Below are 71,369 nucleotides of genomic sequence, written 5' to 3' on the forward strand. Positions count from 1 at the left end.
CCCTGGGGGGGTTGGCAGGCAGCAGAACCCTCCGGTCTGAGTCGGGCCACGTGGCCAGGACCACACAGCCAAGACTGGCACGGCCAGGGCGGCGCCAGGCGGCCGCGGCCATCCTGGGATGGCTCGCAAGGAACTGGATTTGTTCAGCCGCCTTTAGCCGGACATGCTGCCAACAGAAGGGCCAAGTGGTGGCAGCTGCTCTGCTGTTCCTTTTCTGCATTCAGCTTGAAGAAAGGTGCTGAGTGCAGCCGGCAACCAGCGCGGCCCTCATGGTGCCAGCGGGAACCACCGTGAGAGGCATGAGGAGCAATTGAGAAGCTGTGCAGCATGAAGGGAGATGCTGGCTCCGGACCCACATCTAAGTGACAAAAACTGCTTCAAAGCAATGCCTCTGGTGAATTTTTTTTTTTTTCTTTTAACTTGCCTTGCAGTTTCAAAAGCTTGGCTTTTGCATCACATAGCTCTTCCTCTGCAGAATCCATCTGCACCTGAGCCGCTCTTCTAGCCAAGTGCATTTCACGCTCCAGTGCTTGACGAAGAGCCTCTCCTCTCTCGAGTTCCAACCTTAACTTCATTATTTCTTTTTCATAGCGAGACATCTAGAAAACAAATATTTCGGAACTTGCATTCACAGCTGCCATCTTATCACGTCTGAATTTGAAATACAGTCATGAACCTTCACATTTTAGACACTTTTTTAAAATGCAAACTGATCCTCTTCTTACATCGTTTTCATGTACCTTAAACATGCCCCTCTGTTTTTCCAAAGATACTTCTGCCTTAACACAGTAAAAGTTATAATTATATTTCACAGGCTAATTTCTGATAACTGTATTAACAACTAGAAAAACAGTCATGTTGGGATACTAGATTATCAGACATCAATAACTCATTATGTAAACACAAACTTCAGTCCAACCATGCTCAGCAGTCAAGCGGAATGCTATTCAATAAAACAAACAGAAAAAACACTTCAAAAAAGGTTCTTATCAGGTATAAGAAAGATAGTCTAGTCACTGCTGCCAGAAATTACCACATTCAAGCCACCTGAATGCAAGAGGGTGGAAAGTAAAACATGCATTTCTTCAAAACATCTACAAAGCAGCAGCATCCTTATTAACAGGAGCTCCACGAATGGGAAATAATTTAAGACCATGATAAAGGTTTTCCCTGATGCTCCTGTGACAAACTAGTACCTAAATGAAGTAGTAGTGAGAAAATACTTCCTTAAAATTTTCTTGAGTTTGAATTATTGTAACTGCTACAGGAAACAATTCTGCTCTTAGCAGTTTGTTAGAGGCAGCTGGTGTGAGTGCGCATTTATCTGTTGTAGATTAAATACAGCCAATAAACCAAGTTTGTTGTTCCATATCCATTTTTTTAGAGATTCCTGCTTCTTACACAGTGATTTGCTCTTGTTGTGCTCTCATTGTTCCATCAATGGTGAGGTGATTCTCTAAAATGGATCCCTGGAATTACCAGGATTAAAATACTCGAACAACAAACAAACCATGTCTTACATTTAATTCCAGAGCTGGGGGTGCAAAATATTCTTCTGCATGACTTTGCTGTTGTGTAGTGCTCCAGTTTCTCACACACACCTTCAACTATCAGCAATGACACTGAAAGTGATACCAGTTCCTAGGGGCAGGCATGAGAGATCTGTACAGGGCTGCTGCTTTGTTATTTTCCAACTAGTGACCGTGATTTTGATTCACCCGATGAGAGGATTATTTCAAGGAAACAAATTGCATGTAAGGAAACAACTTACATTCATTTCAAGGGTAAAATAAAGCAAGCAAGGAAAAAACACACAAACTCCTTACATTTTGATGGTGTTGATTGCTTAATTCCGAGTTTTTTTCCTCAAGCTTCTCGAGTTTCTTTCTCAAATCTTCAATGGTGTCCATTTCCGATTGATTTCTGTCCTGAGGCGGTCCTTCTGCATCATTGCCTGATCTAAAAAATGTGTTTTCCAAACACAGGAGTATTCCTTTAAAGTTTCAATGCTTTTCTACTTCAATTTCCCAAGCATGGGCACAGAGTTTTAAGTATTACATTAGCATACATACATTTTAAGCATACATAAATAAAATTACTTTGTTCAGTTTTCATCCACTATTGCTCTTTGAAGAGAGGATTATACTGAATTGTTTATTTTGCAAGATATAAAAGATGTGGCAGCAGGAACATAAAAGAGAGATGCACTTTGGAATACCAAAGTCGATTTAAGCATAACTTGTTCATTATTATTTTTCAGTGTCTTATTTTCGATAATGAGCTTCAATAATTTTTGATAATTAACTTGCAGGAGGCTTAAAAACATCATTCCAATCATGCAAGTAAAAATAACTGGCCAGCTTTTTGTCTCCACAGTTAGTCTCATTTTTTAACATGAGTTACAATCTCAAAACCATCTCTTGTCATGAAACAAATGCACCAATGGGGAAAATAACTCCATTTTACATACTTTATCTTCAGAGATCCACCCACTCAGACTACAGACATGCAACTGATCACAAACACTACACAAATGAAAGGTGTAATCCTCCAAACCACCCTGTTTTATCTTAATTTCCACTTCTATTTCAGCTATTAGCAAAATCTACTTGGAAATTAGCAAAACCAGCCCTTAAGCACCCCAAGAATCATGAAAGATTCAAAACCTAGATTTTGTATCTGAAGTGAAAAATCTAAGCATAGAATATAGAAATTTATATGTACACACACATAAATATGCACACATACACGTATCATATATGTATGTAAAATAAAAATGTGTTTATTACCTAGTTAAATATTTTTAAGTGAAATTATTATAACTTCAAACTGGGCAACTTTAAAGTTATTTCAGTACTTGAAAATCAGTGTTCGCTTTATTTGATATATGTTGGTTTTCACATTATTTTAAGTACATAAGAAAGACTGCAATAACAGTTTTCTCCACACAAAACTGCAGGAGTTTATGGGCGATAAATGTGAAATACACCGATAAAAGAATTAGGATTAAATTAAACACTAAATTGGTATCATATAATACAGAAATGTAAATACTGAAGTACCATACTTTTGTCTACATCAAATATTTTTTAAAAAAATTACATTGTACTGACATTGAATTAATGGATCTTCCTTAAAAAAAAAAGTGACCACTTCTACATTTGTGTATAGGCACAATAATCATATGTCATGACCAACAATTTACTTAGAGACATATGTTTTCTCACTTTTTTTCTTTTTTTTGGTTATCAAAAAACAAACAAATGCCATCAAGGAGGGGATTGGTAACTTAGATTAAATCTTGCCTTTAAAGACATTACTACTATTAAAGGATAAAATTTCAGGTTTTTATTTGCAGACTATAAATATTTAAAGATATAAATTATATGACACCACCAGAATTAGAAAATTCAGGATGCTGTGGAAATGAAAAATGTGTATTAGAGCATTAAAACAGAGAACATTATATTACACATTGGAAAGAAAACACTAGACACGTTTCTGAAATACCATTTTATAACAACAGCTTCTGAATGCAATTGTTCCAAACTTACAAATATATATCAGAAAACCCCATTTTTTTACTTAGTATAGAACCAAAAAACCAGAAACCAACAAAAACAAACAAACAAAACCCCCAGCCAACCAGTGACAGAACTGCTGAACTATTACTATGTTAACAACTTCATGTTTAAAAGACAAACCAGCCTTAAGAAATACTGTTCCTGTCATACTTTCTTTAATTATCACAGCAAATGCAGTACTTTAGGAAAGCTTGATACTACCAGTTGGAGATTTTTCCTTTCATCTTCATGTAACAACTAGAAGCTCTACAACCATAAAGCTCTCAGAAAAACCAAAGAAAAAGCCACACAAAAGTGTGGAAAGTTTCAAAGCATGCACAATTTGCAGTCTAAGACAATTCAGAGAATATCTTCTGCTTCCATTTTCATATCTTACTAGTTCATCAACACTTGGTTTTGAACTAAAACATGTTGTTTACCAACTACAGTTTTTATCTAAGACACCATTTATAACAGGACATTAAGAATCTTCAAGAAAGCACATGAGCAGTTGAAATAGCTCTTGAGTCCTACACTGCACAAGGCATTTTGTGGTTCAAAACCTCAGTTCTCAGTGTTCACAAGTCTGCTGGCTGCAGTCAACATGGACCATGGCAGAAAACCAGCTTCTCACTAGCTTCAATTCCACAGCTGGCAGGAAATGCAGAGTCATTTTGCAACAGAGAGAAATGTCCTTTCCCTTACTCCCTAGCGCTGTAATTTTGCTAAACTTCTGCAGCTGAAGGAGCAGACTGCAGTCTGATTTTCTAACCAAAGTCCGCATTTGTGGAATTTTGCTGTTCCTATGTAACTGGCAGTTTTGTACAGACTAAAGACAGACAAGGAGTTTGTGCCAAAGATCAAACTCTTATCGAGTTATAAAACACAGGGCTCATGGTAAGACTTAAAGCCAACCTCTGCCACCTCAATTAATGTGGAAAACCCTGCTGTGCCTCCTGGGCAGTATTCCTACGTGCTGGCAGAAACTCTCTCCACCTCCTGATGACTCTATGACAGCTTGCATGTATCACACCAGATCTGGGCTCTTCCTCAGCCTGAATTGCATCATTTCAGGCATCTAGAAAATGAATAAGCCACAAAAGCAGGAAATCAACTGCTAGACTTAAAAATCCAGAACTGGACCTCACCGATTGGCTTCCCCAGAGTTGTTGACTGAAGATGGTGAACTCATGGTGTTCAAAATGCAGTTTGTTAAGCCTATAAACTGTGGGGAATTAAGAACATAGTTAACCATATGTACTTTTACTTGTTGACCATCAACAATGAATCTGTTCTATGACATAAAACCATTAAGGCATCTAGTATAGACGTGCTTTACATTATTTGTCAACTCATTACAAGATTTGGTTTTTTAACCACTCATGAACAGTTACACAGTGTTACCACCATGTCATTTGAGTTGACATTGTCTTTAGAAAACAGAATTGTACTGCCAGTCCTCCAAGCCTGAATACTGTAAATAAATAAGTAAATAAATATATCAGAATATCCACTCTCAGAGTTTTCAGAACACTAATTTAAAAATGTTATATTTATTGAGCTACATTCTCCTAAGCAGATTGCAAACTATGCTTCTCTTCAAAACAATTCTAAGGGAGATGAATGATAGAACTCTGATTTTTTGAGTAGATCAAAAAGACAAGCTTGCCTGTCTAATAGAAAACTTACTATGTTAAAGGCTGCTAAGTCTTGCACAAATAGCACAGAATTTTTGCATTAAGATGTAGCCCTGAGAACTAAAAAATTGGGGTTTTTGTAACATGAGTCTCTTTATTATTGCAGCTTACACCAAAGTCTCATAATGAATAGCTAAAAAAAGGGATAAACAAAATCAAAACCAACAAAACAGAAGTTTCATAACAGAATCAAAATGTATTTCTGTCACATCTATATAATTCTAAAGTGTTAAAATTTCCGTAAATTACTCAGAAGTCACTAAAAGAAACTAAACTTGAATAGTGTCACCTGGGAATGCTAAAGATTTAGAATATGAAATATTCCTGAATTAAAATGGGTATCCATACGTTTTTAGCACAAAAAGGGATAAATTCAAAAAGCATGCTATTTCACCTAGAGGAAAAAAATTCCAGTGCAATGGAGCAGCTTGTGAGAGTTCCATAATTAAATGAAACAGCAGAGGAAGCTTTTGCTTGGGAAATTATGTTTGATGTGTCATTAAAAACTTGTGTCAGTTTCTTTTTGCAAATGTCTGAATATATGCTGAATACTTCAGAACAGGCCACTGCTTTAGACTAGATAGGAGGAAGAAATTCTCCTCTCTGAGGGTGCTGAGGCCCTGGCACAGGTTGTTCAGAGCAGCTGTGGCTGTCCCATCCCTGGAAGTGCCCAAGATCAGGCTGGACAGGGCTTGGAGCAGAAACCAGGGATAGCAGAAGGTGACAACAAGACATTGGAAGGTCCCACGACATTGGAAGGTGACAGACACCACTCAAGAATAAATCTAAACGTGATCTGAAAAAATCTAACCGCACTCACTTCAAGCCGGCAAAGCCTGGAGCGAGTCCCAAAGGCGCAGTGAAAGCACAGAACTCACCGGACAGTGCCGCCGGTGCCTGGAGCTGCTGCGAGGCTGCTCCTCCTCCAGCAGGACCGGATGGGACGGTCGGAGGGCAGCGGCTCCCGGCAGGGCAGGACCTGGAGTGCCGGGACCAGCCGGGACAAACGCGGAGCCGGAGGCGGCGATTCCACGGTTGCCACGGACGCGCACGGTGATGCCACAATGGCCCGAACCCAGCGCGGGGCTCTGCCGGGGCTCCCGCTGCTCTCTCCGGCCTCCCAGACATCTCCTAAGGCTGGAGGGCTCCCGACAGTCAAATAAAAGTGCAGGACACTGAAAGGAGCCCCTGACACCAAAGCCAGACTGAGATGTGCGAATCCTCAGCACAGCGCACTCTTCGGCCAGAGAGAGGAACAAACAGCCAGAAAGTTTGGAATTCTGTGGACAGAATTCAAAGCAGGGCGCTCTCTGCACCAAAGGAGCACATTTCCCTCCTTCAGGAGGGAGTCAGGCTTAGGGAAAGGTTCTCGTGAAACCTCTTGAGCCGAGAGATTTCGAGCCCCTGATGGGAGTGTGGATGTCAAACAACCACTGAATAAACGTCACCCTACAGGATCCTGGAAAAGCACTTTCTTCTTCTCTGAGCACTGCTGTACTTTCTGTAACTCTCTATTTAAAGTTCCTGTTAAATTCTCGCTGTCTGCACACTTAGCATGCAGATGATTTAACTCTTTGCTGGCACCAGCCACGGTATCCTGAGCTTCTTTCAGGTTTTGTCTTACAGCACACATCCATCAGGATACCTGGGATATATCCTTAAGACTGAAGGTTTTAATTGCAAGAGATAAAAACTCCGTAACATTTCACACTGTCTGGGATATGTCTCAAAACTTCATTTCTCATTTGTGACTTGATCTCTGTAAATGGCTTTCAGCCATGATTTTGCTAATTCAGTGCCACATAGTAATTTAAAATCTATTGTGTCAAAAGAACTAAGGAGGGGAAGGAGGGTATGCTGTGTGTTGTTTTATTTGTTCATTATTATTTCTGAGAGATTTGAATGCACAAATTTGTGACTTTAGAACAAATAAAATAACAAAGTAGAGAGAAAGACAACAAACTTACTCCATGGAGAAATAACAAAAAAGCGAGGTTTAAGTTTGGGTGACTGAAATAAAGATTGAGTTATAAAATGCAGCCCTTCCCACAGTTGCCTTCTCTTTCCTTCTGTCAGGAGAAGTTGTCAGGTCTAGTCCATGGCCAGATATTCTCTATGTGTCTTCTCTTAGAGTTTCATGGAAGACTTGGCTTTGATCTGCTGCTTCACTGGGGTGCAACTCCAGTTTTTTCTTTCACTCCTGTAGCTGTTGCTCCTGTTCATTCAAAAGTGATTGTGCCTGACGCTTCCAACGTCTGCATTATTTAATCCTCCTACACTGCCAAACCTCTCACGGGTGATGAATTTTTGCTGAAGCATGTTTAATTGTTCTCACAGGCTCTGGGCTTTGTCAGCTTCTTTTTTTCATCTTACTGAAATTCCATGTGAATTCTGCAAGTTGTAGGTGCAGTGAGTGGTGTTCCATCTGTGCTGCATGAAGCCTCCCTGTCAATTCAAGTATTAGCTTCTGCAAGGATGCTTTGTTTTTCATGCTGGACAGTCTGTCACACAATCCACGCTCCAGACGAGGAGTCTGTCTCTAGATCAGTGGTGCACTTGCTGTGAGCTAGTGGAACTGTCTCCATTATTACTTCAGCTTGTTTGCAATTTCTGAAAAGAAGCTTCTGGCTGCACCTACTTGAAAGTGTTCACAAAGCCAGGACTTTGGTTTGTTAAAAACATTCTGCAGTTCAGTCATGGAACTGGTTATTGCAGCATGGAAATGAACTAGGAAACCAGCTGAGTGCTTCAAAGCAGCCAATTTCTGCCTCTTCACAAACTGGCAGCTTATGCTGTGTTTGGATTCTCCTGCAAGCACTCGAAATCCAGCACCTCCTTTTAAGCCCCTTGTCCAGGTCAAAAGGAAACAAGAGGACTGGGCTAAAGCTTTAAGGCTTTTAGCTGCCAAAACTGCAATCACAGCTCCTCACAACACATAAACCTGGCCTTTGGTTCTTCTTTTCCTCACCCTTGCTTCGTCTTGATTGTTTTCCTCATCAGCAGGGAGAGCATTATTTAGGCTCCTAAAATCATGCATTTGTGGATGTTGACCTGGTCCTGGAGAGAGTCTCTTTGGGAAGACATAAGCACACAGCTGGCGGTTGGGAGGGCACAGCCACACCAGGCTCCTTTTTACCCACTCCTATTGATTGCATTCTCTAAATCCTTTTATAAATTGCCTGTTAAGGTTCTGGAGATTGCCCCAAGTTCATAAGGAAGAAGAATAAGGAAGAACTAGAAGCTTGTGGAAGTTTTCTCTACATGGAGTGAAATGAAGAATGCCACTATTAAGTACAGGTGCAAATAAGGAAGATTAAAATCAAGAGCAACTGCACAGCCACTGTTCATTCAAAATATGTGAGATTTTGTTTCCACAACACCACCCAGCTACTGAGCATTTGGAAATCAGCAGATCTATTTGTGGCAGCTCACCATTACACCAGAGCCCAGTAATCCCATGCCCTATCACAATGAGTATATCCTTCAGAAAGAAAATATGCCAGAAAATAATCATCTTCTTCCACTGGCCTGTGAATTCTTCAGGAATACCAATGACTTGTTTTGTTCTGAACCAGTCAGCTGGTGGAAAAACTAATCCTCATGAAGTTTTCTTGAAATCATCATGAAAGCATGAGGATGAACCCCCAAGCTGTTACAGACTTCAACCTTTGGAAAGCCTTTATTATAATCAGTTTTTGGTGGGGAATCCCAGGACCTGCACACACCTCCCCCATTCCCACAGGAAAACACAAAGCAAAAGAAGTGCAGCTTTGCCCTCAGACAGAGCTGAGCCTCCATGCTCACAAGGTCCATGGAAAACAAATCATAGTCATGGGGGGTCATGCTGGTAGGTTGCTCTTTTAGGATCATGGCAATGGGACAGAGCAGCTCCAGACAGTGAACTCGCTTTCCCCCACTGTTTTCCTGACTTGGGGACACATTTTCTTTTCGAGATGGTATATGGGCTCGTTGTTTTATGGGTTTTTAACTCTGCATAGTGCCCCATGAGCACCTGAGGTTGCTTCTCATTTAAATGGCAATGGGCAGGTGGGCGTGGATACAAAATATAGGTGTGGGAACTGGGAGGGGACAAACAACTAGGAGCATTAGGGTTAGCGTGGATACCAAGTAGGTACGGGGACATGGGAAGAGACAGGCAGGTGGGAGTGGTTACATAAGGAAGTGCTGGGACAGGGAAAAGGTACAGGCAGCCAGGGACACAGAACTTAGCAGCAAATAGTGAATACTAACAACAATTACACATAACTGGATAAACACAGACAAAAACCAAACAATTTCTCAACAATTCACCCATAACAATTGGTAGTTATAAATTAGACAAATTAGGACTGATCCTAGGAAGCTGGGATTTGAAGCATTCAGCAGTTTATTCTCCATTCACCAGCACCTGAATCATGCATTGTGCAAAATTAGAGACAGGAGGATATTCGGAGCAGAGAGGCTGGAGATTTTGGGGTTGTTACACCTAGCAGAAAATGATGGAGAGGTTTTAGCCTTAAACCTTACTGCTGAGAGCAAAACCTCTTACTTAAAACCCTGTTATTCTCTGTTGCTTTTGGGGATTGAACCTCTGTTGCAGCCAAGGATTTTAGAGACATCTAACTCTGACTTCAGTCTCCCTGGTGCTTGAGGGGAAAGGAGCCATTTTCTTTGCTAAAATACATGCCGTACCTGCTAGGCTGCTGTCATCACTGTCACAGGTGCTGGTATGGGAGAAGACGCTTTTGGGTTTGATCTCATCAGCTAGATTTTCAGCTGCAAAAAGGCAGCTTAGACATCACGGACCTCTGCTGAAATTCAAGATGCAATTTTTTTTTTAAGGTCTAAGCAAATGCAGTAAGTTTTGTTAGGAAATAATTAATCTCTCTCTGACTTGAGATATGTATATCCTGTAGGATAAAAGTATAGCTCTAAGAAACATGAGTGTTTCTAGTATACCATCTTCTGCTTTCTTGCCTTCCTTGTCCAGGGTCCCATGCAGTTGATTTTATTTTGGGTTAAACCAGATGCCTTTTCATCTCTTTCCTTATTCTTGTAGTTATGCTTTGAGCGTCTCTGGGGAATAAGCGGCTCCACTTTTTTGCCCAAACCTTCTACCTGGTCCTGCACATCTATGGGTGAGCCTACCTTGGGGTGATCTCTGAACTCCTCCCACCAAAACCATCCATGTGCATCAGGATCTTGGTGCACCAAAAGCCAGTCTCCAGCAGTGCTTGAGTCAGGTCCCTAAAGACCAGCTCTACTGATTCCAAAAGACCGGGATGGGGAGCTCAAGGCTCACCTGCAAGGCCTGGGACCACTGGAGAATCCTTCTGAGCAAATCTGTTTGGAGCTTCCAGGACTGAGCCTTGCAGGTGACACAGGGACGGAGATTCCCTGGAGTACAGCCCAGGGAAACACTGCAGCTGCAATCTTCCTCTGCAGGAAGAGGACAACTTCTGCCTCTCCTCAGCTGACATTGGAATGGCATCAGCACTGCTGCCCTCTAACAGAGCAGAAAAATAATGGGAAAACTTTCCTGAACAAATGATCCCTTGCAAAGATGTGTAAAATCATTCTGATGACTCATTTGGTCTCCAGGCCCACAAATACACTCTAAATATACTATATAAATATACTGCACAAACAACTCCATGGACACGCTTTCTGGTGGCCTTTTTATTATTACTTTGTAACACTGAGTAATGCATTACTCCTTTTCCTACACAAAGGACACTTTCACTCCATGATTATATCTGCAGGATTCAGCTAGTTTGTGTTAGCATCATTACTTTGATCAAAACCTTTGCTCTGGGTCAGCTCGTGTGGCCTAAACTTCCATTCTTCTACCTCCTATTTCTGAGGTGCTGATGCTAACCACAATGATTGCGGGACAAGAGTGCAGTTAGTCCGATTTCTTGGGTTAATGCACGATGAGTTAATGTGTAATGTGTAAACTGAGAACACAAGTATTATTTCTGTGTCACCTCCTTTCGACTGCTCATGCCTTTCAGGGACTTGAAATACAAGTTCTGCTAAAGAGAGAAATGGAGCAGCAGAGTAGCTCCCACAGGTCTCGCTCATACAGTCATCATTTGGGTGGTTTCACAATGAGAGGAGAGAGAACAAGGCTTCTAAACTTTGGAAGGATTGTGTTTTTATGCTTTTCTGAAGTCTGCCTTTTCGTAGTGTGTCCATCACCTGCTCTATTTGGTCTCTGCTTCGTAACTTCCCTCTCAGTTGGGACTTGCCCACTTTGGCAATATGATATTTTCTCTCGCCTAGAGAGAAGAATGAAGCAGCACGTAACCTGCCACACTGCACTTGACTGCAGAGCTCCAGCAATACGACCTCTAAATCCTCCAGAGCCCTGGTAGGTTCCCTTCCTTGCCACGCTGGGCCTGAACCGCTCAGTGCCTTCGCAGCTGTGTGCTCCTGACGGGTTGTCCCGTTCGTGGCTTTGCGCTGCTTCCCAGCAGCCCAAGGCTCTCCCTGCTCACACAGGGTCCCCTCCCTGCCCCACACACCCCCTGACAGCTGCCTCACACCACCTGCCCTGTAGAGATGTTGTCCCTCTCACCCTGGTGTCCCCCAGTGCCAGCCACCCCTCCAGGTGAGGCAGGAGCAGGGAGCAGGCCCCGCTTGTCCCCCTTTCCTGGCGGTCACTGGGTATGCAAGAGTAAAGGAGGGCTGAAAGGGCACGTCCTCCTCACGCTTCCCTCTCTCCAACCTTTGGGGCACCAAGGCGCTCTGCTCCAGGGGATGCGAGGGCCTACACTCGGCTTGCCTTGCTAAGGTGTCCTTCTTCCTTCTCTAGGGCCTGAGATTGCCTTCTTGGTGCGAGCTGACTCACAAATGGGGAAAAACAGACGCTTTCAAATTGAGGGAACTCTCCTGGGTAACTAATGCAGGTTTTCAGCACTAGAATTCCAGACCTGAAAAGAATCCCAGAGAACAAGGTAGGTTGGAAAAGAGTGTGGAGGTTATCAAGTCCAAGGTATAAACTACGACCTTCTCATCAACTAAATCATGGCACCGAGTGCCACGACCAGTCTTTTTTTAAACGAGGAAGGGCTGGGCCTTTGCAATGCTATTTATTTTCAAATATTGCCCTCAGCATATGAAGTGTGAAGAGCCCAGCCTAAGGCTCCTCAAAGACACTGCCTTGCTTGCCCGTTGCATACAGGGAAAACCTTGTAAAATCATGGCTCAGGCCTGCTGCTCCATCTGAGGAAGAAAGGACTGAGGGAAAGTGACTCAGCTGCATTAGAGGTAGACAAACCACAGTAAAGGCAGAGAAACCATGGCGTGTGCACAGGGTGGTGTGTGGTGATTGGTTGAATTACATTTGTTACGATTGGAAAGTATGTCACTGATGGAGGCCTGTCTGCTTCCAAAGGCCTGGGTTTACAATCAAGCAGCTCTCCTTCACACCTGCCTGGGGATCCTGCGTCACTACGGACCCCCATCTCACATCCACCAGATGAGGATCTGCCTGTGCTGAGTCACCAGGAAAGCAAGCTAAGCCTGGCCTCATTACTCCATGGGTGAACAGAGTTGGTTTCCAGAGGAGTTGCATGCACTTGTTCCCTCCTCTCACCCAGTATTCTCTTTCTGCTCTCAGGCTGGCTCTTGGGTTTAACTCAAACTCTGCAAGAGAAGAGAGTGAGTCCCTGTCATTTCTACTGGCATTTGGCTATCTGAATGTCTGCAGGGAATCATACAGGGCACACAGAGCCTGGGCAAACACCTGGGAGAGTGTGGTTTTGGACTGCTCCAAAGGGGCCTTCTTTGGGCTCGCCATCTGCAGGGCATTGCGGAACTGTGGGCCGCCGGCTGCTGCCACAGCTCCAACACCACAAAACTGTGGCAGCCCAAGAATCACCGCACAGCCTCTCTGCATGTTCTGAGAGGTTAAGTTGCCAGAGAAACTGCAAGCAGGACGAGAGGAGCTTTGCAACAGGAGCTAAGCCAGCACCTCCCTGACACAAAGGGAGGTCAGGCTCCAGAGTCAAAACAAAGGTGAACATTCACCCATGTGCTCCAGAAGCAACCGCACACTACAATTACTGCTGGAAATTTATTTCCACTGCTTCTTTTGTCCCCTGAATGTCATTGAAGAAGTTTGGCTTTTCAGAGCCAACAAATATTCCAGAAGGTAGAAGCAGATTTGCTTTTAGTTCAAGCCTTGGGGACCAAAAGTCATATTTGCTTGCATTTTGTGGGTGCCGGCTGGGCTAGTGCATTTTCTGAGGCTTCCCTGGGATGCCTCGAGCACTGGCTTATGAACTGTGAGGATTTTTTCCTGCCGCTTCATGCCTGAGGAGAAATTCCCTGGCTTTTCCTTTGCATCAGCTGTACAACAGATTCTATTGCTGGGAACAACTATGGCAACAAACCCAGAGCAGCTGCCATTGAGAGGCCAAGGCAGCGCTGCCTCGTCACAGCGCTGTCAGCGCAGCGTTGTCCCAGGGCGCACAAGGCCTGGCTGCCCAGAGCAGCTCTTGTGCTCACTGCTGCAGGAGGATCCTTGTGATCAAGGAGCTCTCAGCAGACGACCTGCACCCTGAGAGGAGTTTTGGCTCTTCCCTTGGGTGGTGTTCAGTGTGCAAAGTCGCATGGGAGTGCTAAAATGATCGGGCAAGTCTGTGCTGCGGTTTGCACTGTTTTTTCTTTTGCTTATTCTGGCTACTGCCTGACGCACCTGACACGTAAGTAAAGGTTTACCCTGGGGATCACATCACCTGGCCTGTGCTTTACTCTGCTCTTTCTGCCTGAGTAGTGCGCCAGTTTGTTTGGGAGCAAAACGACCATTCAGATGCCACCACTCTGGTCAGTCTCCTGCCAACAGCGTCAGCTCCCAAGGGGGTGTCTGTACCGGGTGGCGGGCGGAGAAGATTTGCAATCTAAGCTGCAGCGGCTGCATTCCCTCCATGTGATTGTGTGCAGCAGTGGAGTCTATCATTCCCTCAGCTTGTTGCTTCAAGCAAGAGCACCTGCATTTGCAGATTCTAAGGAGAGATCCTCTGAAGTACTTCTAAAAACTCTGTGGCTCTCTCTGGGAGTGAGGGAAAGCATCTTTTGCTGGATATTCTGACACCGAGAGGCCTTGGCTGTCTGACTTGACCCTTTATGGTGCGCCAAGATAGCGATTCCCTTGGCCATGCAACACAAACTCCAAAGCAGTCAGGGTTTGCTGCTGAAGCCAGGAGCTGTTCCCAGGTTGCTTCAGCAGAGAGCTGCCCCAGAGAAGAGGGCCCATGGGGGAGGCTTTCTTGGGCTATTGTGTTCCACAAATTGATGGGAATTTGTGTGTGAGATTTCTAAAGTAATCGAGAAAATGCAGGGAAGAGAAGAGGAAAACACTGCGTGAACAGTTGGGAAGAAGTGAAGCTCTGACTGTCAAGGGAAAACCAGCATTTCCATGACCGTGTTTCTATTTGCCTCCTGACAAAAGAGGCCCAAGTGTAGACAGAGCCTAGGCTAGCGTCCTTGTTGTTCCCTTGCTGGCCATGGGAAAGAACGCTTGCTCCTGGAGGCGTGTTGGGAAATAGGAAATGCTCTCTTGGGACTAAATTGTGCTGTGAAACTCCTCAAGACAGGCACATTTCTAAGGGCATCTGGCTTCTTTTCCTTTGCTCACTGTAGGTCACCTCACACATGGATGGAGGCAAGCCTGTCCTTTGGTGAGAGTCAAAGGAACCTGTGACGTCACTGGCGTGTAAGAATTGTGGGGCAAGCCGTGAGCTTGGCCTGTTGTAGGAGAGTGTAGAGTGTCAGCCTGGCAGGCTGAGAGAAAACCCAACTGGCTCTTGGCCTCAGCAGTAGCAAAGGCAGCACTGGCTCTTTCCTAATTCTCCAGCACAAAGCCTCTCAAGAGATGAAAGCCAAGGGTGGCAGCCCAAACGCACAGCAAGATGGAGTCCCAGCTCATTCACCCATCTTCATGGGGTTTTCATGACTCAGAATGCCACTTGTATCAAAGTCTATGATTTCCCCCTCCTCTGGCTGCATAGCCAGCTCAACAGAAACCAGTTCCTAAAGGATTGTCTGCTCCCAGCCTCTCTCACTGCTCTCTGTCTGCAGGGCTCAGCAGCAGGCTCAGCACCTCTGGCTCCCTCTCTTGTTGAGGAAGAGGCTGAAGAGGAGCAAAAGGACATCAAGCCTCCAGCTGCAGCCCCTCCACAGCCAGAACCTGCAGAGCCAGTGAGTGGCACCTGGGCTTGGCCCTGCCTTGTGGTGCAGAGCCAAGCTTCAGGCTGTGGATGACCCAGCCCTTGGTGCTCGTGGCTGAAGATGCTGGGGGCTCTGTGCCTGCCATGGCCTAGCGCTGCTTCTGCCAAGCCAGGCACCCCTGGCTGTTGGCTTCTGACCTTTGACATTGAAGCATGACTTTGCTGGGTTGCTGGGAGGGCCCAAGAATGTCTCTTGGGATCAGACAATGGGCAGCATTAAATTAGTCCCAGCGTAGAAGTGAGCCCTTTGGTGCCCAGTGTCTGTGCAGGCTGCCTGTGCGCAGCGCACAGACAGGTGCAAAGCCGCAGACCAAAGCCTTGCAGGATACTTAGGAGACACTGGCCCCTCTCCATGGCCTAATTTGCTTCAGGCACAAAGTAGGCTGTGCTTCACTTCTGCAAAGTCACAGCAGAGTTTGGTGAGGAGAATCTTAGGCAGCTGTGCATTGGAAAGGCCGCTGGGTCTCTCAAGGGCTGGAATGCAGCTCTGAAGGGCCACTCCTTAAAGCCTGAAATACAGAGGGGAAATCAGTGAAATAGATCAGAAAAGGCACATGCTCTGGCCTTCTGGTCAGACACCTGCACACCAGCTGCAGGGTGATTTCATTGCCCAGCAGAGCACAGAAGTCAGAAAGCAACAAGGCTCTGGGGCAGTGCTCTGATCTCCTTCTGGATCTTTGCAAGCGCATCAATACCTTGCTGCAGTCGTCTTGCAGAAAAGTGGATAAAATGGAGCATGGAACTGGCCAAGAGCTCCTGCATCAAAGTAGCCTTTGGAGTTTTCCCATTGCCTTGGAGCAGGGGACATCAAAAAGCCCCCAGCTGAAGAGGCCTGGTGCTGGCTGACAGCAGCTGCCCAAGGCCTTGCCTTTGCCATGTGCTCCGCGGGGCATCTGTGCCAGCCCCTCTTCTGACAGGCAATCCTTTCCTCTTGCAGTTCGACACACACTCTGCACTGCAGCGTGCCGCTGGACCGGCAGTGCCTGCCGCAGCCGGCATTCCCCCAGCTGCCAGCACATCGTCCAGCAGCCCAGCCCAGCAGCCCCAGCCGAGAGAGGAGCAGAGCCTGAAGAGCCTGAGTACGTCTGCTGCTGTATTTCTTTGTCTGCGAGGGCACGGTGTTGCCTGCACTGTGTCTCCGTGTTGGCCGTGGCAGCAGTTCCTCCTTGCTTTAGTGTCTCAGAGGCACTTGGGCCTCCCTGCAGAACCTGTGGCTGTGCTCTGAGGCAGCGAGAGATCGCTCAGGCTGCTCCTGCTGCCTCTGAGGGCAGCTGGCACTGCCTTGGCTCTGCCTGCACTGCCTTCTGTGCCAAAGACAAAAGCAGAGATCATTGTTTGTGCTTGAGCAGAATGCTGGCCCCTAGTGAGTGACCAGGCCCCAGGCAGCTCTCTGGCCCCGGCTGTTTTCTGGCTGTGGTTTTTACTCCTCCTCTGGCTCAGACACTTTGTGCTCCTAAGTGGTCCTGCCAGTGAGGGTTGATGTGAGTGCAGAAGCTGCAAAGGCCTTTCCTCTGCTCTGGGGGCCCGGTTCTTAAAGGCCCATCATTTGGGCTTATCACACGAGATGCTGTGCTTGAAGGAAAAAAAAGTCCTCCTTGGAAAGGCCAGCTGCTCAAAGGTGGAGAAGATTGCCCTCCCACTTGCTGCTGTCAGCGACTGGAAGCCAAGTGACTGCAAAGGGCCCAGAGCTTGTTACAGTGGGGCTGCATTTGGGATCATCTGTGGAGTGGCCTCTCTGTTTGAAAGTGAATGCTCTGCACTGCTTTTGTCTTTCAGGGAGCATTGTGAGTGTGGGCCAGCCAACCAAGAAATACACGGCATTTGAAGAACTTGGACGAGGGTAAGAGTGACACCTGGTCATTCTCCCAAACCATGGGCCGTCTTTGGCCAGTGCAATATCAAGCGTGAAGTCAGGCAAGCTCCAAATACCACCAGACCATGGCTTGGTCTCCTGCCATCACTCAGGACTGCTGAGTCAGAGCAATCCGAAGGCACCATCAAAGACAAGTTGGCACTGGCAATGTCCTGCTTGTGGCAAGGAGCAGGACCTGGAAGATCTCCTGCCTCTGCAGCTTTATGGCCTAAAAGAACACCGTGGCACCCAAGAATTGTCAGATTCTCAACCACAGTGTTTTGAATACAATTTTTCTCCACTTTTTTACATGCACATGCATGCACACCCACACACGGACAGAGCCCCCCTTAGGTTTGGAGCTGACCTGACTAGATGTGTTGCCTTGGAGATTTGCAGTAGCCCTTGGTCTTCATTTTGCAGCTCAGTTTTCTCTTGCACCCCCTGCCTTGCATGGCAGAAGCTGGTGGGATACTGGCTGAAGAGACGCTGCAGCCAGACATTTTCTAAACAGTCCAGGCAGCCTGGGCACATCTCCTGCCTGGGCCTGCTTTCACTGCCAGGGACTAAAGGGCTTTCTCTGCTGCCCTTTTCTTTCTAGGGGATTTGGAGCTGTTTATAAAGCCCTGGATGCCAGCACAGGACAACAGGTAAAGTGTCAACACCCTCAGCAGATCTGGCAGCTCTGCAGCGCTTTCCCCACTGCTCTGAGCTCAGCCCAGAGCTTTGGCTGGCCGCTCCATGGCTGCAGCAGAGGCTGTTGCTCTGAAGCACAGTCTTGGCTCAGAGTGCAGAATGCATTTTGGACGGGCTGCGGTGCTTCTCCTAAGCTCTGCTGTCTAGTCCAACGGTGGTTTGGCACAGCTTGTTACATCACTGCTCCAGCACTCGCTCTGTGCTCCCTGAGATCTGGGCCAAGGAGCCACTTCTCAAGAGAGTGGTCTTCAAGTGAGTGTCCTTTTAGGTGGCCATCAAGAAAATGAGCCTTCAAGAGGGGATGTCCGAGAAGCTGGCTGTCAATGAAATCCTGGCCATGAGGGACAACAGGAATGCCAATATTGTTACCTTCTTAGACAGGTTGGGCTGGTGTCATGTCACTGTTCCTTTCACTAGTGCAAGCCAGAAGTGAACAAGCCCTTTGGTCACTGGCAGAAAAGGGAGCTGTTGATGATTTCTGGAGTCATCTCCAGGGCCTGGGGAGGAGGTGACACTTATTGTGCAATGATCTCTTCTGGCACGTGTAGCTTGGAGAGCAGTTGCAAAAGCTTGCCTCAGGCCCTGGCGTGACTGAGCTGTGCCCACTTGTCTCTCACCATGCTCCGCTTTTCTTCTTCCAGCTACCTGGTTGATGGGGAACTCTGGCTGGCAATGGAGTTCATGGACGGCGACACCACACACGCTGAGTACTGGTTTTGGGGGATCCACTCGTGGGAAATGGAAATACTTTGCTCTAAGGTCCTCCAACGGGTAAGACCCAAGACACAGCAGACAGGAAATTCCTGGAGCCATTTGAAGTCATGAGGCAAAGGCTGAAGGAAGTGCTGCAGGGAAAACGGTGCTGTTTGCACTGTGAGTGCTGAGACTTCATCAAGATACTTCAAAGCTTTCCAAAGTTTTGAACATTTAGAAGGATCTCTGATCTGTAAAGGACAGCCTTCAAATTCCTAGTGAGAGTCTACCTTCAGACCATCTTGAAAAGTCCCTGATAGAAGGACAATTGGTGCCCAAGGGAAACGTGCACAAGGGCCAATGCTGATGCAGTGTTCCCTTTGCTTCCCAGATCCCATCTGAGCTGCCTCTCCAGAAGGGCTGCCCTGTGTGGCAGGAAGAGACAGAGGGAGGGCCTGTGGCCATTGGGCAGGTGAAATCCCTCAGCCAACAGCCATATTTATAGAAATTTGTAGTTATATTTATATATCTATTTAGTTATGTTTATGGATTTATATAGGTATATTTATATGTCCATATAGTTGGTTTTTTTAGATCTGTAGACTTTAATTTATATGTATAGTTGTAGATGTATATAGTTATATTTTTATATGTGAAGTTATAGTTACAGATGTGCCTAGATGCATTTATACATATGTATAGTTCCATTTACATATATATAGTTATGTTCATAAATAGATATAGTTGTATTTATAGCTGGGAGTTTAAGTACATAGATTGATAGCTGTACAGGTACAGACCATTTCTTAATCTTTTTCCCCCCTCTGATGCCTTTTTCACGTCTTGCTTTCCCCTGTGCTCTCTCTGTCCCCTCTTGCTGTGCTGGTCCGAGCTGGCGGCCGGGCCGGGCGGAGCAGCAATTCCAGCCCCGGGTGTCCCTGGAGCGGTGGGAGCTGCCGCTGGCCCCAGGCACTGTCCCCTGAGGAGCTGCTGAGGGACGGTGAGACTGAGGGGGCTCAGGGGGCTGAGCAGGGGTGACACTGAAGGGACGGTGACCTTGAGGTGCTTCTGGGGCTGAGGCTGTGGGGCAGCAGAGGGCCATGGTGGCACTGAGGTGACAGGGAAGTGGCACAGGCTGAGGGGGGTGGTGGGTCTAAGGGGACAGGATGGGTCAGAAGGGACTGAGGGGGTGAGAGGACTGCGGGGCTCTGGAGAAACTGAAGGGGACTCGGGGTTTGCCCAGAGCATGGCGGGGCTGAGGGGATGGAGGGGCCAGCAGGGAGCACAGAGGGGTCCGGGACTGCAGCTCTGCCAGGCCTTGGAAACAATTCCTGAGCCTCCGTTTTTGCCACAGCTGCAGTGAAGACCTTGAGAACAGCAGGAGGAGTGACCGGAGCCAGCAGGGAGAAGCCAAAGGCCAGGAGCAAGAGCAGTGAGCAGGGAGCTGCTGCCATCATGCGAGAGCCTGCCATCCAGAGTTGATACTAGCTCTTCCTATGTTAACCCACCAAGTAGTTTCTCCTCTTCCAATCCCTCCAGCTGGAGTAGGAATGCAACTGGTACTGGGTTTTCATTCAGCTCATCCTTCAGTTTCAGACAATGCAGAGCCCAGTCTTTGCCTCCACTCAGATCTTTCAGCCAGGGTATCTCATTCAGAGCCAGAAGAAATCAGTATGGGCTGTGATTGCTTTCTTATGCAATATCCTAGCCTCTCTTCAGATGAAAAAAGCTCTGTAAATGTAAAAAGAGCTAATTAAAGTACAGCTTTTCCAACCTATGTATTGTAGATCAGTGTATCTTTTTGTCTGGAGTTTCATATTTTTATGAAAATGTGCATTCATATCTTCACATTTCTTAGTTTTTAATTATTCATATACCAAATCACTTTTAAAACTCTTATTTATTGCAGTTGGTAATTTTTATATCACATATTTTAAAATATTATAAAACACCACCTTTTGGGTAGTTTTCCACATTCCTAAAAAAAAAATCCACAAGCCATTTTACTCTATTTCTCTCCAAGTTGTTTCATGCCTGTCTATTTTAAACCAGGACTAAAATACTTTAATGGGGTTGAGAGCTATCCATGAAATGTACACCAGTGATTCCTCTTGTGGATTGTCACGGCCCTGACATGAGTCTCTTTTTTATTTTTTCTCTCTCATCAGCTCAGCTGCAGACACACATTGGGTTGCAAACTTAAGACAGATGAGCAAAATAAAAACAATGTGATGGGCCTTTGGGAGCTCCCTTGCGGATCTTTCTGCTTTTTCAGTTGAGCAAGACTCTCATCCAGGCAAACAGATTGCACTCAGCAATACATAATCATTTGGCAGGAACTCTATTGATTTCTAGGAACAGCTGGAGGCCTTTATCTCCACAGGATGTTTTCACTTTCCCACACTTTCTTGGGTTTTGGCTGCAAATACCATTGTCCCAGCTTTCTTACCTAGAAGTCTCATGGCTGGGCAAAAACTGCCCAGTGGGCCATATTCCAAAGTCAGTTTGGTCTGGAGTTTGTCAATGAAGGAGACCCTTATCCCATTCCATACCACAGTAAAAAAGTCATAAAAGAGAACTTCTCATACTTAACAAACATCTGACAATTCAGAGGTGAATGTAGAGCTTATTCACACAGTGAAAAGGAAGGGAATCTTCCAATGGAGTTGTGGTTAATAGAGTTTTTCTTCTGACTCCCACTCATAGCAGGCATTGGAGAAAGCCATGTCCCTGGAAGTGTCAGTGTCTTCTGTCTGCCATAAATTGTTTTGCTGCAACAAGCAGAGGCATCAGGCTAGAGAGAGGCTCAGCTGATGGTAGGAACAGGAGTTGCCCCAAGGAGAAAAGAAGAAATGAACTTTTACTTGCCAAACCCATCTCCCCACAGACTCAAGCAGGATTCCTCTGGTTCCCAGAAATATGCAGAAAGTAAAAGTTAAAGCCTTTTTCGGCAGGTGCGGTACCTGTTTGGAGCGGAGATTTCACTTGGGTCAGCACAGGGCAGAGAAAACGCTCAGGTTGCAATGATGGGATAAGAACAATCCCAGCAATGCAAGACTGGAAAGGATCTGAGCGTTCTGTCCAAGCACAAATGGAAAACAAGTTGGGAGTCACCCAGTTACTGCCATGATCAGACGCCTGCAATGTGTAAACCTGGCAGAACAAATCTCCCTTTCCCATCAAATTCATTATTCCCTGTGTTTTCCTCTTCTCCCTTTTGCTCCAGTGCACACTCACACCTTCCACCTGACACAAACCCAGTGCCTCACAATCAAACCAGAATTGTTTTTTCTCACCCTCATCTTTCATCTATTCAGACGTGTGGCATCCCACCAAACATCCCATCAAAGTGGGACTCATGGAGAGACAGGACACTGGGGAACATCCCATCGAAGTGGGAGTCACGGCACACACAGGACACAGGGGAACATCCCACCAAGGCAGGGTTCAGGGAGAGTCAGGACCGCAGCAATCTCCACCCCAACGCAGCCACGAGGGCCTTGGGGAAGCTGCACCAGCAGCCCCGAGGCCGGGGGTTCAAACCCTGCCTCCGCCTCAGTGCCCGCATGCACAGCACGGCTACGGCAGCTCCCCCGTGTGCAGCATCGCTTTGGGGACCGCTTCGCCTCGGCAGAGTCAGCGGAAGGTCCGTGCGGATCAGGGAATTCCCTCCGGCACACTCAGGGCAGGCAAAACCCTCGGGGTTCAAACTTCGGGGTTCAGTGCTCTAGCACTAGTATCAGTGTATTAAATGACAAGGTTTTCTCTACAGTAATTGATGAACATACACTCATTTGTTTTCAGTAATTTCAAACACTGTATACACAATCTTTCATAGAAAGCATTTTTCTCAAAACTGTCTGTGTGTCCTTCAGTCTGGACTTGAGAGCTTCGGTGCAGGAATTACTATTTGGACACATAGTGGATGAAAAACCGTTGTTAGTGTACTTGCAAATCCAATCTATTTAGAGTAACACACTCTTTACTTTTGATTTTATCCTAACTTCACTTCAATATGAACTCGCAAATTGTCAAAGTGGGAGTGCAATGAAACCTTCCTTCCAGGAATCTGCATATGCATCTCCAATTCAAGTTAATGGAAGTTCTCTCGTAGATCAAGGACAAATTTGATGTGCAACAGCATGTTGTGATTAAAATCTTTGATATAGTAGGAAAGCCATGATATTTGTTATGCTTCTGAGTGGCCACAATTACCCAGCCTAAAGATGACTACTTTGAAGTCAGCTCCTTGGTGCACCCTTTTATTAAAATGGTGACACATTGCTAGGGGAGAGCTGCCCAGCACAGCTGAGGCCACATCTCGAGGGCTGTGTCACATCTGGGCCCCTCATGACAGGAACTGAGGGGCTGGAGCGTGTCCGGAAAAGGGAACAGAGCTGGGCAAGGCTCTCAAGCACCAGGGGTAGCTGAGGGAGCTGGGCACAGGCTGGACTCCATAGGCTGAGAGGCCTTTCCCAACCTAATTCACCCTGTGAACAGAAATCACTTCGGTCGACACGTACTTCAGATCTCCACAAACAGAGATCTACACAGCCTGCCCGACAGCTTCTTAAGGCTGTCATCCAAAGGCTGAGATTTAAAGGCACGACATAATTCAACCCCTCAAATCACGCACACCGCCTCACTCTGCCAACGAGGCACTGCGGGAATCCCGCCCGCGCCGCCGCCTTTATAGAAATGCGGAGCGAACCAAGCTGAGGGCACAGGATGGGGGTGCAACATCTCCCCCCCCGCGAGGGGCCGTTGGACTCGGCTGTGAGAGACCTGGCGTGGCGCGGCGGCGGCTCCGCCGAGGATGCTGGGAGTTGTAGTCCGGGGCGGGCCGACCGCCGCCTCCTTTCGGGTATCCCTGGGACGGGAAAGGCCGGGAAGAGACAGCACGGGACGGGGGGATCGGGCTCGGTGAGGGCGCTTTTGGCGGCGGGAGGAGGCGCCGCGTTGTGACCCGTGGTGCCCGGCGGCGGGGAGGAGAGGCCGGAGGGCTGGGCCGGGCGGTGCCGGGCCCGGGCGGCTGCGGGACGTGCGCGGCTCGCTCCTCGCGTTCGGACCCGGCGCGGCCTCGCGGGGCTGCGGCGGCTCCTGCGCTCCGAGCGCTGCCAGCGCCGGGCTCCGAGGCTCGCTGTGAGGTGAGGGTCAGGGAGCAGCACTGCGCGGAATTCCCGCTGCCATTTATCCCGGTGCTTCGCTTGGTGCCGTCCTGCTCCTGCCTCCGGCCGGGTTTCCTCCTGCGGGCAGAGCCCGGGTTGTTCGGAGCCTCGGGCACCGAATTCCAGCCCTGCCGCGGCGAATTCGAGTGCTGGTCCTGGTAAAATGCCTGAGGTTTCGTCCTCACCCTCGGGAATCTGTTAATGCCGGATGGAAATGGTGCTTCAGGAGCTTGATTGCTTTATTGTAGTGTCTGTGGAGGCATAATTTGGGTTTTGTGCGATTTATTTGGTTTTATTATCACATGAAAAAAAGCACATTACTTCTTTTGGGAGAACACCTCTGAAAGCGCTGGAGCTGCTGCATCACATCCTGTGCTATCCATACCCTGGAAAAACGATGGGAGCAGATTGTTGGGATGGGCCGGGTCTGGCTGTTTCCTTGGTGGGGTTATTTCATGGCATTGCTGGATGGTGTTCCGCAGTTCAGGATCAGCAGTTCTCCCCCTGCGGCATCACCGGTGTGTGGGGTTTCGGGAGGGTTTTGTGACACTGAAATATTTGATAGCAATGAGGTGGGGGGGTGGCCTGCTGCAGATCCTGAGTGTTGGCATCAGTATGAAAATGTGTGGAATGAAATAATTGGAATTCTGATGGTTCTAATAAGGTCAGGCAACCTTTGGAAAAATGGAGCTTGCAGGGTTGATGGTGTCCGTGGGCTCTGTCTGCCCTGGTGACAAGGGAAGGCCACCAGCCCTTGCTGTCATGCCTGGAGTTTCAGCTGTCCTGGCAAATCGATTTTGCAGAGGCACCACGCCAAGAGGGATACCAGCACACACTGCTGTGAGTTGACACCTGCAGTGGATGGCCAGAAGCTTTCCCCTGTCGCACTAACACAGCCAAGGAGGTGGTGAAAGTTTTGTTCAATCACACAATTCTGAGGTTTGGGGTTCCCTGGGGGATGCCATCACACAGGGGACTGCACTTTGTCACAACAGTGGTTAAAGAGGTTAGCCAGATTTTGGGAATTACTTGGGATGTGCACACAACTTATATACCCTAAGCGAGTGGTAAAGTTGAACGTATGAATGAAACTCTCAAAACACAAATTAGCAAAATTTGTCAGGAAATGTCCATGACATGGGTTCAGGCCTTGCCTAAAGCTTTACTGAGAATCCGCACACAACCAAGGTGGAGGGATAACATCAGTGCCTGTGAAATACTGTGTGGCAGCCATATCAAATTCCACACATTCCACATGAAATTCACATGAAGGGGAAACTTGATTTACAGAGGTATGCAATGGTTTTAGGTTCCACTTTGCAGAAGCTTCAGAATTACATGGAGCTATCCAGACCCATAGGACTGGACACACGTGCACATCCCTTCCAGCCTGGAGACTGGGTCTGTGTGAAGTGGTGGGACAGTGATCCTCTACAAGCCAAGTGGAGAGGACCATTCCAAGTCCTGCTGACCACCCTCACCACAGTCAAAGTTGCTGGCAAAGGACCTGGATTCACGACTCCAGAGTTAAGGCTGTAGCACCTCTGTACATGAACTAGTTCTTGCAGCGACACCAGAGCTATCAGTGCTGCACTAAAACACCTCCTGTGGCTCTGCTGAACATCTGCCCTCTCTTGCATTTCCACTTTTTTTCCTTTACACAGAGTTGTGCTCCTGATCTTTTTTGTCTGCAGAGGCCAGGGGATCATCTGTAAAGTTAAAACACAAGAGTTAATGAGGAAATGCAGGAATGCAAGCGACTGCTATTTTTAGCATGCTTCATCTTATGAAATTCCCCCCACCTCGTGTGGTTTCAAAATCAATACCAAAATACCAAATAGAACTTGGTTTCTAATAAATCTGTTTAGTGTCTCAGTGTTTTAGAAGATGCTCCTCTAGATACTGATACTGCAGCCACTCCAATAAAAATAAATCCTGGGGATCTGGTCAAGTACACCTGCTCAGGAAAAACTCTCGTGGAAACAGAACCTTGGTACCACAAACTTCTGGGCAGAGCTGGAACTTGGTTTGTGCAGAAAATTTCGGGACTGTGCATTTCTGTTCTGCTGCAGCAACTTCTATGTTGCTTTCCTTGCTTCTCTCTCAGCCTTTAGGAAGTTAAAACAGGAGAGCAAACATCATGCTGGGTCTGTATCTCACATTCACTGGGATCAGGCTATGGCTTTCTCTAGTTCTACCTCACAGTTAAAGCAATGATGTTTTTAAATATTTCTTTTATCCTGTACCTGCCTTAAACTAGCACATCAGTATTTCACAGCCCTTTTCGGCTCCTGTATGGAGATAATGCCACTTTTGCAATGTTCTAAGGGGAAATACAAGTGACAAGCTTGAATAAATTGTGGGTGCTATAGACACATGCTCCAAATGAAGTTAACTAAAACCCTGGGATCATCATTGGAAGAATGCATCATAAAGTCTCTTTATTTTTAATATTAGGTGATAATTATCATTAAAATGTCTACTCATGGGCCCGTCTGTATTTCAGTAGTCTTCCACAACAGGTAGATATTTCTTCCCCAATAAACACCTAAAACAGTGCCAGCAGGAATGGGAACACTCAGATGACTGGTGGGTTTTTCAGCATCTGGCTTCTTGGCAAACTAGTTGGGCAAAGCTTTCTGTCCTCAGGCAGCACAGGCAATGAATCCAGCTCCAGGCCTAGCCACGGATCCAGATTCAAGCCAGCAGTGCCAACAGAGCCCTAATGCCATTGAACACCACCTGCTGCCCTTCATGTGCAGGACCTCAGGGTCTGAAGGGAGGTGTCAGAGGATGAACCATGCCCTGCTCGGCAGTGCCATGGGATGAGAGGAATGAGCAGGGAGTGATGCACAGGAAGTTCCAGCTGAACATGAGCAAGAACTTCTTTCCTCAGCAGTGACTGAGCACTGGGACAGATCATGCAGAGGGTGTGGGGTGTCCCTCACTGCAGATATTCCAGAACCATCTGGACACAATTCTGTGCCACACTGGAGCAGGGGGTTGGACCTCGTGACCCACTGTGGTCCCTTCCAGCCTGACCATCCTGTGATTTAGTGATTGTGTGACCTCGCTGAAATGCAGGTCTTTGATGTGAGGAGTAAATGAACAGAGAATAACTCAGTGACAGCTTCCCTTCCTCTCCATTCCTGAACTACAATGGCTTGCTCATAAATCAGTGGCTGATAGTCCCAGGACCAGAAGAGCGGTCTCATCCTTGTGAGGATGGGATGGCACAAGGCAATACAGGATGGTGCTTCTACTCCCCGTTTCCTCAGGGAATGTTTCCGGGAGCCCATCAGGAAGCCTGTCGCGGCCCAGAGCCTGGGGACAGTGCTGGCTGCTCTCCTCATTTTGTCTTCATGAGAGACCTTGGCTGCCCCAGTGCTCGGGACAAGTGCCTGCCATGTGTTTGGGCAGAGCCACAGCCGTGGCCACCAGCAGGTTAGGGACATGCTGTCCACCTTTGCCATTTCTGAGGGGTTCCCCGATCCTGGCGCTCTCCCCATCCCCAGTGGGGCAGGCCCCAGCTCCATCCCTGCCTGCCCGCCTCCTGCAGCCAGTCGGGGCAGAGGGGCGGCACTGGAGGCTCCTCCGGCAGCAGCCGGGCGGGCAGCGGTGCCCATGGCGTGTCTGGAGGCAGCTTTGTCCCTGGGCAGTGCTTTGGGAAGGGACACCCTGCCTTGACGTGCTGAGCCCCCTTTCTTCCACCAGGCCATGTCTCCAACACTGGCCTTCATCCTGGCCTTGACAGCCATCCATGCTGAGCTGAAAGTGAATCTAAATATTGAGAGAGATGAAGTGGGACAGATGCAGGAGTGCGAGGAATATCTGCATCAGGAGATGACTCATCTACTGCAGGAGATGTGGGGCAGCAGTTGCACCATGGAAGCCCTGCTCCCTTTGGCACTGAAACAGCAGTGGCTGCTTTGGGCCAGCAGCCCTGCTTCTGGCTCTGCTCGGTGTGGGCTGCTGGCTGGTCAGAAGGAAGCGCTGCTCTGCCAGCTGGAGAGAGCTGGAGGGAGCCAAGAGAAGGAAGGCTGTCAGCAGCAAGGAGAAGGTGAGCAGTGAGAAGTTTGGCTACGAGAAGGTCAAGAGCAAGGAGAAGGGGAAGGTTAGTAGCCAGGTGAAGGTGGGCAGCAAGGAGAAGCATGGCAGCAGTGAGAACACTGGCAGTGAGGAGAAGGTTGGGAGCAGGAAGAAGATCGGTGAGCTCAAGGAGAAGCTCAAGGGTGCAGGCAGTGGTGGCAGCACTTTGGCTGTGCCCACCCCATCACCAGTGGGCACATCCAGGATAAGGCTGGAGTGGGCTGTCAGCAACCTAGTCTAGTTGAGAATGTCCCTGCTCATGGCTGCGGGCTCACACTGGATGGCCTTTCAAGGTCACGGCCAAGCCCATCTGTTCTGGGATTCTGTGATTCTACAGCAGGGCCTGCCTCGCATGAAGGTGATGAAGGAGTTGGTGGATGAGCTCCTTGGTGTCTGCCGAGTGCTCTCCCGGAGGAACTTTATGCTGGAGTTGTACCCCGGCCCTGGATGCAACTGGGACACCTGCTCTGAGTGCTGCAGCATCCAGGAGAACAGCAGCACCTACCACCCGCTGGTCATTCTGCGGCCACCCCCTGGCCACTCCTTCAGTCTGGATAGCACAGAGCAGCCGCCAGCTGGGCACATCCATGTGGTGCTGGAGTGCCTGTGCTCTGGGGAGCAGCTGCTGGGGCAGAGGTGCTTCCTGCACGCCTCTGGTGGCCAGCTGCCCTGAGATCAGACTGGTGCCTGCTGGACACCCTCTGCACGGGCTCATGCTTGGATCCAAAGAAAGTCACCTGTTGGGTTGGGGCTTTCCTAGAAAAAGAAAACACCACAAACTTCCTGGGCAAAACCAACGTGTGTAACTGCATCAACTTGGGATCTTTTGGGCAGGGTTCAAACTTTTATTGCTTGAAGTTCTTGCTGCACTGCTCTTGTTTCTTCCCTCAGTTTAATAACTAATATTACACTAACTGCAAGCATAATTTGGCACCAGCAGTGAACCTTCTCTTTGTTTTCTTTCTGGGATAGAACAAAATAAATTTGAAGAGGTATAATCCCAGAAAAACTGCTTGTACAGCTTCGTGCTTAGATAATACATTAGAATAACTCATTCCTGTTCAGTGCTTAAGACAGTTTTGACAATCTGCATTCTTTTGTTGATAGAATATGTGTCGATCTAATCTAACAAATTGATAATTTTTTCTTCTTGCAGGATATAATTGGTTTACCTCTTTGATTTTTAAATGTTCTTGCAAAAGCTCTTTTGTCATCAGCTTAAAGCTGTCAAATGAATACTTGTTTTAGAAGAACTTACAAGTTAGGATAATGTCTTAATTAGGTTTCTTGGCACAATACATAATGGTGCTCTCTTTAAAGCCAGAACAAAGAACCCAGGGATGCATTCTTTATAATATAAAGTGAAAAAATGAGATGCTTCATGCCATAATGAAGCATGGGTGTTTGCACATTAGCTGAACAATGTCTACAACTTCTAAGTTAGTTGTTGGTGGTATACAGAAAAACAAAGTAAGTCTCAAAACTACAAGGTCTGAAAAGGTCATTCTTGAGATAGATGTGATCCTTCAGGTTCACAAGGCAGCTCACAATCTATTTGTGCAGCTGCCATCAAAGGTGTCAGTTCTGGTTGACATTTGGAATGCTGTTGTATGTGCAGCTTGGAAATCTGTTGGTCACTGCATCTTACGTTGCTTTGGAATGAAGTTCTTGGAGAGCAAAGTGAAGCTGTCACCTGTTACATCACCAACGGAGATGGTGAAACTGCTCACAAGGACAAGGAGAGCTGAAAGTTGTTTTCGAGCTTCCCCTTTGCTTGCCCTGAGTGGGGGGATGAGGGAGGAAGGCCCTGCATTTTTGCAGATGGTAGAATGATTCAGCAGTTCATGGGATCTTAGAGGCTGGCAAGGAAAGCTGTCACCAGCTGTGCTGAATGTCTGTGGGATGCACATTTGGTCCAAGGCAGAGCGCGCTCCTGGGCGTTCGCTCGCTCCGCCAGCTCCTCTCTGACTCCTCTGCTTGTGCACATCAAATGCTGCTTCTGATGAGCTCTGATTTATGGACAAGTGGCTCTTGAATGGCAGAGTGCTCTCATCTGCCAGGATGACAAAGAGCTGCTCTTTGCTTATTAACAGTGGCTTAAAAGACAATGTGCTGGTTAATCAGTGGTGAGATTCAGAGCTGGGTTGCAATTTTCATTGAAATCCCCTTCATTTTATATGCATAATGAGATCATTGTAGCAACCACTGTAGTCAACTTCTTGGAGTGAGTTACAAAATACCATTTTGTTGGTGCATTCAATATTCATTAGCTTTTCACAACCAATGAACTTTCAGGCTTCAAGAGACCCAGGAATAATTGCGCAGTAGGGATTTCACACTAAAACTAGGTGAACCCCAACCCCCCCTGTCCCAGAACCACAGCTGGGGAGGGGTCAGCGAGGTGAAATTTGGGGTTGTTCATAGGAATTTTGGGTGTGCTGTTTTTGGGGTGGATTTCGGGGTGGGGTTTGTGGTTTTCTGGGGACTCCGTCATGCCCAGACCCCCCTTCTGTCCCAGAACAGCAGCCCAGCGCCCTCATGCAGCTCCTTGGACTGATTTGGACTGCTTTAGACCAGTTTGGACCTGTTTGAACTGGTTTAAACCAGTTTGGACCATTTTAGACTGGTTTAGAGCATTTTGGACTGTTTTAGACCACTTTGGACTGGTTTGGACCAGCTTAGACCAGTTTCAACTGGTTTATACCAGTTTGAACTGGTTTGAACTGGCTCGATCCAGTTCAGACCGTTTGGACTGGTTTAAACCAGTTTCGACTAGTTCGAACCGGTTTGGCTTTGGACCAATTTAGACCTGTTTGAAGCGGTTCAAACTAGTTTAACCCAGTCCAAACTGGTCTAAACTAGTCCAAACCAGATTGGACCAGATCAAAGAAGTTCAAACCGGTATAAACCAATTTAAACTGATCTAAACCAGTTAAATCTGGTTCAAAATAGTTCAAACCAGTCCAAACCATTCTAAAGACCGAAACATTCTAAAACAGTCCAAATGGGTCTAAACCAGTCCAAACCAGTTTAATCCGTATCAAACTGGTTGAGAAGAGAAGAGAGCTGGAAGTAGATGAGGGTAATTCCACAGTGCACTAGAGGTAATTCCTTCTGCTCTCTGAAACCTGACTAAGCTGCAATTGCAAACTGCCCCCTGTGTATGGGACCTGTGTCTTCCTTGGTGCTGGCCAATGAAGAAAAACAAAACATCTCTTTTTCTACCATTTCCTTTTGCAGAAACCTCTTTATTGTCACCAAATGAAAATGAAGATTAAACAATGTACCTGAAGCTGGGTAACACAACCAGTCCATGAACAGAAAATGGAAATAGTTCTGTTTCACCTAAAGGGGACAGAAATAGGTGATTTGGCTTGTCTTTGATACTGGATGACATAGGAAAAGCAGTGAACATTGAATTAGAAATGCCTTTAAAAGATTTTTGCAACTAAGCAAGAACATCTGATTAGTTTTAGACAGTGTCTCATTACTGAGTGTAAATAGCACAGTGAAAGTAATTAAATTATGCAATGCAAATTTCCATTGGCCAAATATTTACAGTTACAGCTTTACCAATAAACTTCAGACACAGCTCTACACCAAAAGAAAAATCAAGGTTAAAATATTATTGTAAGCTCACATATTTTTATAAGCATAAAATGAAACCAATCATTACTCACCAGAAAGTTATTAGTTGTGAATTGCAGACCCATGTCCTCAAGTAGCTGAGTTCCTAATTTCACAGCCCAAAAGAAGAACTCCTTCTTCAGAGAGAAGCAGCAGATTTTCTTCCAATGGGCCTGAAACACTCAGCTATCCATTAAAAAAATGCAGTTCTAAGAAATTTTTGTCAGAAATTCCCGGGTTACTTCCCTCTTGCAAAACAAATCCTGCTCATACTTCTGACAAAAATACAAAATCTTGGGGAAGAAACAGCACTAATTAATCTAATCTAATATTACTAAGTAATTTTTCTAGAAGAGCTTATATTTTTTGCTTTGTGACCAAGGCATGCCATAGTTCAAGTTTTGCTGTCAAATCAGCTGCAATTATTCATCAGGAAAGTACTCAAAAATCTGTTAATTTGTGGAAAATACGTATTCTGGGGGTTTTCATTCCATTAGAAGATTGATTTTGCATTATATCTACAATAGCAGAAGAGAAAAAAAACATAAATGAAACTCCCTTAGAGGACTAGCTAGAAGTAGAGAAACTGTGGAAAGAAAGGAAAATAAAAGCTGACAAAAAACAGCTATTGGCCTCATTCCTGCACCATCAGGTGTACTTGAAATATGAATTGCTAATAAAAATATAAGAATTAGGAAGAACAGCAACACACCGCAACACTCATTCTTGCAGTATTGGATAAATGCTTACAGTGTGAAATTTCTGAAGGTTCTACAGAACATTTTCTTTTTAGCCAAATCCCAGTGAGGTGTCGCACATTGGAAGTGTGCAGGTTTCCAAAGTGTACAACCCACTTGGAGGTATGGTTGCTTTTCATATTTTGTTCAACATCTCTAAGATTTTTCAATTTGGTAATTCATTTTTGCAGCACATTCTTGAGACAGGGTGTGTGTTCAGAGATCTCAGCTTTAGGTGGTTTACCCTCAGATGAAGAGTGCAATCTCTTGTTACTGCAATCAGACATTGACCTGTTTTCCTCTTGAAAAGCCTGCCAGTCCTTCCTTGTTCCCCTCCTGCGTGATGGGTTGGAATGTTGAGCATTGAGGTCCAGGTCTGGACCACTCAATGCACTTAATTAAGCTGCCTTGGTAGCTGATGTGTTGGTTTTGCAACTGGACTTTGGAGTACTTAGTTACTGTGCTTATCTGTTAAACTTATATGGAAATTGATCAAAAATTACCTTGAGGAAATCCCATGTGGAATTTCATGGAAATATGGAAAACTTTGCTTGATTTAATTTTTTGTCTTGGTCATTAATAAGGAACTGTTGCCACAATACGGTTCTAGCTTCTTTTCAAGGAAAGTGAAAGGAAAATAATGATCTTTCCCACGGACTTCATAACTGTTCGCAAAGCACAATATGCTTAGGTTGTGCCATTTGTCACTAATCTGATCGGAGCACTGTTTCCCCAAGGAGCCTCACTCCAGGCAGACAGGAGGTGGATATTCCCCTCACTCAGTGGTGAGCTGAACCAGGCACAGCTGCCCTGAGAAAAAGGGGCTCTCACCTGGCTGTGCTGCAGTCACTGCCTGCAGGGACATCCCTGCCACTGCAAGTGCAGCTCTTGCTCTGCCTTAGCTGAGTGCAGAGCATTTTAAGGCAGCAGCATCGAGGCTTTTTGGAGAGACAAATCTAAACTTCCAAATTTCTCATTGGGGATTTTGTGTATTACATGTGAATGATGATTTGTTTGATTCTTGGACATAGATCCAAAGGGAATACTTAACATTCTGTGACTGGGGTCTGAGGACTGAAAGTAGTGAGACAATTGTGGAATTTGGGGCCACTTTTGTTTTGGGCTGGCACTGAGAAGTTCAGGTGAGACAGGTCTGGTTGCTGGTAGGGTACAGGGTGCCCTTGCAACATGCTCCATGCAGTACCAATTAGGGATTGGGCTTTGTCACAGAATCAGAGAATATGCTGAGCTGGAAGGGATCCACAAGGATATGCAAGTTAGGCTCTGTCCCCAAGAATTCCATCATCATTTAAAATCAGCTTTGCTTGCCTTCTCTCAAACTCCTCTTATGACATTTCTTGTTCTGTTTTTGTTTCCTTTGGGAAAACAAGCAGACATCGAAAGAGCCCAACCAAACCCTTCCCATCCTGCACCTGAGAAGAAGAAAACAACGCCCATGGAGCCTGCAGGCAGTGAGGGGAATCCTTGCACTGCTGTTTGTGGCCGACCCTACAGGGACAGGGTGATTCATTTACTTGCTCTGAGGACGTACAAGAAGCCAGAGTTACTCGCCCGCTTGCAGAGAGATGGAGTCAGGCAAAAGGACAAGGGTACCCTTGGCAAGATCCTCCAGCAGGTGAGATTTGCAGTTTGTTCCAGCAATTTTTAACACCACGGTGTTCTTTCAGCCTTAATTTTTACTTGTTCCTCCACTGCTTAAATAAGAAACTTTCCTTTTTAAATATTCCCTGTTCCCCATGGCTGTTGCTGAATTATGCAAACATTAATATATCATGTCAGAATATTTCCTCTTTAGCTATGAACAATGTCCAGGGAGGATAATTCAAAAAGATGCAGTTTTGGATGAAAGACTGGCTTATCAAATGGACTCAGATATTTGCTTCCCTCCCAAAACAACCTTACTTCTGCTTTTAAGACATGAATTCCTGATTCTGGTATCTTTTTTACTTCTACAATTTTTTAAACCTTATGGGATACAGGTACCAACACAAACCATCAGAGAAACATCAGTGTTTATCATGTTTTCAAAGAAAGAAAATGGCCAAATTTTGAGACATGGTTGTGGTGTTCTGATGAGTTATTTAATGTGTGGTAGGGTTCAAATTTATGGAGACTTTTCCTGTCTCCATCCCAGCAGGAAGTCTCAGCAGGTTTCAGGTGATGAAGTGTAAACCAGCACTTTTCATATTAGTGGTCTTCAGGTTCTACTACCTCCTTTTAGCTTTTTGAGTAGATTTTGTAGTTGACTTTAGGAAGATATGAACCTCATTTATTCTTAAAGGAATAGAGCAAGCCATGTGCACAGTGTTCTCACTGCAGGACTTTGCAGGAATGAACCCTGGCTCAGGCACATGAAGTGGGAGGGATGCTGGGCCTGACCACCTCTCCTTACACATTGTAGCACCAAATGTTGTTTTGAAAGGAAAATTTGCAAGATATCAACACAGATACTTGGTTATTCCCAATTGGTGAAACTTTAATATAGCTTAAAGCTCATGTGATAGAGGAATAATTCATCTCTGTACCAAAGGACATTGTTCAGTTCCAGTTGGGTGCTCACAAAAAGCTGTTCAGGACTAACTGGATTTCTGTAGTTTGCATATAGCAACCATAATGAATGTTTGTTTTCTTAAATGTCTGCCTGTAGGTAGCCAACCTGAATCTAAAGGATAATTCCTTCAGTCTGAAGGAACATCTCTTTCAAACCCTTCAGGCTGATTGGCCTGGCTACAATGAAATGGAGAGGGAGAATTTGAAGTTAATACTTGCCAGGTAAGTTCAGTCTTTAGAGGAAGGAGAAGAGACTTTTCATTAAAAACACCCTGGGAAATGAAGCCGAGCTTGTTAGAATATGCTGGGTCAGCAGACACCCATCAGGGTCATGGAGTCCAACTCCTGGCCCTGCACAGGACACCACAAGAATCACACCCTGTGCCCAAGAGTGTTGTCCAAATGCTTCTTGAGCTCCTGCTGCAGTGACCACTGGCCAGGAGAGCCTGTTCCAGGGCTCCAGCACCCTGTGGGGCGAGAACATTTTCCTGATATCCAGCCTAAAGCTCCCTCAGCTCAGTTTCATGCTTTTTCCTTGGGTCCTGACACTGAAAATCTGTTTTACCTCTAAAAAAAAAGTTAACAGTTGATACTTATGCCTTGTAACCAGAAATGTTTGACCATCCTTACAGCAAATCAGCTCCATCTCAAAACACCACCAGCAGCAGCCAAGTGCCATCTCCTGAGCTGTCTGAGAGAGAGGCTCCAGCAAGACCTGCTCAGATATTTGGTGTATTTTTAACATTCTCTATTGTGTATTAAGGTTTAGCCCTCTGCTGAAGGTGTAAAAGCTGTGATGTGAATGTGCAGGACCAGGCCAAAGCATGCTGTGCCTCAGGCATTCTGACAGCTTTGGCAGGAAGGCTGTGATCAGAAGAGAGGGTCCTGCAGGGGTGGAGCAGCACTGTCCTGAGCCAACTTTCTGCTCTGCCTGGAGACTGGAGCTCAGTCCCCAGCCTCAACTCATTCCCTGCAGAAGGGCTCAAAGGGCTGGCTCTGCATGCAGGACAAAACTGTGTCAAAAGACTCCTGTGCATAAGAGGCTGCACCAGGGTGGGGCAGATGGGGCCCTCTCGCTCTCTTTTCCCTCTCTCTCACTTTCATTCTCATTGTTGACTCCAGATCTGCACTATCCACGTGGCCAGACCAACATGGCATCTACAGGATACAGTGATATTCCCTCATTCTCTTCACTGCCTTCATTTCTCTCCTGACTCACTCTGCCTGGGAACAGCATGGCTGTCCTGTTCTACTCCATCCTCAGTCCTGAAGTTTGCTGTGGGAGTGGGGAGCTTGTGGCCGTGTGTTGTGGCTTGTGAGCCAGGACCTTTGAGAAGGTCCTTGGGAGGAGCTGAGAAATGATGGAAGTGCACTGAGGAAAAAGGAAGGACTCATCAGTCACCATTTGTGAAAGTCTCTTATACAAATCTAAGAACATTTTAGGCATCAGCTTTTGAGACTAAAGAGTAGGGTGGCTGCTGGAGTGAAATCTACTGTACCTAAAAAGCACAAGAGTATCCTGACATGTGACTGATGGGAATTAAGAACCAACCACCACTCCCATGTACTCCTGGGTTGTGTCAGTGAAGCTCTGATCTTGTCTTTAACAGGAAGGCAGCTAAAACAGACCCCTTAGTAAATCATGTGTGTGTGTGACAGCAAGAGCTGAGTCTTTTTTCCTGGTGTGTGCAAGCAGGAATTGGCAGCTAGAAAAAAAACACTGGACCTCCCCATTTCGGGGAAGCCTTTGATAGAGCTGCTGAAAGGAGTGTCTACCTCCCAAAGCCTTTTAGCAAAAGACTTGAAGTCTTAAGATGAGAAAGTAGGAATGAGGTAGAGCATGTATTTACTTGCACTATTTCCTGGTTTGAATGATCTTTTTCATTAAGAAAGATGTTTTTTTCAACCATTGCCACTTCAGAAATGCTGCTTTTTCAGAATGGGAGCAAATCCTAATCATGGATTAATGGATGAATAATCTTGTTATTGTTGCAGAAATGGCCTCTGGCTTCTGACTTTACCAGTCCAGTGAAGAGCAAGAAGAGCCGAACTGGTCACCAGCAATTCACCAGTCACATCCAGCCAGCAGCTGGAGGCCTCTCTTCTTCCTGGGTGCTGCCTTCCACATCCCTTTTTACTGGGAACATGTCTCCAAGTGTTGGCTCCATTTCCCCCTGCATCCATGAGGTGCACAAGAAAGACAACTTCCAGAGGTCCAGCATCCCAGAGCCTGCCAGGGTGCAGGAGGAGATCCCCAATTCAATCGGGAAGAAAAATGAATTGGGAAGGCTGAAGCAGGCACATCCTTTGGATTTCGATGAAGGTATTCATATGCTGCTTTTCCTAACTCCTCTCTAGAGAACTGTGGTGTAAAACTTTGAATATTAAGAGGAGCTTCTGCCCAAATTAGGCCACAAGTGAGATCCTTTTCAATTGTACAGATGTTATTAACAGTAAATGCGAACTAGGGAGATAGGAAGGAATAAGAGAAGAGAGGTGGGCTGTGGGGAAGAGACAGACCTTAAGGATGAAGATATCACCACCCCATGGGTTCTCTGTCATCCAGCCAGTCCTTCTTCAGCCTTGGTCTTGTTGGTGGTGGGGGTCCCCAAGTTGGTCTAGAGGTACCACCTTTATACTGCCCAAGATCTGAGTACCTGCAGGTACAGATGGTCACTGATGTTCTTAGGATCTTGGGCTGCAAGGGATGTAAGCAGTCATTTCCTTACCCACAGTCTCTTCAGCAGAATTTTTGTCAGGTGTCCTAATTCCAAACCTTCACTTGTGTTAAGCCATGACATAATGCTTTTCTTCATTCCGTCTGTGCATCTCTTTATGTCCTGTTGTAGTGGCTTCTCTTATGGCAACATTCTTCTTTGACAGTGCTCTGAAATAGTTAATTGTGCTCTTGCACTGTGTGAAAAGGGAGCTTTGAAACCAGGGACTGGATACATGAAGGCACTGCTCTGTTTTACTGCTCTACCATTATCCCTGTTGAATGGTCATGAAAACCCAAGACTTTGTTTTCTGTAATTGCATTACATTGTAAATCTTGTTATTTAAAAGGCAACAACAGCAAAGGCCAGAATCTGTGCTGCTGGAACCTTATCTAAGACTCCATTCATCTTTAGAGATTCTCTCTCTGTAGTGCAAAACGAATCAAGAGGAAAGAAATATTAACTAGATTGCTATTGGGAGAACATGGTAAAAAGGAAGAGCCTGGCACTAGAAAGTCACAGAAAAGGGATGTTTCCTTTCCATTTGATTTCCAGTAAACTGACAATTGACTGAGGCACCACTTTTTCCACTAGCAGGTTTTCAAGTCTGCATGTTGAAGATAGAAACCCATTACACATTTATTGCAGACTAGTTTGCTAAAATACATAGATCAAATCTCAATGATTTCATCATTGTTCATTGAACTCAGCCTTTTCATGGAAACTCCAAAAGCTACAAAACCTGGGCTGGGGTTTCCTGGAGTTCTAGTTTGAACTGTGCCATGAGCTCCTCTGCATCTTAGGTGCAGAATGTCTTTCTTCAAAAGCTTTAGAAGTACTTCCAATTGAAAACGACATTGAAAAGTAAAACAGAAATGCCCGAAGATATCTGATCACAGGGACATACCCAGTAGGGCAGAGTTCAGTTTCTTTCTTTGTGTGTTATCTCTTTTGGAGGTTGAATTTGCAAATTACTGCCTGGGTATAGACTGGAGGCATGTTTAGAGTGTGTAGATGCCTCTTTCAAGTGGTGATGTGTTTGTATAGACAGGGGCTTTGAGATGGTCTTTCCACATTTCCTCTGGACATACACATGGTACCAGCAAACCTTGGGATGACTTTGGAAGGATTCCTGCTTGAATCTATAAATACATGAGCATCATTCTTCAGGAACCAGTTACAAAATTCTGAGCAGCTGGTGAAGGAAAAATCTGGACTGTGTTTCAATCTGGGGCTTAGACTGAAGCTTTTGTGTGGACTGAGCCATGAGAGCAAATGCACTTTTGGGAATGAAATGCTCACAGCAAAGCTGTTCTTACAACTTGTATTGAACATACTGTAACTTTCCTGCTGACAAGAGGGCAGAAACTTTGCATCCAAACTTTGGGCTTCTGGAATGGGCAAGGAAGTGGCGATAACAACAAGGCATGATAAGAACTCCAGCTTTTTTCTCTGTTTTTTGTTAGAACCGGCATGTTGTCTCGCTCTTCCACCTCTGTTTCTCTGAAGCTGTTATGTTTGTTGAAACTGCATCTGTTGCTGCAAGACTTGAATGGTTGTGCAGATGCCACCTCATGCCTTCAAAGAAGAAAAGCTGAGCTGGGCTTTACACTGTGGGAGTCAGAACCTGTAGAATAAAGTGGCCATGCCTTCTTTCTAAAGCTTGGAACTGGCTCCTGTAGAGAATGTTGTGTGTGCCCCTTTATTAATTTTCATAGTTTTTTTTCCAAGTAATTTACTGGTGAGAAGAAAGCTCTGAAGGACTTTTACAAGGCCATCCAGTGGGTAATTTTTGGCTTTTTAAAGATTTCCTGATGAAGAGTGTCATAATTCTGCTTTTCTGCAGGAACAAGAAAAGACACTTCCATTGTCTCCACATGCTCTGCAACAACCAACCAAGCAGACTACCTGAGGTGAGTAAAATAGCAATTAAGCCTTGCCACTCGCAGTGGGGTGCCATGTGAAGCCCTTCCCAGTTTTGAAAGGATGATTTTGAGTAGGTTTTGCTGTGCCTCCAAGGCCAAGAGCTGAGATGAACCCCGAGGTGGGTTCGGCCCGGCCGGGCCCTCCCTTCCTGCAGTGCAGCTGCACAGGGTCAGCTGCAGCCGTGGGGCTGCATCCCCCCCTGGGATTTGCAGTGCAGCAGGGAGGGAGAAGTGTGTGTGTGTGTGCTGTCAAACCCTGGGAACTGCTGCCAGCTCGTGCCAGAGCAGTGCTGTTGGCAGGGCAGTCAGGCCTCCTGCAGCCCTTGGGCTCTGGGGCAGCTGTGGCCTTTGGAGCAGGCGCGGCAGGGCCCTGGGGCACATTGGATACAGCCAGGGATGCTCCGGGGGAAGGCTGAGGGCAAGGCTGGCCCTGCAGGGAGCAGCTCAGGGAGGCCTGGGCTGGGGCTCTTGCTAGGAAATGGCTCTGGGCAGAAGCCACAAGTCCAGGTTAGTTCTTCTCTGGTACCTTCCAAAATGTTGAGAGACATCTGTAGTTTCCTTTTCAGAACACACCAGCACACCAGTCAGGTGCATCTGGCCTGGGATCCATCCCTGGCACCAGCTGTTGTCTGTCTTGGTACTGAATTTCAACATGCTCCAAGATTTACTACTTGGAGTAATTAATCTCAGGAGGTTTTAAGGATTTATTCCCACACTGAGGTAGTTTGGTCATCCAAAAGAACCAGGTGTTCAGGCCCAGAGGAGTAGAAGCACTGGTGTGTCCAGTGTGGGAAGTGGTGTCTGTTATTCTCATTGCCACTTCATCTTGAATTTACATCATGAGCTTGGTAAACCTCACTCTTGTTGATTTGAAGGAGAAGGGAATGAAGAAAAAATTTCTCCCAGCAGTGGCTTTAACTATTAATGATTAAAGCATTAATGATTAATTTAAGCATTAATTTTGCCCTCCTTAGGAGTTGATGTGGTTTGGGTTTTTTTTGTGTTAGTTTCAGAGGTTTTTTTTTTTTTGATGGCTGTATTACAGGCACCTCAGTTCAAGGCCTCGTTTTCTAACTGCTGTCCAGTAGAAGAATCAAATTTTATCATCACCTCTGCTTTGCTGTTAGACAGGCAGACATAAATGCAGCTCAGAGGTTCGAGTCTGTGTAACCAAATCCATTAATGCAGTCCCTGCCAAAAATGTATTGCAGAGGGACTTTCAAAAGTAAATGTAAATTTAAAAGTTTTTACTATCTGAAAAGAGAATATAATTTAGCAATGTTTCTTCTCTTCCTGAAGTTGTGGTCTTTGTTGGTCCTTTGATATTTGAAATGAGTGCCAATGATTCCTAAATGGGCTCCAATTGCTAATGAAGAAAACCTCTTCAATCTAAACTGTTAGTATCTAAGTGTCCTAGAAATGTGTCAGATTTCTGGAATTACCTGCCTAGAGCCTCTTCAGGCATATGAGCTTGCATGTAGAAACAGCCAGTCCCAGAGCATCTGCCTCAAAGCTTGGGAGTCTGTGTTTGACATTCACCACGTGCTTGGTGTAAAACTACACATGTGCTTTATGGAATAATACATGTCCTTAATTAGAATGTTCTCTTAGAGTTCACTCACAGAAAAATCTATTTTTTCCATTAGAAAATACACAGCCATAGTCTCCTTGGAGCAACGCCAGCACTACAAGGATGACTTCAATGCAGAGTATGAGGAATACAGGAATTTACATGCTCAGATTGACAAGATCAACAAGGATTTCATGCAGTTTTATGAACAATGGAAGTGTCTGAATCCAGGCTCTGAAAACTATCAGGTAAAGAAGGACAAAGCCATGAAGGCTGTGCTCCACCACAGCAGTGTTTTGGATTCTCTGGAGCTGCTCAGTGAGACAAAGGGAAACTGCAGAATGGGCATATGTGCTCAGACACTTGCTTGGGCTGGGTCTGATTTTTGCAAGATCCTGCCCAAAAGCCCGTGTTCGAGCTGTCTGTGAACAAACAGTTAGGAGAGATGTGTCCCAAGCAGAGTCTTGGAGCGTGTGCTCCTTCTGTTCCCTATTGAGAGGCGTAATTGCAGATCTTGGCTGATGCTGGGAGTTGGGGATTTGTTTTTGAAACCTCCCAGAAGAGTGGTGGCTCACAGAGAAGAAAATCTCTAGAGTCAAATAGAGGGGATCTTTAGTGTTTTACCTAGGTTTGCATTTTATGGTGGTAGTGAAACATTCTTCATGGTTTTTTTCTTGCAGATGCTGCTTCATCGAATCCTGGCAGATTATCAGCAGTTACAGCAGGTATGTGTGACACCAGACCTGCAGGACCATGGTTACTGCTGAGTCTGGCTCAAGGCTTTTTAAAGCAAAGCACATCAGATTCTAAACTCTGCAGAAATGTTTGTATACCCTAATTTATTTTTTCTTTCTCCTTGACAGGGTAGCCCCAGCTACTCTGAAATGAAGAGCAGGTGCCAGTACCTCCACAAAAAGCTGTCCCATATTCAGAGGCGAATATCTGAATTTGACAAGCAGTAAGTGGAGTCCTGGCACCAGACATCTGCTTCAGCCTTTCAAATCAGTGACCTGTGGATTTTTATTTTAAATTTGAGCTTAGGTTTTTAGAATTATATAAATTAGTATTGATCACTAGGTTATGTTAGAAGTGAGCAGTAGATTATTTGTTAAATATGTAGGATTAGATCAAAGAAGATTAGTAAGTTTTAGACACTTAAAAAAGTTAGTATTGAACTTTAACAATAATAAAAAAAAATTCACTGTTGATAACTCTATATTTCATTGTTGTTTATACAGCATTTGGTGTGGCTTTCTTCTGGTCAATTCTTCAAGCCTTAAGTTTATCCATTGAAATAAATTTTTTCAGGAGAAGGAATCCCAGTATCTCTACTATAAAGTCATGTACATTTTAAGAAAATATTGTGGCAAATCCAAATTCTTTATGATACGTATTGGGGTGCTTTTTGAACTTTCTTGCAATTTAAACACTTTGCATTCTGCTGCCAAAGGCGTAGGAGTTTGGACAATGCCCTCCCCAAATCCCCTTGTTTTGGAGGGTTACAGAGGAATGCATTTGGGCTGCTCTAAGCTGTCAGTGAATATGGAAATCTTGGCAAATGTTTTGTAAAACACATTTACAAGTGTTGGAGAGAAGATACTTCAGTGGGTTTGAAAGAGAAATTGTTTGAATGTCTCTACATGGAAACTCTGGTAGTTTTGTAGTTTTGTCAAAAATACTCTATCTCAACCAGTCTTTCTAGAGAGACAGAGATTCCTGCACAGAACCATGTGGACTTTCAAGTCCAGTCTTTTTCCTAAGTTTCCTGTTGTTAATGCATTCAGCTGAAAGGTTAGAGGTGTGGCCAGCAATGGCATAACCTTCTTCTGGGGAAGGATATGAAATTGACTGAGGGAAGAATATATTTGGGAACATTCAAAGGGGCTGTAAATGCTCTTGGAGAGTACTTTACAACTTCCTCAATTGTCTCCATGCTAAAAATGTTGAAGCAATCTTGGAGTGTTTTGTGATTGAAGACCTGTAACATCATCTAAGCCTATTTCCATCCTGGTGCCGCTCATAATTTCAGGGAAGAAGAGAAAGGAGGAGAGAAGACTGTGGTAATCACATCAGGGTCATTACTCCACAACCAGCCTAGAGTAGGATTGCTGAAAAGGATTGTAGAGTGGGGATGTAGACTAGGATTGAAAAGAAATCAAGTTTCTGAAACCTCAACTCATTTGGAAGATTCGATTCCTTCTGACCCTGTGAGAAAGTTCAACATTTCCTTCTGAATTGTCAGTTGTTTCTTAATGCTGCAAAGAGAAATTTCTGGCTTCTTTGGTGTGCTTCGGAAGACTCTTCTTTATTCATCCTCCCCAGACCAAACTGCCTTTGGAATATGGCCCACTGGCCCATTTTTTTCCCATCTGTGTGACTTCTATTTGAGGCAGGAAGGGCACTGGCATTTGCAGGAAAAACCAAAGGAGGAGGAGGCAGCCAAGACATCCTATGCAGATGCAGGGCTTCAGCTGTGACTCCAGAGCCTTTGGGTTCCTGTCACTTGGATTTCCATCCATGAGTGCAATATCTTTGGCTGGAGGAGAATTTGGCTCAACTGAGAAAGCAGAAAGATCAGTGAGGGCGCTCTGAAAGGTCTCCAGGATGTGGTGCAGAGCTGTCAGTGACTGTGAGGTGAGAGTGAGCCCTGCCCTGCCCAGGGTGCAGCCCCAGCAGAGCCCTGGCAGAGCCCGGAGCAGCCTGAGCCTGGGCAGAGGCGGCTGGAAGGAGCCCTTGGAGCTGCAGGAGGCAGCAGCCCGGCCCTGGGTGCCTCCTCCTGGCCCCGGGCGAATCCTCTGCTCTCAGAGCCAAGCTGGCAGCTGGCTGGTCCCGAGGGGAAGCGCAGCCGTGCTGGGCACAGCACACACTGCTGGCATTGGCCCTCCGGAGTGTGCCCAGCAGGAGAGAAAGGCAAAGAGCAGCCCAGGGCTGGTGGCCTGGCTGAGGATTGCTGCTCTTGTGCCGGCTGCCCTGGCACTCCTGGCAAAGGGCAGCAGTGTGTGCAGCACTCTGGGCACAGGGGCAGGGAGCCGCGCTGCTCCGCAGGCTCCAGCCCAGGGCAGCGTCCTTCAGGCACGGCAGCTCTGCCGGGGAACCGAGGCCAGCGGGAGGCACTGACAGCTTGTCAGGGCACATCTGCAGGGACAGTGCCTCCCACAACTCTGGCAGGAGGCGCCTGCAATGCTGCAGCTCTGCACTGAGCCAGAGCAAAGGTGGGTGTTATAGATAATAACCAGATCAAGTCGAATTAAATAGCAAAACAGCAATTTTTATTTTTGCGACCAAAAATACAGTCCTGGGAAGCCACAAGCGAAAACACGACAGCGCCGAGCCCGGAGTCGGCACTGGGTGGACACACACGCTGATCTGATCTCTACTGCATCAGACCCCCCTGTGTTCACACCCTGCCATCTCAAAGAGTCCAGCTTTATACAGTTTTTCCTGGCCTGAGGCGAGAATTTCCTTTGTTTCTGCAGCAAATTCTCATATTTAAATTAAATCCTTTTCTGGTGCTGCCGTGGACAAAAGTCCTTCCTGTATGCTGATGAAGGCTGTGTCTGCTCTGTATTGATGTGTAATGAAGTGCTGTCTTCTCCCTTATGGGAGCCATCGGAGGTGATTGGTACTTTGGCAGGTATTTTATCGATGATCTCTTCCCGACTGATGATGATGATGATGATGATGATGATGATGATGATGATGATGATGATGATCTCTTCACGTCCCGTTGTGGAGATCACCGGGCTAGGTCTGTTGATATGCTAATTACGGTCGTTGTCTCTGGCCCCGGGTGCTTGGTGTTTAAGATGTTCTTTTTACTTTATTTTATTTCATACAATCCTTTTATATAAACATGAATTATAACATATATCACAACCACGTGCTTGGTGTAAAACTACACATGTGCTCTATGGAATAGAAACACATTAGAATGTTCTCTTAGAGTTCACTCATACAAAAATGATCTCATTTTTTATATTAGAAAATACACAGGCATAGTCTCCTTGGAGCAACGCCAGCACTACAAGGATGACTTCAATGCAGGGTATGAGGAATACAGGAATTTACATGCTCAGATTGACAAGATCAACAAGGATTTCATGCAGTTTTATGAACAGTGGAAGTGTCTGAATCCAGGCTCCGAAACCTATCAGGTAAAGAAGGATAAAACCACGAAGGCTGTGCTCCATCTCAGCAGTGTTTTGGATTCCCTGGAGCTGCTCAGTGAGACGAAGGGAAACTGCAGAACTGGCATATGTGCTCAGACACTGCTTGGGCGGGTCTGAATTTTGCAAGACCCTGCCACAAAACCCCTGTTTGAGCTGTCTATGAACAGTTAGGAGAGGTGTGTCCCAAGCAGAGTCTTGGAGCATGTGCTCCTTCTGTTCCCTATTGAGAGGCTTAATTGCAGATCTTGGGTGATGCTGGGAGTTGGGGATTTCCTCTTGCAGACCTCCCAGAAGAGTGGTGGCTCACAGAGAAGAAAATCTCTAGAGCCAAACAGAGGGTATTTTTAGTGTTTTACCTAGACTTCCATTTTATAGTGTAGTGAAGCATTCTTTATGGTTTTTTTTTCTTGCAGATGCTGCTTCATCGAATCCTGGCAGATTATCAGCAGTTACAGCAGGTATGTGTGACACCAGACCAGCAGGACCATGGTTACTGCTGAGTCTGGCTCAAGGCTTTTTTAAAGCAAAGCACATTAGATTCTTAACTCTGCAGAAATGTTTGTATACCCTAATTTTGTTTTTCTTTCTCCTTGACAGGGTAGCCCCAGCTACTCTGAAATGAAGAGCAGGTGCCAGTACCTCCACAAAAAGTCCCATATTCAGAGGCAAATATCTGAGTTTGACAAGCAGTAAGTGGAGTCTTGGCACCAGACATCTGCTTCAGCCTTTCAAATCAGTGACCTGTGGATTTTTACTTCAAATATAAGATCAGGCTTTTAGGATTCCTTAAGTTAGTGTTTGACAGTTAAGTTAGCACTGAGTAGATGATTATTTGTTAAAAAAGTAAGATTGGACCACAGAAGTGTAGGAAGTTTTAAAAGTTGAAAGAAATTAATATTGAAATTTAACAATAAAGAAATTTCACTGCTTTTACACCTTGGTTTTGCTGAAGGTTTGTGTTGGCTTTTGCACACATGCATGCATGCAAAATTCAAGGATCTAAGGCAAAGTCCTTCTATAAGGGATATTGAAGAGACTGGCCTTGGGTCAGCAATGTGTCAGCGAGAGACAGCTGAGCCATTATTACTGAGAGGAAGAACAGCCCTGCAATAGAGGGGGGAGCCAGGGCTGATACTCACTAGAACCACCTCAGGTTATTGGGTGATCCTTAGGTGGGATCAGTTAGAATGTCCTGAAGAGTGAGGGCTCCAATCTTTTGGTGCAGTATTGTATGGACTTTGGCATCCCTTCGCCATTCCAAAAAGGTTCCCTTTCCAGCAGAGGAGGCTTCCATCTGCTGCCTCTGCCAGAAGCACTGGGATGGACAGCGTGAGCAAGGCTTGGTCAGCTTTGCAGGGTTATGAACATTTGCCACAGAGGGGCTACAGCAAAACGAGAAGCCAAAAGCAAACAAGCTCGTGGCCTGATCCCAGAACAGGCTGTCAGGAAAATTAATCCACAAACACTAGAGGTTTATGTCCAAAAAGGAGACAGAGGAGTCCCTTGTGCTTTATTCGAATAAAGGGAGAGGCCATGGGGCATTCCCCTGGAGTCTCTCAGATTTTTGGAGGACGCAGCCTCCTTTTTATCCCATTTTCCTGGCTGCATTTCCCTCTCTCTTTCCCCATTGGCTGAGGTACGTGAGAGGCACAGACTTCCTGGAACGCCTGATACCTCTAAGATTCCCCTCTAATGTATAACCCTCCCTTTCAATTTTTAATTCTTACAGAATTCATAGTTCCCTCCCATTGTTTCTTTCATCTTCCAATACCCAGTGTCATTTCTACAGTTTGTTTGTAAAGGCAAATGTCTTTTTCCGTTCATCAATCAGTGCAATCAATCCCATTGTTTCTTCTGTCTCTCAGTGCTAATCTTATCTACCAGCAGACCCACAGTTTGTTTGTAAAGACAAATCCAGTGTTCCTCTCAATTCCTCCTCTTCTAATTTTTTTAATAATTGTCTTTACAAATTTTATCTATCATTAATCTCTTGTTCCTGTATCCTTTTTGGTTTTGCTCCTATTTGCAGTGACATCAGTTTCTCTCCTCCTATAGCCATCTCTGGATCAGTAGGCATGGCTATTACCTGCATCCCTTTGATTACATGTTGAATAAGTTGTACTAAGCAAGGGATCATGCATGGTAAAAAGAGTAGAGTTGCTACAGCACATAAGAGGAAGAAAAGCAGTTGTTTAACCCAAAGTCCACCAGGTAGCCATGAAAACATGTCCCATTCCCATCCTTTCCATGTTTGGACTGGTACATAACCCAACTACCATTAGTGAGCCTAACATGTGTTTGATTCCATCTCCCTTGATATCTGGAACAATCATAAGGAGGGCAGTTGGGGATCCAACAATCTAAACCCAAAGATAAAGTCCAGTCACAAACACTTTTTCCCACGTATGTGCTTCCTGGTCTATTTAGATAATAAGTGCCTCTTTCAGAAGAATGAAGCCTCCATGGACTTCCTTCTTCATCCCGAAATCCTGTTCCATTACAGACCTCACTCAGGGTGTTAACCCACCATTTAGGCTCGACTGGGCTGGCCACCCATGGCCAGTTTTCAGATCCCCCTGGCCCTCCACAGACCCAGCAATTGCTAAGGTTAAAGGTTTTTGCTACTTCTTCTCCTAAGGTTAAAAAGCTGTTTTCCCATTCTTGGCCCCAACCTAACTGACAGTATAAAGGTAAGATTATGAAGAGAAACATTCTAATTGTGTAATCTAATCTACTAACTTAATTTTCACTTTCACTTGTCTTTGGCACTGCCTGCGGCGAGTGAAGGCACAGAAACAGCTGAACATAAAGAAAATAATGACAGCAAGGGTTGGCCCCCAACAGCTGGAGATCTGAGAGGAGGGATGTCCACACAAACTATTTCAGCAGGCAGTCTGTGGGTAGGCACACGAGGCTTCCCCCGATATCGACGTACTGGCTGCTGCTCCAGTCCACTCCTGTGGAGTGTCAGTCGTGGCTTCCCATCCTTCTCCTCCAGCTGAGATGTCCAAATCTCTGCGGCTGCAGAGAGTTTGACCTGAGTGTGATGGGTCCACCCGTGCTCAGCTGTCTTTATGGCTGTTTCTGTGGTCAGCAACACCTGGAAAGGTCCACGCCACTTCACCACCAGTGGTGCTTCTTTCCACTCCTCAACTAGGACCCAATCTCCTGGCTGGATGTTGTGAACAGCAAAGTGCAAAGGCAGGGTCTGTGCCAGCTGAGTTTCCTGTCCAAGAGATTTCACAAGAGACAGTATCTGAGCCACATATTGTTTCAAATATACATCACTTATCTCTACCCCCCCACTAGGCTGAGAATTACAAGGGTAAGGAATTCCAAACATCAATTCAAAGGGAGATAACTGAATATCTCCTCTGGGTCTTGCCCTTATTCTTGCCAAAGCCAGGGGCAGAAATCATACCCATGGCATCTTAGTTTCTATCACCAGCCTCAGAAGGTGTTTCTTTATCTCTCCGTTCATCCTTTCAACCCAATCCGAACTCTGGGGGTGCTGGGGTTATGGAGGTTCCACTGTATTCCTAAAGCAGCCATAACTCCTTGAAGAATTTTTCCTGTAAAATCAGTTTCCCTGAGTCTATGGCTTCCACAATCCCATATCTTGGAATTATTTGTTTCAAAAATACTTTAACAACTGATCCTGTAGCTGCTGAAACAGTTGGAAATGCTTCTGGCCACCCTGTTAATTGACATACTATTACTAGAAGATATTTAAATCTTGCCACTCGGGGCATTTCAGTAAAATCCACCTGGCATCTCTGGAAGGGATGCACAGCCCAAGGCCTCCCTTCCCTGGCAAGTTTCTTTGTAACCCTGTTATTGGTTTTAGCACAAATCAAACAAGCCTCAACAGCCCGTTTTGCCAAAGTAAAAAGACCCACAGCAGCATACACTTTGAGGAAGGCTTCTGCCAGTCCTCGGGAGCCCCAATGGCTCCCTTCATGAAGTTGTTTTAACAATTGTAAGGCCAGAGCTTTTGGCACCCACTGTTTACCATCCTTTGTAAACCAATTGTTTTCTCTTTCCTCTGCTCCACTCTTTTTAATTATCTCAAGTTCCTCTGGTGGAAAAGACAGCTTCTCTGGCAGCGCGGCAGTTACTGGGAGCAAGGGAAGGATCTTAGAGATTTCTGGTAATAATGCGGCTTTCCCAGCTTCTTCATCAGCCAGTCGGTTTCCTATTGTCTCCTCTGAGCACCCTGCCTGGTGCCCCTTAATGTGGATTATTGCCACCCTTTTTGGTAAATTTACCACTTCCAACAGGCGAGAGATGAAGTTCTCATGAGCCAACGTCTTTCCCCTGCAGGTTAATAAACCTCTTTCTTCCCACAGTTTCCCAAATGCATGTATCACCCCATACGCATATTTAAAATCAGTAAAAACATTCACTATCTTGTCCCGATATAATTCACAGGCTCTCACAAGCGCATACAGCTCTGCTGTCTGGGCTGACCAGGTGGGCGGTAACCTCCCCCCTTCTTTAATTGCCTCCCATGCACGACAGAGCATCCTGTAAATCTTTTCCCTCCTATCACTCTTGAAGAGCCATCAATGAACACATTCTCTCCCTCAGGCCAGGGAGTATCTCGTAAATCTTTTCTAGCCCGGGTTTGGCGGTCTATAACCTGAATACAAGTCATGATTTTCATCCTGGCCCCCCTTTTCTTCAGGGCCATTCAAACAGGAGGCCAAATTAAAATTTTCCCCACTTTTAAATTCTAAATCCTCCTGCTCCATTAAACAAGATTCATACTGGTAATAATCGAGCGCTCCTCATCCACTTAGAGGCTCTCTCAGTTAACAAAGCTTTAATCTGATGTGAAACTTTAACAATCAGATACCCTCCCCTTGTCAGCTTTCGGGCCTCAGCCACCATCAGAGCTGTGGCTGCACAGTTCTGCAGCCTCTGGCCACCGGGTCTAACAGCTTAGAAAAATAGGCAAGAGGTCTTTGTATTCCCCCATGCTCTTGTACCAAAATTCCTTTAGCATGACCCAGTTTAACATCTACATACAGTTGAAACTCCTTCTCTGCATCTGAAGAGCTAAGACTGGTGCATTTACCAATTTATCATTTCATTTTCTAAAGCTTTGCTCCCCTTCTGGTGTCCATACCAAGACATTAGGACTGCTTTGGGTTAAAAGGTTATATAAAGGTTTGGCCACAACAGAGAAATCCTCGATCCATGCTCTGCAGTATCCTACCAACCCTAAAAACTGCTGTAATTCCTTTTTAGTCTGGGGTAAAGGTACTTCTAAAATCCCTTGTATTCTTTCTGGATCAATACACCATAATCCTTCAGTCAGAATGTGTCCCAAATATATGACCTTCCTTTCTACTAACTGCGCTTTCTTTTCGGACACTTTAAGTCCCTCTTTTACATGAAAATTAAGCAGCTTTACAGTAGCTTCTCCAACCACCTTTTCCTGTTCCCCTGATAAGAGCAAATCATCCACACACTGCAACAACTTAACTCCTGAGGGTGGAAATAAACTCTCTTAGCATTTTCTGCAAAGCTTGCCCAAACAAAACCGGTGGCTCAGTATATCCCTGAGGGAGTACTGTCCATGTCAATTTTTGCTTTATCATTTTCCCTCCTTCCTCCTGTTCCCACTCAAAGGCAAAATACTATTTACTATCTTCAGTAATTGGACACCCCCAGAAAACATCCTTCAAATCCAGTACAGAATAATACTGATGTGAAGAAGGGATCTGATTCAGGATTGTATATGGATCCGGAACTGTGGGATGCCTTGGTTTGACAATTTCATTTATTATTCTTAAATCCTGCACCATTCTGTAGGTTCCATCTGGCTTCTCAGCTGGCAGGATAGGAGTGTTATAGGGAGACATACACAGCTCCAAAAGACCTGCTTTTAGCAGGGACCCAATAACAGGCTGTAACCCCTTTTTTCCCTCCCTTGAAAGAGGGTATTGCTTTTTAGACACCACTTGTCCTGGTTGTTTCAAGGTAATTTGAAGAGGCTCTATGTCTAGTTTTCCATATTTCCCTGGAGCTGCCCACACTTCTGGATTTATTTCAGCATAAGCCTTCTCAGACATTTTATACAAAGATACCACAGTTTTGGACTCCATGTCATTTTTTCATAATACGAATTTGCATTCCCGTTCTAGCCATCAAATCCCTCCCCAATAAATTACAGTCACAGTTGGGAACAAACAGAAATTCATGCATTTCAAACCTATCTCCCACATCAATTAACAGTGGTTGAATAAAATACACTCGCTCATCTTTTCCACTCACTCCTTGAATAACCAAGGATCTTTTTGATAATTTCCCCCCTTTAGGTATAAAATTTAAGGTGGATCGAGAAGCTCCTGTGTGTACCAGAAAACACACCTCCTCTCCATCCGGACCCACCCTAAAAGTTATCCAGGGCTCCTGATGGTGGGTCCCTGGTATAATAGGAGCCCCTGACACCCTAAAAATCCATTTCCATTATCCTATGGACTTCCTCCTCCTGAGGGTCCAGCTGTTTCTGCGGGCACTCATTTTTCCAATGCCCTTCTGCCTTGCAGATAGCACACTGGTGCTTCCCCAGCCGCTGTTTGGGTCGGCTCTCCCCTGCTGAGGAAGGAATGCCTCTGCCACGCCCTTGTGGCCGACCCGTCCCCTCTGTCCCACGGGACCCCTTGGACCCCTCCGGGGGTGCAAAAACTCTGCCATCATCTTCGCCTTAGTCTTTGCCTTTTCCTCATCCCTTCTTACATATATCTGCTGTGTTTTTCTAACCAATTCCTCCAAAGGTTTATTCTGTCACTCTTCATCTTTCTGTGCTCCTTTCCTTGTATCAGGCCAGGCCTCAGGAACAAATTGTACCTTCAACAATGTGTCAAAGGCTGGCCCCTCAGGATCCATCCCCCCGTGCTTCCTCAAGGCATCCCTAATCCTCTCCAACCAACGAGAGGGGCTTTCCTGTTTCTCCTGTTCTAAGACATAGCCTTAGCTATGTTGTTAGTGTTGGGAGCAGCTGACTTGATTGCCCTGATCAGAAAAGCACGGCAATCACGGAGGCGAGCCAGACTGGCCTGGTTGTTTGGGTCCCACTGGGGGTCCACCTGGGGGATGGCATCATCCACCGTGGGTGCATTGGGTCCAGCCCTCCCTGCTGCTTGTGGGTGTTCATCCTCCCACAGCTGCCGAGCTTTCTGTAAAATCATTCTTTTCTCTGATGATCCAAACAAAATTCCCAAAAGAAAATCCCGGTCCTTCCATGTATAATCTGCATTTCCCAAATATTCCTCTATCTTTTCCCCCACCCTTATGGGATCATCCAAATATGGAGGTAATTCCTTTTTCAATCCTCTTATATCCTGGGTAGTAAGGGGTACAATTACAAACCCAAATCCTCCACCTTGGGAACTTGACGAAGTGGCATCTGGTGTATCCCTGTTTTACTCACCGGTGTGATTTTCAGTGCTCCTTCCCTGTGGACTCTTCATGGACCCCTCTGGTCCGCCACTCGTCTGTCTCCTGGAGTCTCGGGAGCCAAATCGATCACCCGGTGCCAGCCGGCACTAAGGGGAGCTGATCACCGAAAGTGGGTGAGGCACCTTCAGCTCTGCCTGCTGCCTGCGGCCCCGGACGGTGGAAATACCCTGGACGAGCACCCCAGAATTGTCAGGACAATTAATCCACAAACACTAGAGGTTTATGTCCAAAAAGGAGACAGAGGAGCCCCTTTTGCTTTATTCAAATTAAGGGAGATGCCACGGGGCATTCCCCTGGAGTCTCTCAGATTTTTGGAGGATGCAGCCTCCTTTTTATCCTGTTTTCCCGGCTGCATTTCCCTCTCTCTTTCCCCATTGGCTGAGGTACGTGAGAGGCACAGACTTCCCGGAACGCCTGATACCTAAGATTCCCCTCTAATGTATAACCCTCCCTTTTAATTTTTAATTCTTACAGAATTCATAGTTTCTTACCACCCCCACATTGTTTCTTTCATCTTCCAATACCCAGTTTCATTTCTACAGTTTGTTTGTAAATGCAAATGTCTTTTTCCATTCATCAATCAGTGCAATCAATCCCATTGTTTCTTCTATCTCTCAGTGCTAGCCTTATCTACCAGCAGACCCACAGTTTGTTTGTAAAGACAGATCCAGCGTTCCTCTCAAGACCAAGCATCCTTTGTCCCTGCTGGCAAGACAAAAAGGCAATTCACACCTTAAAAGTTGCTTAGCCCTTTGCAGGACAAGACCAAAATGTCATGATTTACAGTAGAAAGATGTAGGGGTTTCTGAGGTTTTTTGCTCCTGAGTGGGAATCATTTCAGTTGCTGTATTCAAGGTCTTGCCTGAGTAGTTGTCCTAAAATGCAGCAAAACAAAAGGCTGAGCTTTTCTGAATGAAGCCACATTGTAGTTGTCTTTCAGAAAGCAATAAAGCAAGCACAAATAGTCCACTGAAATTATTCTGCTCCCTTCCAAATGAGTTCACAACACACTGATGACCATCAGGCTCATCCCCACATTCCCAGCAGCTCAGAGCTCATTGCACAGTGCTTGCTGTGCTCCAGAGAGCACAAAGCAGCCTGGCCTGGTGCCCCTGACTGTTTCTGCAAAGCACTCTGCATTTCCCACCTTTGCTCTGGCTCAGTGCAGAATTGCAGCATTGCAGGCGCCTCCTGCCAGAGCTGTGGGAGGCACTGTCCCTGCAGATGTGCCCTGACAAGCTGTCAGTGCCTCCCGCTGGCCTCGGTTCCCCGGCAGAGCTGCCGTGCCTGAAGGACGCTGCCCTGGGCTGGAGCCTGCGGAGCAGCGCGGCTCCCTGCCCCTGTGCCCAGAGTGCTGCACACACTGCTGCCCTTTGCCAGGAGTGCCAGGGCAGCCGGCACAAGAGCAGCAATCCTCAGCCAGGCCACCAGCCCTGGGCTGCTCTTTGCCTTTCTCTCCTGCTGGGCACACTCTGGAGGGCCAATGCCAGCAGTGTGTGCTGTGCCCAGCACGGCTGCGCTTCCCCTCGGGACCAGCCAGCTGCCAGCTTGGCTCTGAGAGCAGAGGATTCGCCCGGGGCCAGGAGGAGGCACCCAGGGCCGGGCTGCTGCCTCCTGCAGCTCCAAGGGCTCCTTCCAGCCGCCTCTGCCCAGGCTCAGGCTGCTCCGGGCTCTGCCAGGGCTCTGCTGGGGCTGCACCCTGGGCAGGGCAGGGCTCACTCTCACCTCACAGTCACTGACAGCTCTGCATCACATCCTGGAGACCTTTCAGAGCACCCTCACTGATCTTTCTGCTTTCTCAGTTGTGGCAAACTCTCCTCCAGCCAAAGAGGTTGCCCTTAGGGATGCAAATCCATGTTACTGGAACCCGAATGTTCTTGAGTCATGACTGAAGGCTGTCACAGTTGAGATGTACAAGACACCACACTCTGTAGCTCACACAGCAACATCCAATTTTATGGAGTGTAGTTCCTTTATATACGGTTTTAAAAACCCTGCATGGTTGGTCTCCTAACTGGCTGAATTTGGTCACCACCCAGCTCAGCGGCCAACAGCGGCCTGTGTCCATGCTCGCCAGGGACTGTTTGTAATTAAATCTCCCAGCTTTCAAATGCCTTCCTCCTAGCAGTGTTTCCCTCTGCTCCCTAATGCCATAGACTCGTGGAATTATAATTAGGGTATCTATGACTGTGAAGCCTCCAGGCCAGCTGTTAGCCATCATAGAGGGCCTGCACCCACACAGGATGGCTTGGCTGCCCCCTCCTCCTGTGGTTTTGCCTGCAAATGCCAATGCCCTTTCTGCCTCAAATAGAAGCACCATGGCTGGGTAAAAACAGTCCAGAGGGCCATATTCCAAAGGCAGGGTGGTTTGGAGAGGAGAAATGAAGAAGAGCCTTGCTCACTCAGAACCACAAGCAAAGAAGTCATAAGTATGACTTAGCACCATTCAAAAACAACTGGCAATCCAGAAGGAAATGTTGAATTTTCTGAAAGAGCCCGAAAGAGGGGAATCCTCACAGTGAGTTGAGGTTAGAGAAACTTTATTTATAATCCTACTCTATAATCTTACTCTACAATCCTAATCAAAAGTCTTTCTCTACAATCCCATTCTAGAATCCTACTCTATGCTGGTTGTGGACCTCATGTCTTGAGGTGATTGTTACATTCTTGTGTCCTCCTCCTCCTTCTTCTCCATTGAAATGATAAGTGATGCCAGGGTTGATTTTGGCTTGGCTTATGTTACAAGCAGGTATTTTTCACTGGAAAACAAAAAAGAAACAAACAATGAATCATGACTTTCCAAGCTCATTGCTTCACGGGCTCAATCAGCATTGCTCTGGCTCATAGAAAGATGCAGTAAGACAACCAACGGGGCCGTCTGCAACTCAACGTTCATGTGCAGGACCTTGCTATCACAGGCAAACCTGGCTCAGAATCCCACTCATCTCTTTCTTCTGGTGTCTTCATCTTGCTGGGATTTTTATCCTGCCATGACTTTGGAAATTTTACTTCCTGTCCCTGGGGTTTCTTCCTTTCAGGAAACTCCAAAGACTCACATAGGTGCCTCTCTTTGAACACAGGCATCATGCTCATTTCCACAGGGAGACAGAGCAGTGTCTACCTTTCCATGCCCTGCCCCTCCTGTGCTGGATGGCACCTTCCTTCCTTCCCAGCAGGGACAGCCCTGGGCTCTGGGTCCTGCAGTTCCCTCTCTGCCACACAAGCTGGCAGTAACCCTGGGGCAGTTCCTGTCTGCTTGACCATGCCAGGCAGCAGATAGGGCTGGGACAAGTCCTCTCAGCTGTCCCTGTTTGCGTGGCAGAAACCTCAAAGAGTGGGGTGGGGGAACAAACCAGGGCCCCTCAGAGACTTGAGTTCATGGTCAGATTACTGTTCCATTTTCATGGACTTTCTGAAGGATGACTGCCATAATGACCATTCCACTTCCTGCCCAAGGATTCCTCTCCCTCTCCAAGGGCTGCAGACAGACTTGTTCAAATGTTCTATCTCCTCTCACTGAGTTCTCTTTTCCTGCACCATCTTTGGGAGATGAAGAGAACAGATTTACAAGGGCTACTGACACCTTGTTTCAATCCTCCATCTGGGTCACCATGTGCCACTAAAAATACCTCAGGAAACAAGGAGCACAGTAACAGGCCAGCAGGAATCCACTGGAATGACTGCTAGCCAAAAGGCCACAGGACTAGCCTCACTGTCCAGGGCAGACACTGAGATGTGGCACACCAGGAAATGTCCTTCAGTGTGGCTGTGATAGACCCTACAGCAGGATGGCACTCAGAGGCATCACCCCAGCCCCTGCTACTCTACAGAGGAAAGGCCAGAAAGGCAGAAAGCAGAAGTTTGGTGACTGCACTGGCTATTGCTGTTCCCACTCACTTGCTTTTGTGCAGCCTGAAGCAGGGGATTTTGTTTCTCTCTGATAATTTTTAATTCTTCCTCCAGCTTCTTCTGCCTTGCCTTCATCCTAGCTTCAGTTGCCTGCAGCTCTGAGTGCAGCTTCTCCTCGAGGTTCCATAAAAAGCAAGAGAAATGTTTCCTGAGTGGATTCTCTGGCACTCTTGCACTGTCACAGTTTTGTTGATGGCCTCTCTGTTGATGGAGATTCATCTCCTCTTGGGCACTACTCATGGCCTTCTTCTGTCTTCTCTTCACTGCCACAATGGCAATCTGAGCTTCAGGCAGCTCTGCTTGTGGCTCTGCCTTGATGTTCTGCAGACACAAATGCAGAGCAAGTCACATGAGCTGCCACTATGCTCAGCTTTTTCCTCATTCAGCCTCCAAATCAAATTCATTCTGCCACTTCTTTCTGCTTCCCTACCCACCTCTGCTTCCATTGTAACCCTCTTGTCCCAGTGCTGATCTCTGCAGATTACAAGGCTCTGTGCTTGCAGTGCCTGTGGGACTCCTGGCCTCCTCAGTCCCAAGAGCTCTGTTCCATGTCCCTGTTCCTGCCCTTCACTCTGTCACCTGGTGAGCCAGGCAGCTCTGTCTTGCACTAAAGACAGCACCAGCCAGAACTGGCACTTACTGGCTCGGAATACTCAGGCTGTGCTGTCACCACAGCCGGAGACTTGCGCTCAGTTTGCTCCTCTGTGGTCTCATCTCCAGGAGCAGAGGGAGCCAGAGGAGAGTCTGCTGTTGGTTCTGGGCTCTGTGGACAGAGAGAAGCATGAGGGACAGGCCATTACCTATCATTTATAACCTTATTCCTATCAGCTCCACAATTCGCTCTTCTAAGGCGAAACCATAAACCGTGATAGCAACGGGATTCTAAGTCACTCCGACTAAATTAAAACGGGCTGATTCAACAGAACTGCATATGACTCTGAATTCAATATTCCACCCTGGCTACTATCAGCAAGCAACATTCTCTCTGAAAATTGATCTTTTGAGTTCTTTGAAGCTTTGAAATGGAAAATAGGGATGTTGCAAGCTATGCCTTTGCTATTGCTGCTGCAGACACGCTAATGGATTTTCTTTTAGCCTACCCAGCTAGCCCTCTACAACCTACTGCCACAGGCAAAGCTCACGGATTCCTTCTCAATTCTTACACACCAGGAATATCAAAAGGTTCCTTTCTCACTCACCTCGGATTTGGCATCCCTGAATACATGGCTCAGGTGACCTGGAGTGGGCAAGGAAAATGAACTGGATTATTTGAGAAAACTGGAGAGAACTGTAACGTTTTTAGAAAGCCTTCAAAGGTCTCCCAGTCCACATTTTCAAAGTTGTCCTGCCTGACCCAGCAAACTGAGGAAATGTCAGAACTCTGCTGCCACAGACTCTCCCATGGAGGGAATGCAATCCCTGCAGGTTCCCTTGCAAATGCTGCCTGCAGCCCCCTGGCTACAGACACCCTGATTTTAGTGGAATGTGTTGACAGGAGCTTTACCAAACCAGTGGCATCCTGATGCTCTTTCTGTTTCAAAACCAACCCAGTCACTAAGAAGGAGCAGGAAGACACACAAAAGCCAGGGTAGGTTACACCCAAGGAAAATCTCTACTCACGTCCCAGGTGAGTCAGGTAATAGGTGGAATAACCAATGCCATAAACAGTGCAAACTGCAGCAGCCAGTTGCTCAATCATTGCAGCACTGCTGTGCAAGTTTGCAGACTGTGCTGAAACACAAGAGAAAACAAGGCTCTTGTCAGTGCACAGCTGCCCACTGACAAACAGGAGGTTGCTCCTGCACTGAGCACGCCCAAGGGTGGCTCTGGCACTGAAACCTTCCGTGCACCAAGGCAACCTTCTGATGTCAGCACAGCAACGTGGCAACCATGCCCTGACATCACAGAGCAAACGTTCTGCATTGGTTTATGGATTTATGCAAAGCAGCCCAACCTTCCCTACAGCAAACACAAAATAGCCTGGGAAGTTCTCCTCTGGCACAAAGTAGCACAAACTGCCCTGGTGGGCCAAACCCTGTTGTTCCAGGGATCCAAGAGTAACTCCAAGAGTGCCCCAAGCACCCACAGCCTGTACCTGAGCTGAGCACTCAGATGGGACCAAAGCAAAGGAAACCAGACCAAGAAAATGGCCCAAAGCATTGCACAGAACTAGGAGAGAAGGCACTGTTGGCATAAGAGCTGAAAGAATTCCTAACAAATGTCTCCACATATTTGCACATTTATTGGACATGCCCAGGGCTCCCCTGTATGTACATTTCTGCCTTTATTCCACTTTGGAAGCATTCAAATCGGCAGGATCTGCGAGGTGGGCAGCACACTTTCAGGACATCTCCTGGATCAAAACAGTGTGCATCTCATCCTTCTCACCCCTCCTGAACCAGGCCTTCTATCTCCTGCTCAGGACTGGAATTTTCCCAGTCACAGCATCAGCTCACACATGGCCACTGTGTGAGATGAGGCCTCGATGGCTCACGATACCGACTCCATGCCAACAATGGCTCCATCATGCATTGTTCCTTTTGCAAAGGTGAACTGCCCACTGATTCACCAATCCATTGTTTCTCTTTCAAGGGTCAAGTTCCCACCCATTCAACAATACAGTTTTCTTCATTGTCTTGTCAACCTGCTCAAACATGGCTCAAATATGGCAGGGCCTCAGACACAACTCTGGTGCCTGACACAGTCGTTTGGGGAACATCCCATTCCTTAAATTCTCCTTTGGTGGTCAAGAGCCTCCTAAAATCACTTTCATCCTCCTCAATGCATTCCAGCTACATTCCTAACAGGACCACTCTCTTTGTTCTCAAGGCAAAGACAGCCACGTGCACACTTTAATCATTGCAATGGGGGAACACAGGACTAAGCACTGTCTGGTAAAGCTGAAGGAATTCACAATTTGTTACAGTCAAACATTTTCCCAACATTTTCCACTGCACTCTATTGCCAGCACACATCCCCACCCTGGTCCATTCCCCTTGCAGAGCCCTGTACCAACTCTCCATGGGCACCAGGGAAGGAGCAGCAGTCACACAGGAGATGCACCTGCTGCACTGGGCAGGAACCAAAACGCTCTCGAGTCACAGCTGCAGGCCTGTATCTGCACAGGATGCTCTGGCTGCCCCACTCCTCATCGGCTTTTGGCATTTGGAAATGCAATTGCACTTTCTGCCTCATGCAGAAGTACCATGGCTGTGCCAAAACTGGGCAATGGGCTGTAATCCAAAGGCACTGCAGTGTGGAGGAAGCAATGCCCTAATGACTGAGAAACAAAACAACACACTTTCGAGACAATATTATTAGTATAGGAGATTTGATTTGGTTTGGTTTGGTTTGGTTTGTCAGCTTATGGTTTTAGCCTGAGACCTACAGTATACAGAAAGGTAAAATCCCTGGCAGGTGCACACCTACAAAGCAGCTGGATGCACAAGGAGGTAGACTTTCATTCCTAGCTTTAAAAGAATACACCTTGCTTTGTTTCTTCATTTCTTCATTTGCGCCTATAGCAAATATTTGCATTTTCTTTATCCTAAGTACTGACAACAGATGCTTGAATTATTTTATTCTCTTTTTCTTTACCTTAGGTCTAGAAAGTCTTCAAGTTGCTCTGATAAGAAGACATTCTTTACTGAAGGACACAGCAAATACATGAGATGAGGTTTGGAGTCCATGAGATGTCCAGGTCCCCAGTACTTCCCTTGACATGAGTTGCAAGATGCAGATGGTCAAGCTGACATTCCTGCACAAGAAGAGGGAAATGTACCTTCCCTTGCTTGGCAAGAAGCTTTTCCAGCAAGCAGAAGGATGCAGAACGGCAGCTAAACTGCAGGAGCCCTGCAGAATTTGTCTGCCTCTCTCAGTTTGTGCAGCAGTGATAAACACACAGGCTCACAGCCACACACCTGGATGAGGAATAGTCCATACCACTTCAAGTCCAAGAGCAGTATGCCACAGTCACTTCTGAGCTACCTTAGGCAGTGACTAAACTACCTGTGACACCAGCCAGATGTGATTGTTATTGAAACCTCCTTGAAAAATCCCACTTTTGTTCCCTTGCCACAGCCCACACCACAATATTTCATCATGACCTTTAGTCCTCCTGGAGCTACTCAGGCAACAAATGTCACTTCCCCCTGGCAGAGTCACAGGTAGCCTGAATGGGCACAGATGATGAGAATTTCTTCCACTTGAGCTACCTGGGCTCTTCAATGTCCCTGACAAACTTCCACCAGCTCAGCTCACTTGAGGGAGGACAATGATCTTGGCAGATGTGAGCAGCGTGTCCAGCAGACAGGGTGACTCAAACCAAGGCATCACAGCTTCAGCTTTAACAAGACTTGTGCAGTCATCACACCAAACAGTCCATGGAGATATTCAGCTGAGACTGGGAATGTACAGAGAGATTTTAGTCAGGGGGAAGCAGCTCTAGAACAACCTGAAGTGGTGTTTGCAGAAAAAACAAACCCAAATGAGGAAGCAGAGAAAGAGGCAGAAGTTGCTTGCAAAGTTCAACGAAGAATCATTTCACACCAAATTAATTCCAAAACTGAGGTGCATTTGGAGGGCAGTTACCATGACTTTGTGCTTTGCAGTTTGGTTTGTGGTATAACAGACTTTATGTTCTCTCTTCTTACCCTCTAATGTCCAGAGACTAAGGTGGCCCCCTAAGTGTTGGTTTCAGGTGTTTTGAATTCACTAGACTGAAAAGTATGGCTGCTCCGAGATGAGTGATTGGAGAGATGGGGAACATTCTGAGTTGTGATCAGAAGCCAATTTTATTGAGTGTACAAGGCTTTTATTTAGGGTTTTACTTGTATGGCACTTATATAGGGTTCTAATTTTGGTAACAATTTCCCATTGGTTACACATTCTTCATGACATTCACATTGCCTGGTAACATTATCATATCACAGAGTTTCACAACATGTTTCTTGGTCACTTCTTGCCCTGGGAGCATTTATCCTGTGTCTGTCTCTCCCATGGTTTCTGCTCGATAAGGCCTAAGACATCAGGCCCCTTTATCAGTTCCGTTGTACTCTCTGTTTTATTCACCATACTCTGTGCCTGGTGTTGCAGGAAGGTTGCCTTTGTCTGATGGGATTCTATCTCCTATGCAAATAGTTTTAGTTATGTAAAGGTAAAATCTGGAGTCTAAGTCTTCCCATACTACGTTAAAACCACATCTGTGAGAAGGAAGAAAATGATGAAGATTCTCTTTCCCATTCTGTAGCCAAGGAATCGAAGAAATATATGCTAAATTCTATGACTTATGACTTGCTTTCCAGGAATCAGTTTAGCCAAGAATTCTCACTTTTCTCAGCAATGTTAAGTCCTCAGAGACAGACTCCAGTTAAATTGGTCAGGAAAATACACATTTGTTTCTTCAGCTTTTACTATTCACCGTGCTGTGGTTAGACCAAGTAACCTAAAACATTGGCAGGAACACCCTTTGCCACAGGCAGAGTGTAGAAATAAACAGGACAGGATTCATGCAGGGACCAACAGTAGCTCCCAGAAGATCAGGAACAGTCTGGGTCCTGCATGCCCACCACACCTACATCACCTTAAGGAATTCTGCTGGCACAGGTGCTGGAGGAAAAACTGTCTGAGCATGGGAGATGAAAAGGTCAAGGCAGTGACAGAGCTGTGTGCAAATCAGAAAGGGAAAACTGGGTCTGCCTACAGTACAAGGAGATCTTACCTGCTAGCTGTAAGGCACACAGGAGAGTTTCAGCTGAAACACACACACACCAATGTATCACAGATATACTGAAAAGGTTAATGATTTCTAACAGCTTCTCAAAAATAACTGGTTTAATGTTGTCCCTGTTGCATGTAATAGCAGGAGACTAGTGAAAAAAATATATTCACATAAATTATATTAATATCACTTTCAGACTTGTCTGTTCTTTCCCTTGGAACTGGTAAGTATTCACCACTACAAAAAACACTTGAATTGCATTTTCAGAGTGGTAACAATTGTGATTCAAAAGTTACAATGCCATGTAGGGAAAAAAGAAAGATATTAAACAATGGTACTTGAAGTGATCAGGCCTGTACATTGAGTTATGCTCTTTAACAAAATTTTTAAAGGGGAAAGAAGTAATTTTCAGAAAAAAAATCTTAATCTAAAACCATATACCACAAAAATTTTAAGGATCTTCTTTCCTAAAAATTAAATTAACAATCTTTTCTGTTGTTCATTTTTAAACCAATTGTTGGCCCAAACACTGAAATGTAATATCCATTATTTACCTTGTGCTGTTTGTAACTGACATTAAATTTTACCAGTACCATGTAGAAAGTTGGGGAAGAGTTATGCTGCCAGACACAAGATACGCACATTTCTTTTTAAGTTTCAGTGTCCTTAAAACACAGCTAAGGGTAACTTCTCATTCTTAGCCACAGAGTACTCTGGAAAAGTCAATGTAACCATGACTATACCACAGGTGTGACTAAACATTCCAATGGACAATCCACTTTTCACCACCTGCTTCCTCATCTCCAGTTGGCCACAGGGCCAGAATTCATGTGTGTCTCATGACTCACAGAGATTACAAGGGAGCCCTTAAAAAAGAGGCTTTTCTTGATGAAGCAGCATGTAGACAGACATGTGGGAAACAAGGGCCATGAAACATGAAGAAAGATGTCCCTTCTTTTCTCAACTTCCTGTCTTCTCCTTTTGGCCTATTCATTAGAAATTTTGTTGTAATTCAGTTGCTGGGATAATTTCTGTGAGGTTTCTTACACTGTGTTTGAACAAAGACAAACACCACCCATTGAAGCAGAGCATTGCTAATTCAGGTTCTGTTTTAATCTATTTAACATGAAATGGGAAGAGATTTTCTAGGTAGTGAGTTTCAATTTTTCTGAGAAAGCAGCACACAGAGGAAAAGATGACAGGGCATCGTGAAAACACTCACTCCAATAGACTGCTCCAGAATGTGATGAGACCAACAATCCTTGTGTCAGCGTGTCACCCACAGGGCAGCGACTGAAGGGACAGGGCTGGGCTCCTCAAAAGGGACCTGGAAGGAGGGCAGGAGAAGGCAGTGTCAGCTGGAACCCAAGACAAGCTGGATGTAAGGAAAATATCCACTGTGTGTGTGGGATGAGCTTCTGCCACACCACCAAATACACTCACATGAGCCCTCATGGTTAAACCATGTAAAGACATAAAACAAAGGCCAGGAATTAAGAGATGGAAGAAATAGGTCTATTTTTTTCCTGCTCTGAAAACTGTTTCCAGCTCCAGGGGCATTTTAAAGTAAAAAGAACAAGTGACACTAAGCAGAGCATTGCAAGATCACCTTTGTTGGTTTACATTGAAAAGACTTGGCTGCAGGAAGGATTTAACATTGTAACTCTCCCCTGATTGTGGGGGAAAAAAAAAAAAGAAAATAAAAAAAGAAAATAAATTATTACTGAGCAAAGAAAAATGCCAAACCTCTTGGTGAAGACAGCACTGTGAATTCACTATCACTGTAAGTGATTAACCCCTCAGGTAAAGCAACTTCCTTCCAGGCAGCAGGACTTTAGCACTGATGAAAATGCTGACAAAATTGCTGCCCCTTCCAGCCGCTGCTTCTATCTCCAAAGAGTGACAAATGTGCCAAATCTGCTGCAGACAGGCAGGGACAGTGAGAAAGAACCAGCCAGTTGGCTGGAAAAGGGGCAAAAAAAATGTCTTCAATTCTCTCTTTTCATTTCCCCTTCTCCCATTTGACCTTGTCTGCTTTGAAGTGGGAACTCTGTTTGCAACCCGACCAAAATACTGAAGCTAACCAATCTAACATCATTTCCTCCCTTCAGCTGTGCAAAACACGGAGTGATTTTGCTTTCACTGGACGAAGAAGAAGACTTTCCCGCGGGATTCCTCAATTGAGACCCCTTTCTGAAAGTTCCTGCGCTTGCTCGATGGTTTGTGGTTCTGCTGCAGAGTCGAGGCAGAGGATGAGCGCGGGCAGCGGGAAAAAGGAAGGGTTTGCAGCTCGCCCTGCGCTGCCCCGCGGTGCCCGCCAACCTCCACGTCCGCTCCGTGCGCTGGGACAGCCGGGGCCAAGGGCTGCTCATCGACCGCTCCCTGCTGGAGCGGGAGCTGCTCAGCCCGGGCGGCGCCCTCGCAGCGGGCGATGAAGGGGCGGGGCCGGCCCCGGACTCCTTCCAAGCCACGCACTTTGGCAGCTTCGTGCGCCAGCTCAACCTCTACGGCTTCCACAAGGTGCCGAGCGAGGCCGGGGGCTGGCTCCACTTCACGAATCCCAGCTTTCGCCGGGACCGCCCCGACCTCCTCCTCCACATCAAGCGCCTGACCAGGGCCAACAGGCAGCGGCTGGCGGTGGGGCTGGAGGTGCGCAGCCGCCAGCCCAGCCGCTTCCAGCAGCTCCGCATGGAGCGGCCGCTGCCCGCCTTCTCTGCCGGGCAGCCCCCCAGAGCCGGTGAGACGGGCTGGGAGCTGCGGGAGCGAAGGTGCCGCGGGCTGTGGCCGTGGGCAGTGCCCGGCGGGGCAGGAGCGGGCCCTGGCCGGGCTGGGGCTGCTCAGCGCAGCTGCCCCGGCCGGCACAGGGGCTGTCCCTGGGCAAGGCAGCTGTGCCGGCAGGGCCCGGGAGCTGTGCCCGCTGTGCCGGGGGCTGCGGGACGGTCCCGCCCGCTCGCTCTGCAGCTGGCCCAGCCCCGCGCCGTGGCTGCTGCTGCTCCTTGCCCTGCCCTGGGATGCTTGGGGAGCTCTCGGGGAGTGCGTGTGAGCCGAGGGCTCGGTCATGGTCCGGCCCAGCGGGAGGGAACCTCCTGGTCCTCTGGGGCAGAGGGGAACAGACCTGGCAGTTGGTTTTCTGGCAGTTGCCTCCTGCCAAGGAATGGCAGCAGGACAACTTTCCCAGACAGTTCAACGAATAGGGGAGAGCTAAGTAGGCATGGAACTCGGTGTTGAATTACCCCAGAATATGTTTCTTTCCTTCTTCTTGTTTCTCACCCTACTTGGGAGGATGGGAGGTTTTGTCTTCCCTGACAGAAGTACAATTGCTGCCAAGGGCAACACAGGCAAAGACCAAGAGTGACCCTGACCTCCCTTTGCTTCCTTTCCTCTTCCCTCACTGCTGCACAGCTCCATCATGCCACAGCCTCTCTGCTGCTTCCCGTGAGGATTCAGAGCTGCCTCCAGGCCCTTCCAATGGAGGTGCAGGTGCTCAGGAGTCTGAGGATTCCACACCACCTGCCAAGAAAGTCTGTGCCCCCTCTGGACTTTCTGGGGCTTCACCAGTGGAACCACCAAGAGAGCTCATCCGCAAATTTAATCTCCGCAAGCTCACCATTCCACTGGTTCGCATTGACCCTGAGCTGCCTGCAGGGCCCTTGGAGAGAGCAGCAGCTGCAAATCTTCAGAGCAGCACACGCCAGATATAAGTGCTGCCTCACCTGGGTATTCTGAGCTCATTCCAGGCCCCTCTAGAAGTGCAGGTACTCAAGAGCATGAGGTTTCCCAGAACCTTCCAAGGAAGTGTTTGTCACCTCTGTACTTTTTGGGGCTTCATCAGTGGAGCCAGGCACATAAAAACTTCAACTCCAGCCTGGGCTTTTCATTCTACCAGTTCCCATGGACCATCAAAGCCCTTTGGTGACAGTTCCAGAGAGCAGCAGCTGCACATCTCTTGAGCAGCACTCGCCAGCCTACTGCCCATCAGGTAGGGAAAGAGTTTCTACCCTTGCTTTTCAGTACGATCCTGAAAATTGACTGTTTGAAGTATTTTCCTGCAGTGCTCTGTCATGGGGAGATCTCAAGTGTGAATCAGGTAGAAAGTTTCAAGTGGAACTGTGTAAACAAAACCAATCTTGGTCTGCTTTTCCTGTCCTGTCTGCTGTTTGGGAGGGGGTTCTGGGCATTTTCCAGACAGCCTCTCTGTAGGGTGCAAGGGCAAGGCAAAACACCTTTGTCCACACTTGTCAGTGTTAGGTAAACTCCCATCTTTTTTGGAATGAAGCCAAACTAGCACCCTGATAGGATATTTCAGAGTTTACAGGTTGTCTCTCTTTCAAATAATGCTATTAAATCATTCTGTGTCCCCAGAGCAGCTGTGGCTGCAGAATTCAGCCTCACTCACAAGGCTACTTTTTAGAATAAATTCACAGTTTAGGTTTAGCATGTGTATCTGGAGATCTGGGCTCTTCCTGAATGAATCTGCTTTCTATGGTCTCCTGTGATGAGAAATTGCAAAGCTACCAACTCCAAAAGCTGATGGGGAGATTGAAAAGGCAGTGATTATGAAGTGTTTTTGTCTATGTGTAGATCAATTTTGGAATCTGTCCTTTAACTTACATACACATCATTTAGAAGAAAGACTTTTTAAGAGGACGATTCACTCTTCCAATCCTCTGGGAAGTTTGAATACGTTTCTGGAATTGATGCTGCTTTGTGCTTCCTGTAAACTTTGATCCAAGGCAGCATAGAGCTCTGTGTCCCAATCCCACATTCTGGAACCTGACCAATATGTTTGACTTCTTGCAGCCACTCCAGGCACTTCAGCCCCCAGTGCTCCAGCTGGCTATGCCGGTTATGCACCATGGAGAGCCCCCAGGTGGCTCTGGTATACTCCTGGGGAAGAGGAATTGCCACCGCTGGATCTCGACCTGGTGCTTGAGACACTGGAGGAGATGCTTTCGTCCTCCCCACCTGAAAGGTCTCCCTGTGCTCAGGTAACTCCACTGAACAGGGATGAAAGGGGCTGGACTGAGAGCTTTTGAATGTTGTTACTTGGCTGAGAAGCAAAGGCTTCTTGAATTCAGTTGTGAATGGACAGGGAAGGATTTGCTTGGTAAAGGAAGGTTTCTAAGAGAAGAGGAATGAAAAAGTCTCCCCCGTCAGTGAGGATGAGAGGTGTGAGCCTGTGTTGGCTAAGTTTGGGTGCTCCTTTGCCTGGGAAGAATGCCTCCTGCAGGGGCATTTGTGGTGAGGAAGCGGAAGCTTTGTGCCTTCTACCAGGCATTGTTTGATGGGAAAGAAGAGTGTTTGGAGAATGCCAGTGAAGGCAAAGTGTCCCAGTCAGAGAGGGGCTCTGCCTCTTTTGTGTGTAAAGGCCAAGGCAAAGCAAGGGCTGGGCTGCAGCTGCCTCTGCTGCTGTGTGAGCCCTGCTGTGCGTGTAGGCATTCCCAGAGTCGTGTTTGGGGATGGGCTGGAGCTGCAGCTTTCTTGTCCCCTCAGTCACCTGGTGCCTGCAGTCCAGTTTCTATCTGGGAGATCCTCCACTGGGCAAACTGGCCAGTCTTGCTCTCCATGTTCCAGAGCTCACCTTGCTGTTGGGCATCTGTGTGGGAAGAGATGTGTGTTCCCATGCAGTCCCTGTGAAGCTGCAGCCTGGATGAGACTGTTCAGCCCAGGGCTTTGGAGGGAGGAGCACATCCCTGTGCCAGGAGCTGGCAGGACTCCTTCCTTAGCAACCATTCCATGTGTTCAGTGTCACCCCCACATTCAACACTGTCAGCTTTGACAACTTTTGGACCGTGTTGGAGAAGTCAAATCTTTTGGACTTTTGAAGGCCTATGGGGCCCAGACTTCTTGTTAGGAACAAGAGATTAAGTTTGTGTGCCATGACGTTGCTGGACCAGATGTTTTGTGTAACTGGTGAGAAGGGTTTATTTCTCTCTGTTTTCTCTTTCAAGGGGAATATTAATGTAGCCCCTGAGTCTTCAGGAGGGGAGCCTGTGAACAAGGCTGCAGCAGAGGGAGCTTTGCCTGGCACCCAGAGCTGTGGGAACAGTTCCCAGGAACCCGAGGAGCTTGGCGAGGAGAGAGCCCACATGGATTTAGAGAGGTGGCTGCTCTGAGCCTGCCTCTGACAGGAAGGGAGATCAGAGGAGTTGAGTTCTTGTCTGCAAGGTTGGTGCTTCCTGGTGCCTTTAGTTCAAATCCTGCTCTGACACAACCTCCCTGAGCTCTGGCCTCCACACATCTCCGGAGGCTCTGACACTGAGTCCTCTACTGTGGCAAGAGAGCCAGGAATAAACCTGACCTTGTGGCAGTTGTGTCACCAAGCCGGGTATCCCAATTTAGGTTTCATAACTCAGCTCACAGCACCCTTCAGCTTCAGCCATTTCAGTGAGGACTGAGGTGTCTCTGTCAGCACAGAGAAAGAACAAGGCTGGGCTTCTTTGTGGGAGCTGGGATTGTCTGTGTTTCACCCTCTCGTGGGTGCCATTTGCACTGCGAGTGCTGTGAGTTTACTGGGACACTTCAAAACTTCAGAAGTTTTGAAAACTTGGAAGGATTTCAGCTCTTTAAAGAGCAGGCCTGAAATTCCCAATTGAGAATCTGCCTTCCAGGCCACCTCTTACAGTCTTTGATAGAAGGACAGTTATTCCCAAAGGGAAAGATGCACGGCGGCCAATATTGCCTGAGTGTTCCCTTTGCTTACCAGATATCCATCTGATCTACCTGGCCAGGAGGGCTGCCCTGCGTGTGAAGGAGAGACCGAGGGAGAGCCTGTGACTATCAGGCAGGTGGAATCCCTCTGTTTATAGATACATTTAGAAACTTCTATAGTTATATTTATTTATCCATGTCGTTACTTTTATAGAGTTATGTTTATATGTGCTCATATTTATACATCTATATAGTTAAGTCTATACATAGTTATAGATGTGATAAAATTATATGTATGTAGATACTTCTATAGATTTATTGAGGTATATGTGCTTATATTTATACATCTATATAGTTAAGTCTATATAAATAGTTATAGATGTGATAAAATTACATGAACTTTTATAGATTTTCAGATTTACATTTATGTGTGTATGGGCTAATTTTAATATATATGTTATTTTTTTTCCAATTATTAGTATTAAATTTCAAAATGTATTAATTCATTAATTAGTTACATTTAGAAATGTGCATGTTTATTTAATTAGAGGAATATGGAAGTTTAGATACAGAGATTGAGCTGTATAGGCCTAGGCTGCATTTTTAACCTCTTTACCCCCTTGGATGCCTTTTTCATCCCTTGTTTTTCCCCCTGTGACCCCCTCTGTCCCCGCTTGCTGTGCTGGGTCCGAGCTTTGGGGACCGCTTCGCCTCGGCAGAGTCAGCGGAAGGTCCGTGCGGATCAGGGAATTCCCTCTGGCGCACTCAGGGCAGGCAAAACCCTCGGGGTTCAAACTTCGGGGTTCAGTGCTCTAGCACTAGTATGAGTGTATCAAATGACAAGACTTTCTCTACGGTAATTGATGAACATACACTCATTTGTTTTCAGTAATTTCTAACACTGTATATACAATCTTTCATAGAAAGCATTTTTGTCAAAACTAGCTCTGTGTCCTTCAGTCTGGACTTTAGAGCTTTGGTGCAGGAATTACTATTTGGACACATAATGGATGAAAAATCATTGTTCGTGTACTTGAAAGTCCAATCTATTTAGAGTAACACGCTCTTTACTTTTGATTTTATCCTAACTTCAATATGAACTTGCAAATTGTCAAAGTGGGAGTGCAATGAAACCTTCCTTCCAGGAATCCGCATATGCATCTCCAATTCAAGTTAATGAGACCAAGATAAGGAGAAATTTGATGTGCAACAGCATGTTGTGGTTAAAATCTTTGATATAGTAGGAAGCCATGACGTTTGTTATGCTTCTGAGTGGCCGCCATTAACCAGCCTAAAGCTGACTACTTTGAAGTCAGCTCCTTGGTGCACCCTTTTATTAAAATGGTGACACATTGCTAGGGGAGAGCTGCCCAGCACGGCTGAGGCCACATCTCGAGGGCTGTGTCACTTCTGTGCCCCTCACGACAGGAACTGAGGGGCTGGAGCGTGTCCGGAAAAGGGAACAGAGCTGGGAAAGGCTCTCAAGCACCAGGGGTAGCTGAGGGAGCTGGGCACAGGCTGGACTCCATAGGCTGAGAGGATGCTGGGAGTTGTAGTCCGGGGCAGGCCGACCGCCGCCTGCTTTGGTGTATCCCTGGGACGGGAAAGGCCGGGAAGAGACAGCACGGGACTGGGGGATCGGGCTCGATGAGGGCGCTTTTGGCGGCGGAAGGAGGCGCCGCGTTGTGACCCGTGGTGCCCGGCGGCGGGGAGGAGCGGCCGGAGGGCTGGGCCGGGCGGTGCCGGGCCCGGGCGGCTGCGGGACGTGCGCGGCTCGCTCCTCGCGTTCGGACCCGGCGCGGCCTCGCGGGGCTGCGGCGGCTCCTGCGCTCCGAGCGCTGCCAGCGCCGGGCTCCGAGGCTCGCTGTGAGGTGAGGGTCAGGGAGCAGCACTGCGCGGAATTCCCGCTGCGATTTATCCCGGTGCTTCGCTTGGTGCCGTCCTGCTCCTGCCTCCGGCCGGGTTTCCTCCTGCGGGCAGAGCCCGGGTTGTTCGGAGCCTCGGGCACCGAATTCCAGCCCTGCCGCGGCGAATTCGAGTGCTGGTCCTGGTAAAATGCCTGAGGTTTCATCCTCACCCTCGGGAATCTGTTAATGCCGGATGGAAATGGTGCTTCAGGAGCTTGATTGCTTTATTGTAGTGTCTGTGGAGGCATAATTTGCTTTTTGTGCGATTTATTTGGTTTTACTATCACATGACAAAAAGCACATTACTTCTTTTGGGAGAACACCTCTGAAAGCGCTGGAGCTGTTGCATCACATCCTGTGCTATCCATACCCTGGAAAAACGATGGGAGCAGATTGTTGGGATG

At 46.6% G+C, this 71,369-nt stretch overlaps 1 protein-coding gene across 1 annotated transcript; it reads left to right on the top strand.

Moving 5' to 3' along the window:
- The first annotated feature begins 23,464 nt into the window (after positions 1-23,464).
- On the top strand, positions 23,465-42,145 carry LOC117011571 (RNA polymerase II elongation factor ELL2-like). The gene is made up of 9 exons (XM_033086994.1): positions 23,465-23,512; positions 23,569-23,659; positions 33,752-33,993; positions 35,026-35,150; positions 36,953-37,251; positions 39,492-39,558; positions 41,217-41,388; positions 41,821-41,865; positions 42,004-42,145. The coding sequence occupies exons 1-9, from the start codon at positions 23,465-23,467 to the stop codon at positions 42,100-42,102; spliced, it is 1,188 nt and encodes a 395-aa protein (XP_032942885.1). The 3' UTR covers positions 42,103-42,145.
- Positions 42,146-71,369: the final 29,224 nt, after the last annotated feature.

This window comes from Catharus ustulatus, unplaced genomic scaffold, assembly GCF_009819885.2.
Source record: "Catharus ustulatus isolate bCatUst1 unplaced genomic scaffold, bCatUst1.pri.v2 scaffold_94_arrow_ctg1, whole genome shotgun sequence".
Lineage (NCBI taxonomy): Eukaryota > Metazoa > Chordata > Aves > Passeriformes > Turdidae > Catharus > Catharus ustulatus.

Coding starts and splice junctions, on each gene's coding strand:
- LOC117011571 (XM_033086994.1), top strand. CDS start 23,465: ATGGGGGTGCAACATCTCCCCCCCCGCGAGGGGCCGTTGGACTCGGCT. Junction 35,151..36,952: donor TTGAAGTTAATACTTGCCAG/GTAAGTTCAGTC, acceptor TGACTTTACCAG/TCCAGTGAAGAGCAAGAAGA. Junction 41,389..41,820: donor CAGGCTCTGAAAACTATCAG/GTAAAGAAGGAC, acceptor TTTTTCTTGCAG/ATGCTGCTTCATCGAATCCT.